General features: G+C 44.6%; 2 protein-coding genes across 2 annotated transcripts; both read left to right on the top strand.

Annotated features, from left to right (window-relative positions):
• Positions 1 to 12,297: 12,297 nt before the first annotated feature.
• LOC132230634 (gamma-aminobutyric acid receptor-associated protein-like) lies at positions 12,298 to 13,132 on the top strand. The gene has a single exon (XM_059688390.1). The coding sequence runs from the start codon at positions 12,362 to 12,364 to the stop codon at positions 12,713 to 12,715; it is 354 nt and encodes a 117-aa protein (XP_059544373.1). The 5' UTR covers positions 12,298 to 12,361; the 3' UTR covers positions 12,716 to 13,132.
• Positions 13,133 to 18,595: 5,463 nt separating this feature from the next.
• ST6GAL2 (ST6 beta-galactoside alpha-2,6-sialyltransferase 2) lies at positions 18,596 to 66,123 on the top strand. The gene is made up of 5 exons (XM_059688389.1): positions 18,596 to 19,544; positions 28,060 to 28,157; positions 29,600 to 29,701; positions 34,593 to 34,767; positions 65,518 to 66,123. Exons 1-5 carry the CDS (start codon positions 18,641 to 18,643, stop codon positions 65,772 to 65,774), a joined length of 1,536 nt encoding a protein of 511 aa, XP_059544372.1. The 5' UTR covers positions 18,596 to 18,640; the 3' UTR covers positions 65,775 to 66,123.
• Positions 66,124 to 71,795: the final 5,672 nt, after the last annotated feature.

The following is a 71,795-nucleotide window of genomic DNA, read 5'->3' as shown; positions in this document are numbered from 1 at the left end:
TGTGTGTTTATGTGGTGTATCACATTTATCAATTTGTGAATATTGTAGTAGCATTGCATTCCTGGAATAAATCTCACTTTTTTGGTCATGGTGTATGATCTTTTTAATATGTTGCTAGATCTAATTTGCCAATATTTTGTTGAGGATTTTAACATCTATGTTCATCCAGGATATTGGCTTGTAATTCTCTTTCTTTGCAGTGTCTTTATCTTGTTTTGGAATTGGGATAATGCTGGCCTCGTGGAAACATCTTGTAAATGTTCCTTCCGCTTTGATTTTTTTAAAATAGTTTGAGGAGGATAGGTGTTAGTTCTTTGAATATTTGGTAAAATTCCCCTGTGGAGCCACCCAGGCCAGGGCTTTTATTTGCTGTTTTTATTTTTATTTTTTTTTATTACTGCTTCAATTTCATCAGTTATTACTGGCCTATTCAGGTTTTCTGATTCTTCTTGGTTCAGTTTTGGAAGGTTGTATTTTTCTAGGAATTTACCATTTCATCCTGGGTGTCCAGTTTGTTGACATATAGTTGTTCATAGTATTTGCTTACAATCCTTTGTATTTCTGTGGTGTCTGTTGTTATTTTAGCTCTTTCATTTCTGATTTTATTTATTGGGGGGTTCTCTCTCTTTGTTTCTTGATGAGTCTGAAAAAGAGTGTGAAAGTGGACATTCCATGTTTATCTTTTCAAAGAACCAGCTCTTGGTTTCATTGATTATTTTGGTATTGTTTTTTAGTCTCTGTGTCACTTATATCTACTCTGATTTTTATTTTTTCCTTCCTTCTAGTTACTCTTGGCTTTCCTTTTATGTTTCTAATTCTTTAAGTTGTAGGGTTACATGGTGTATTAGCAATTTTTCTTCTTTCTTAATTTAGGCCCGTAGAACAATGAACTTCCTTCTCAGGACTGCTTTCACTGTGTCCCATAGATTTTGGATTGTTGTGTGTTCATTTTCATTTGTTCCAAGAAAGCTTTTGATTTCTTCCTTTGATCTCATAGTAATCCATTCATTGTTTAATAACATGCTATTTAGCCTCATATGGTTGAACATTTTGGGGTGTTTTTATTGTAGTTGATTTTAGTTTAATGCCATTGTGATCCGAGAAGACACTTGATATGATTTCAGTTTTCTTGAATTTGTAGAGACGTAGTGGTCTATCTTTCAGAATATCCCATGTGCACTTGAGAAGAATGACTATCCTACAGCTTTGGGGTGGAATGTTCTGTAAATGTCAGTTAAATACATCTGTATTATTGTGTTGTTAAAGTTCTCTGTTTCCTTATTGATTTTTGGTTTGGGAGAACTATCAGTGATGTCAGTGAAGTGTTAAAGTCCTCTACTATGACTGTATTGCAATTAATCTCTCCTTTATAGTTCTCCAAGAGCTTCTTTATATATTTAGTTGTTCCTTTATTACGTGCATATATGTTTATCATGGATATATCCTCTTGTATTGATCCCTTTAATATTATGTAGTAACCATCTTTGTCTCTTGTTATGGCCTTTGCTTTGAAGTCTATATTGTCAGATAAAAGTATTGTTACCCCTGCATTTTTTTCATTTCCATTTGCATGGAAAATATTTTTCATCCCTTCATTTTCAGTTTGTGTCAATATTTTGTTCTGATGTGGGTATCTTGTAGACAGCATAAAAATGGTTCAAGTTTTCTTATCCATTCAGCTACCCTATGTCTTTTGATTGGAGCATTGAAGCCATTTATGTTTCATGTTATTATAGATAGGTACTTATTTATAATACCTATTATAGATAGGTACTTATTTTTTATTCTTTATTCATGTGCTCCTCTCTCTATATCTTTCTTCTTCTTATAACAGTCACTTCAGCATTTTTTGCAGTGTTAATAAACTTCTTTAGCCTTTTTTTTGTCTGTGACACTCTTAATTTCACCTTCAATTTTGAATGATAGCCTTGCTCAAAAGAGTATTCTTGGATTCAGTCTCTTGATTTTCATTACTTTGTATACTTCATGCCACTCCCTTCTGGCCTGAAGTGTTTTTATTGAGAAATCAGCTGACAGTCTAATGGGAACTCCCTTGTAGGTATCTTTCTGTCTTTCTTTTGCAGCCTTTAAGATTCCTTATTTTTCTTTAATTTGTGCCATTTTAATTATGATTGCCTAGATGTAGGTCTTTTTGTGTTCATCTTGATTGGGACCCTGTGTTTCCTGGACTTGTGTGACCTTTTTATTCACCAGGTCTGAGAACTTTGCTGTCATTTCTTCAAACAAGTTCTCTATTCCTTGCTCCGTATCTTCTCCTTCCATACCCTGTTATGCAGTTGTTGTTACATTTCATGTTGTCCCCAACCTCCCTTAAACTCCCTTCCCGCTTTTTAATTTTTTTTCCAAATGCTACTCCGAATGGGTATTTTCTTTCTAGCTTGTCTTCTAATTCGCTGATTCAGTCCTCAACTTCTAGTCTACTATTGAATCTTTACAGGGTATTTTTTTTTAATATTCTTACTGATTTCAATGAAGAACAAAGAGGGAGAAGAGAGATAGAAGTATCAATAGGGATTGAGCCAGCAACCCGGGCACTCAACCACTGAAGCACACCGGCCCGGCTCCTTTATTTTAGCTATGTCATTCTTCATTTCCGCTTGATTCTTATTCATTGTTTCAACATCTTTTTCATGTTGGAGTAATTCTCATTATGTTCGTTATAATTCTCATTAAGTTGTTTGTAGTTCTTACTAAGTTGTTTGAGCACCCTTATAACTCACTAGAGGCCCGGTGCACAAAAATTTGTGCACTTGGGGAGGAAAGGGGCGTCCCTCAGCCCGGCCTGTGCCCTCTCGCAGTCTGGGACCCCTCGGGAGATAACGACCTGCTGGCTTAGGCCTCCTCCCGGGTGGCAGAGGGCAGGCCCAATCCCTAGGTGCAGCCCCTGGTCGGGCTCAGAGCAGGGCCGATTGGGGAGTTGGGGCGCCATCCCCTGTCATGCACAGAGCAGGGTGGATTGGGAGGTTGCGATGCCACCCTCAGTCAAGCTCAGGGTAGGGCCGATTGGGGGGTTGGGGCACCGCCCTCTGTCACACTCAAGGCAGGGTCGATAGGGAGGTTGTGGCGCCACCCCCGTCACGCACAGAGCAGGGCCCATCAGGGGGGTTGGGGAGCCCCCCCCGTCACACACAGAGCAGGGCCAATCAGGGGGTTGAGGAGCTGCCCCCTGTCACTCACAGAGTAGGGGCGATAGGGGAGTTGGGGCACCGCCTCTTTTCACACACAGAGCAGGGCGGATCAGGGGTTGGGGTGCTGCCCTCTATCACCCACAGAGCAGGGCCAATCAGGGGGTTGGGGCGCTGCAATTGTCACACTCAGGGAAGGGCCAATGGGAAGGTTATGGCTCTACCCCATCACACACAGAGTAGGGCCCATGGGGGGGGGGGGGCGCCGCTCTCTATCACCCACAGAGTAGGGCCGATCAGGGGGTTGGGGTGCCGCCACTGTCACACTCAAGGCAGGGCCGATGGGGAGGTTATGTCTCTACCCCGTCACACACAGAGCAGGCCCCGTGGGGGGTGGGGAGGGTTGGGGTGCCGCACCCTGTCACACACAGAGCCTCAGGGCAATCAGGGAGTTGGGGAGCTCCCCCGTATCAGGCACAGAGCAGGGCTGATCAGGAGGTTGGGGCGCCTTCCCCTGTCATGAACAGAGCAGGGAAGATAGGGAGGTTGTGGCTCCACCCCCTGTCACACACAGAGCCGCAGGGCTATCAGGGGGTTTGGGCGCTGCCCCCGTCATGCTGATCCCGGTGCCAGGAGGCCTCGCAGCTCCACTGATCCCGGTGCTGGGAGGCATATTACCCTTTTACTATATAGGATAGAGGCCTGGTGCACGGGTGGGGGCCGGCTGGTTTGCCCTGAAGGGTGTCCTGGATCAGGGTGGGGGTCCCCACTGGGATGCCTGGCCAGCCTGGGTGAGGGGCTGAGGGCTGTTTGCAGCTGGTCACACACCCTTCAGGGTGGGGGTCCCCACTGGGGTGCCTGGCCAGTCTGGGTGAGGGGCTGAGGGCTGTTTTCAGGCTGGCGGGTGATGGAAGCTCCCAACCGCTCCTTTTTTTCTTTTTTCTTTTTTTATTCTGGGCCAGCTTTAGCTCTGGCTCCAGCTCTTAGGCCTCCGCTCCTGAAAGCAGGTATCTGGTTTGTTTCAGTTCTATAATTGAAACTCTGTATCAACTCCAGCTCTGAGATCCCAGCTTGCTGAAAGCTGGTTTCTGGGTTTTTGTTTAGCTTCTATATTCATTACAATGTTTCTTAAACTGCAGGCTCAGAGGCCTGCAGCGGCAGGCGGAGAACGTTGGAGTCCTCCGTCACTGAAGCATGCAAGCCTCATGTTACTTTCAAGCTGCCTGGCTGCCGGCGGCCATCTTGGCTGGCAGTTAATTTGCATATCTCGCTGATTAGCCAATGGGAAGGGTAGCAGTTGTACGCTAATTACCATGTTTCTCTTTTATTAGATTGTATACTTTGAGTTCCTTATCTGAAAAATTGCTTGCCTTCATTTCATTTAGTTCCTTTTCTGGTGATTTTTCCTTTTCTTTCATTTGGGGGTTGTTTCTTTGTCTCCCCATTTTAGCACTCCAGTAGTCCAGGGTACTGGGTGAGGCAGGTGCGGTTCCAGGTCAAGTCTGTGCATCCACAGGTGACTGGTCACATCGTTTCTAAGTGGTGAGTTCAATCTTCTGGTGGAAATTAGGTTTGGCTTTCCTGGTCACTGTGGCAGGTGGGTGTGTTGGGGAGCATCAGCTCACATCTACTGAGCAGGGTCAGGCGGTGGGGCCATTTGTCCAGGGGCAGTGATTAAGGCACAATAAATCATGGTAACAGGTCCATGCATCTGGGTGCGTGGTAGGGTCAGGTGCACCATGTCAGTGTGTTGGGGCCAGTCATCCAGGGACACTAGATTGGGCATGCTGGGTCAGCATGCTATGTCCAGGTGGGCCATGTGTCAAGGTGCCAGGGCAGGCCAGGCACTTCACAGGTGGAGGGGGCGAGATGAGCCAGGCACTGCTCAGTTGGTGCAGGGGACAGGCTGGGCTGGGTGCTGCTCTGCTATGGCACAAGGTGGGGTGGGCCAGGTGCCCTGCTCGCCAATATGGCGGGGCAGGCCCCACATACTGCTGGTCAAGGCAGCTAGGCAGTACTCTGAGGCCCACAGTTCAGGCACACCAAGCTGCTATGACTGGTCTGTGTGTCCAGGGGCTTCGGGTCCCAGTAGCGGGGCCATGAGTGTCCACCTACCTGTGGTCTGTCTGTCTGTGGCTTAGGGGCATTGGAGCAGGGCTGCTTCACGTAGCCTCCTCGCAAGGAGGAGGTCCATCAGAATGGCTAGCTCTCTACTCTCAAGTGGAGAGAAGTGCCTGGCCCAGCAACACACAGCGACCTGCTGCTCTTTTACCAGGAGCACGCAATGTCCCCCTTGAACTCCTGCTCCCACAAACAGATGCCTTCCCACACTCACACCCATGCACATTCTCCCTCACACACACTCACCCACTTACACCCTCACCCTCACTCTGACCTGTCTGCACCGTGTTCCATTCCATTCTTTCTCCAGGCTAGACTGACAGGCCTCTATGGTCTCCAGCTTCACTCCTACTGTGCATGTGCTCATCTCCCCCTTTTAGTTCTATCCATTCACCCAGTGATCTGCAGGGAATGGACCGGTGGTTTCCTGAGGGTATCTGAAGCTATACCTTCCTGGTAAAACAAGCAGGCTTCTGCTCCCTAGATTATCATGCCAAATAATGTCTAATACCCTTTGCTCCCTTCTTTTATTAATATCTAACTGCCTATAGAATTGATGACAAAATAAAGTAATAGGTGAGTGTGTAATGCAAGATCACTACTGTGTCACAGGTAAAAATGCACACATATACAAAACATATTATGCTGTTGTTCATGTGGGAATTGTGACTGGATGACTGGCCCTAACTAGGGTGTGTTGGCAATTAGGCACTGTTATAAGGATAAGCTAATTCTCAGAGTTAGAAACTTTAGAAATTGTTTCATAATATGGCAAATTTTTACGTGCTTTGAGAAATGAACACTAGAGAAGCATATTTGAGAGAAAACATCTGAACTATGTCTAGGTTATTCTAACATCCACAGTGGGCCTTTTTCTTGAGTCTCACCCCAGTTGCTCAAACTTTTCCATAGAGGAATTCTGAGGATGGAGAAAAACATTCAGTTTTGAAAGCTCAAAGGTGAGGACAAAAATGCAGGCCACTCACTAAACCTGACAAGCTGGGGGCAGGCCTATGTGACGTCCTTACAAACTCAGACATGAAAATAACCACATAGGATGATCTCAAATTAAAACTTCCTTACTACAAGTAGTTTGTGGCAGATAGTCATGTCCTAGGGCAGTATTTTGCCCTAACAGACTTCAATCTTCAACCTAACTGAACCTGTCTGTTGTCTTTTTGCATCTAAGATAACATACCTGATAACATACCTTTGAAATATCAAAGTAATTCCCTTCCCCACCCCCAGCCCTCAAAGCACAACCTCAGCACAGAGACCACAAATCCCCTCATTGTTAGTATTATCATGTTAATTGTTGACTGTTCACTATCCTATCCCCACAAATGTAAAAGAAGCACATGTCTATTAATTTACTTTTTTATCCAACCCTAGATTTTCCCTGTGTTGCTTTCTCCCACTTCCCTAATCTACCAGCAATGGATTTCATGTAACCCTCCTTATGCCGCCTCCTTTGATTGTAATGTACAAAATAAATTACAAACTGCCATTCTCCAGAGCATTTTCTCAGTTTGTTGAGATTTTGCTTACTGGTAATTGTCATCAGTTTGGCCCAAGTAAACTCATAAAAATTCTCTACAGGTTTCGACATTTCTTACGTTGATAAAGGGCAAATTGAAAGCTCCACAGTGAGAAATTTCTTTGAAGTTTCATATTAAATCTTCGAGTTGATTTTATATTTGACCTCATAATATGTGTTTATATGTGTTTTAATATAAAAATTAATGTATTTCTCCCATCCCAAGCCTTCTGTTGCAGAGAGGGTGCGGGGAGACCCACTTTCCTGTTCCAGAGACAGTCTTGTGGTGCCGGGAGCCGGTCCATCCTTGCTGTTTCAAGGGACCTGGCCTATATGGCATACGGTTCTTAATATGTTTGCTCACCTTCTTGGCGCTGTGTTTTAACCAAGGTCACCTCTCTGAGAAAGGTTGAATCCCCAGGTAGGGATTTTCCCCTGAAGTTAGGGAGGGAATAAAACCCCTCAACTAAGGGCCAGGCGGGTAATTAATCCCTTTAACTACGAACAATCATGCTTAAACTACATAATCTTTTCTCCCTGGAATGGAGATAAGAAACGCCCTAACCTTTGTAATAGAGATTGATAGGATTGAATCAACTGGTATAAATACAGTTGTAACAAGACAGAAACACTCAGAACTTAGAACACAGAACTCATGAGACAGAATTCAGAAGACAGAAGAACACAGAACTTAGAACACAGAACTTATAAGACAGAACTTCAGACACAGGGCTTGGAAGACAGGACCAAGAGAGACAGAGCCTAGGCACAGAACCTACACAGAACATTCTCTAGAGACAGAAGAACTTCGCTGGCGAGAGCATGCCGGAGGATCCTGGACAGGGACTGGCCTCGGAGCCTGGAGGCGGAGCCTGGCGAGAGAGTATGGCAGGGGATCCTGGACTGAACCTGACTGCGGAGATTGGCAGGAGAGCCTGACTAGAACCTGGTGACTGAACCTGACTGGCGAACCTGGACAGAACCTCTCTGGAGATCCTAAGCAGAACCTCTCTGGAGATCCAGACCAGAACTTGGCTGGAGATCCTGGCTGTAGATCCTGGCTAGGCTGCTGATCAACTGAACACTATCTCTGTGTCCTTCCTTCTTCGCCGACTCCGTCCACACCTTTGGGGACCCCTGGACCCGCTGGGGTTGGACCCCGGCATTGTGGGGCACTAGTTTCTCCGTTGAAAAGAAAGTGTTTTGTCAACTGTAATTGCAAAATTAAAAAATATATATATTTAAAAAAAAAGAAAAGAAAGTGTTTTAGGTGGCAAGAGCAGCATCTTAAAAAAAATAAAATGAGTCCTGGCCGGTTTGGCTCAGTGGATAGAGCATTGGCCTGTGGACTAAAGGGTCCTGGGTTCGATTCTGGTCAAGAGCACGTGCCCAAGAAGACATGGCTGGCTTACCCTCTTCTATGGCAAATGTAAGCAGCATGTTGTTGGGTCATTTAACAAATTTGCATTTTCTCTTAGTAAGATTTTAATATTTCTATCCAAAAACCAACCTCAGGAGTGTTAAGGCTGCATTACTAATGCTGCTTAACAGCCTTGCAAAGCAAACTGCTACCATCTTCACTTGCCCAGAAACATGTTGACCTGGGCATGACTTTCCCTGGCACCTCTCCATCTGCCAAGGTGATGTTTTAGTGTATACTGGGATCGTCTTTTCACTTACACTTAATTTCATGAAACAATCAGCTAAGCTTACTTTGATATAATAATTCAATCTAACTAATGTTAATCCCTCATATCATGAAAACGGAATGAATTTTTAGACCATCTAAATTTAAAATGTTCTCACTAACACATTTTTCCTTGTCTCTTTACAACAGTCTGGGAGGTAAGGAGAGCATACATTCTCATTGTCCTCATTTTGACTGCCTACAAATATGCCAGGTACTATCCTAGCTCCAACACATAATAAAGTGGTAGGACTTTTAGATAACCTCACTGTGACTCATGTTTCTCAACATGAAAGGGGCTTCTAAATAGTTCCCAGACCGTAGGCTCTGGGGTGCACTGAAGCAACTGCCCAGCACTTTGGTTGGTACTATAACGTCACACAGATGGAGGCTGACATAATATGTGTATTACTGATAAAGTCATGTGCAGCCTGGCTGTGAGAACAAACTGGATCATCAGTGATGAGAGGGAATCATTGATCGGCAGCCTCTTGCACATCCCCTACTGGGGATTGAGCTCACAACCTGGGCATGTGCCCTTGACCAGAATCGAACCGCGGACCCTTTAGCCCACAGGCAAACGCTCTATCCACTGAGCAAAATCGGCCAGGACTCTTTTTATTTTTTTTTTTAAGATGCTGATCTTGCCACCTAAAACACTTTTTCTTTTTCTTAATATATATATATATATATATATATATATATATATATATATATATATATATATATAATTTTGCAATTACAGTTGGCAAAATACTTTCTTTTCGATGGAGAAACCAGTGCCCCACAAGACTGTCTCTGGAACAGGAAAGTAGGTCTCCCCGCACCCTCTCTGCTCTGTGCTTTCGTCAGAAGCCTATTGTTAGGACTAGAGAGATTTTGGAATTTTTATCTGTACTGTACTTGTTGTCCATTCTTTTGTTATTCAAAATTTAAATTTAAATTTCCCCAAGAACTTAATTCAGTTCCTTAAGGGCAAAGCATCATATAATTTATATTCAGCTTTACATTAGGCTTACTAATATTTGTTGAATTATAGTAGCATAATTATAATAAGCTTACTAACACAATGAAGCCATTAGAAGTTACTTGTCAGGCACTAACTCCATGATGGAAACACCAGAGAGAGGTCTTCACTCAGGCAGGGTTTACAGGGATCATGTAGTCTTACTAGCTTGAGTCAGGGTTAGTGCTCATCTACACCAGGGCCGTCATTTGGGCTCATTTAAAAAGAGGGGAGCCTACTGGGAAACTGTCCACTGTAAACACATGCAGTGAAATCCACGCTTGTTATACCACTTCTTTACTTTAACAGAATTTCAAAGGCTGGACTGAGAAATCACATCGATTGAGCTCTCACTTTGGGCCAGTCGCCATGTCCGTCAAATCACACAACACCTGATTCATTCTTCTATGAAGCAGCAATGATCTAGGTAGTGTTATGACTCAGACTGGATGAAGAAACTGAGGCACAAAGGTTTTATCCAAAATCACTCAGCTGACAAGGATCTGAACAGGCTGCCTGACCCCAGGGCTTCCTGGTCAACCATTCATTGCCTTTATTCCTCTTAATGAATAGCCATCTTTCGCAGTCTGTAGCCCCCAAGTGTAGGCCAGGAATGGTGCCTGTCCATCCTCACCATCACATGCCCACCACGTGGGCCCACACTGATGCCGGTGCCCCTCTTAGGCTGTGAGAGAGATGTGCTTTTCCTAAGAAAGGGTGGCTTCTCCTGATACAGAGGTCTCCTTGTTAGAGCCACCTGCCAGCCACCTACACTTTGACCAAAAAGCCCACTTATGTTTGAGGAATCAGAGTAAAACTTTCAAATCTCAATGGCAGGTATGCAAGCTTCCATCTGTTTTATTATTAAGCATCAGTACCAAAGCTAATTTACAGCTTCAATCATGAGCCTGGGCACATTATTGGTATAAAGTGTAAATATTTGAATGCTAATTATCATAAAACAAACAGACCACTGTGTCCAAAGCAGACAGATACTGTTTCCAGAAGCCAGCAGACCCTAGCTAGAAGGCAGCTGTGTTGTCTCTGTACAGCCAATAACAGGAGTCTGGAATCATGCCTGCCTCCCCCTGCCCTAACAGCACCTGCCGCCTCATTGCAGAAAGTTCTGAAAGCCAAAAGCCACCCAGAGGGGCTCACATATGTGAGTCTGCCTTTTAAATTATTTTCCATCTGCCTTGCCATGGAGGAGAAATCTTATACAACTGAAATTATTTGCCCAGAAATTAATGCCATCATCTTCATAAAAGTATCTCACCCTTGTTCAGCTTGAGCCCATTCACTACCAGTCACCAGTCTGTGACAGTCTCCCTTCATACCCTTGCATCTTTCAATGTCCAGCTCTGATTCCCTTCCCTTTGAAGCACTCCAGAATTACTCAAATCCATTCCACTGCTCTGTACATTCACCCGTCTTGGGACAGGGCAACAAAGCAGTCTTCCTACCTACATAACAAACTCCTTGAGGTCATGGACCTTCACACCTGTAGCCTCTCTGGAAAGGTCAGTGAATTGACAGCTCATTCTGCCTGGCAAAAGCCCCTTGGTGGTTGTGCCAAGGCTAAGCTCCCTCGGGCACTGCTGAGCATGGCAGGTGTGGATTCTGGATTCTGAAGTGTAACTGGGGAGATTATCTTCTCCAGCAAACAAAAATATGGATATTAGGGAAAACGGGATGTTAGAGAATCACTTGGTCTAATCAATTTAGAGAGCTAGCCTGAAATTTTGCATCATACTTTGTGTCAGAGAAAAAAAAATCTCATAAAATTTTTAGGCATGGTGCAACCCCTCTTGACTTTGTGATATAGTGGGAAAGATGGGGATATTGTAACAACATACAAGAAGGAGACCACTTAGAGCTTCAGTGTCTTTATGAAGAGGTTTGTTTTAAAGATTAAACTGAGAATGAATAATTAAAATGAGAGTAAATATGAGTTGCAAGGTAAGAGCCTGTTACATAGTAGACATCTGGTACACAGCAGGGTCTGACAGGACTGCTGTTAGTTACCTTTAATGCACTGGATGCTGACCTAACCATGCAACTGCTGGCTCCATGTGCTTGGAGCCACCCAGACACTCATGGCCTGGGCAGCACAGCAAGTGTTGCATCCTCTCCCTCCTGACCCAGCCAAGAGCCTGTCCAGGCAGTTCCATTTGTTTTACTTTCATTTCAGTCATTCATTTCATTTACTTCAGAAATATTAATTAGGGATCTTACATGAAACAGCCTACCTTGTGCTTTTTGGAATACAAAATTGATTATATGTGGTCCAGCCATTGGGTAGCTCATACTCTTCCCCACTGAGATGACTCAAACATCCAAATTTTAAACTAACCAGAAGCCCTGGCACACATTTTTTAAACTCTGCCTTAGCCAAGCAAGCTCATGAGATTGCTACATCCATTCTGGAGTCCAGTGGCTCCCAGTCACAGGGAGACTTGGCCTGAGCCTGGAGGAAATGCTGGCCTTCAGGGCTCACAGCACTGGCCATGCCACTGTGCTTCCAACAATGAACTGGCCGTTCTGACCCCTCCCCAGCCCTGCAGGAGAATGGGGTTGCCCTCTCTTCAAGCTCTGTGGGACCTGGGCAGACCTTTTTCTTTCTGGCTTCTGGCTTGAGCATGGGCTGGGATCAGAGAGGGACTGAATTAAGGAGTGGACCTTCAGTGGTATGCATTTGGCAGACTGGAGGCTTTCTTTTATAAAAAAAGATGGGAATCCGCCTGCGAGTCGTCACCGTCACTGTCGCTGCTGCCGCCGCCCCCCCCCCCCCCCCCCCCCCGTCCCGGGCCCCCCCCTCCCTGGGTTACCTCAGCCCAGTCTGGTCCAGCCCGGTTCCCGGGAGGATGAAGTTCGTGTATAAAGAGGAGCATCCGTTTGAGAAGCGCCACTCTGAGGGCGAGAAGATCAGAAAGAAATACCCGGACCTGGTACTGGTGATAGTAGAAAAGGCTCCCAAAGCTCGGATAGGAGACCTGGACAAAAAGAAATACCTGGTGCCTTCTGATCTCACAGTTGGGCAGTTCTATTTCTTGATCCGGAAGCGAATTCACCTCCGAGCTGAGGATGCCTTCTTTTTCTTTGTCAACAATGTCATTCCACCCACCAGTGCCACGATGGGTCATCTGTACCAGGAACACCAGGAAGAAGACTTCTTTCTATACATTGCCTACAGCGACAAAAGTGTCTATGGCCTGTGAAGCTGCCGCGCCTGCAGTGGGGGGTCCCATTCTATATAGAGAGAGATGGCCCCCGCTTCCTTGACTTCTTCCTTCAGGACCTGTACTTCCTAATGTCTGAGGCTCTTCTCCAGACCCTCTTAGCAGGAGGCTCATGGGGGAGATGGCCTCTGGTACCTCTCCTTTCTCCTGCCTTCTTTCTACCACCTTTCCCACTCTGCTTTAGACTTCTTGATTGTCGATCTCTGTCACATCCAGTGATTGTTTTGGTTTCTGTTCCTTTTCTAACTGCCCAAACAGCTCAGAACCCCAATACTGGTTCCCTTTCACTGTCTTTTTGTGGGGTAGATAGAAGGGGATGAAATTGTGGGGGGAAGGTAAGAGGCACATCAATAAAGAGGAAACCATCAAAAAAAAAAGACAAAGAAAGAATAGAAAGGGGGTCATTTGCCAAAGGAGCCCATGAGGCTGTGAAGGGAGAAGTTCAGCGGGAGTGGTGCCTTTCTCTCATGCAGACTGGACAAAGTTTTCTTGGATATGTGACAAGAGCTAATTTTAGAAAATGATTCTTGAGGGAAAATGATTCCTGAGGCTGTTACAATACATGAGTGTCTTACTGTTCACACTAAATCTTTTTTATTATTTCAATGTTAAAGTAAATACTTAGATTTAAGTCAGTTGAGACAACTTCTACACGAGTATTTGTCACACCACAGAAACTAGAACACAAGTATTTGTCACACCACAGAAAGCCTGCCCAGCAGGCGCTGCAGCAGACAAGTCAATCAAAAAGTGTGAAAAATGCTCTCCACTCAGGAAAACCGGTGATCAAAGCTTGTCCCCCTTGGGGCTTACGAGGGACAACATTCAAGCGGCAAAGCCCAGAGTGGACTTCGCTTTACCCGGAACAAAATCAGAAGGAAGTTGTATTTACAGTCAGCTGCATTGTAATGTTCATCTGAGGCAGTTCCTACACTTTATAATTTCATCTGACAACCTGTAACTGTGCCTTCTGGAAAATGTGATTTTTTCCCCCCTGATCTATTTGAAGGAGAATTTAGAAACAAACTCTTTTGTATTATTTCAAATATCCATGTGAAAATGTGACTCACATCCTTGTTTGATAATTAGTATCTAAGATATGGGCACCAAAATTCTTGAGCAGATAGAACAATCAGAATAATTTCTAGTAGTAGGTCATTTTCGTTTTTGTTTTTTTATTTTGCTGTAGTCATTGCCCCAGTGTTGTCAGGCAGTTTCCCAGAGGCTTGGCTACAGAGGCAGCAGAAAGTGGGAGGAGGGTGGTGTTGGAGAAGAGCAGTTCAAATAGCAGAGAACATCACTTGGAATTTAAACCTGAGCACAGCCAGGTAGTACTGTTAGAATCACCATGGAGAAGAAGAGAAAGCCACACCTTACAAACTATGCATACAGTCTTGCCAGTTCTCTTCCCAAGGGAAAACTGGTAGGAACTCAGCAGCCTGTCATGGAGACCTTCCCCCTCAAAGCTCAGGTGGGCCTACAATCAGGGGGCACCTTTTCATTGGCCCCTGGAGACAGATCATTTCCCTGATGTGCCACTTATATGTCCCCGATGCTATTTATATCACACCAGCTAATGATGGGACATAGCAACAAGTATTACAGAACACTTCGTTTAAGCTGTGTCATACTATTTCAGATGCACTATATTAGAGAAAAATGTGTATTTTTTTCTACTGCTTACCAAACATTTCTTCCTCTTAGGTTGTGTGGTTGGAAAGAGGGATCAAGGCTGTAACATTGGTTGTGTCCTCCACCCGTCTCTAACCTGGATTTTTACAGCTATGTTGATGAAGGACCAGAATGCATACAATGATTTTTGTAGCATTTTGCTAGCAGAGGATTTTCTGTTGCTATGGGAGTTCATCATTTTGGAGAATGTCCCTTCACTGGCAGCAGCAGGTCTGCAGTGACAGCAGTTGCAGGGCAGCTTTTGGATCTACTAAAAGTTGAAGCCTAATCATGAGTTGAGGCAGGATCCCACCACTTTGATTATTACTGTGGATGAGAAGCTATAAGTCTGACCTAATGAAAATTCTCATTCTTTTCATTGTGATACTTACTCCTATATGGTACTCAGAGAGCTTTACAAATCCCACCCTTCCTACTTCCCGGCCTGGAAGATGGAGAGGACACAACCTTTCCCAGGTGTTGTGCCCAGATTTAAAGGTTCCCAAGACCCCCAGGGAGCCAGTCAGTGCGATGCAAAAGCAAAGAGTCCTTCATTTCGAACTAGTTCGGCTCCCCGACCACACTCACCGATGCAACAACAGTAAGCCCAGTGGCCGGGAGAGAGAGGCCTGATGGGATTGTGGGTTTTATAGTAAGGGCAGGGGAGGGGACTGTGGGCCCCGCCGATTGGCCAGGCGCGAGTCAGGTCTTGTTACACAGGATGTGGTCATATTGATGGCATGCACTTCCCTTGATTATCATTGGTTAGTCCAGAGAAATCCTGGGCATGGCCAGCAGAGGCCTGGGCCTCTGGGAAGAAGCCCCCGCCGAGCACATGGCTCTGCCCAAAAATGGAGGACCCAGGGCAAGATGGAGGGCGCAGTCCTCGCCCCCCCCAAGGGCGAGCTGAGCCCGGGCTCCAGGGGCCAGTCTGGTTGCCGGCGGTCCAGCAGATTGACCAGTTCCAGCCCAGACAGGAAGTCCACATCCTCCGTCTCGTCCCCGGGGGTGCCGGCGATCACCTCCTCCTCCATCTCCTCGGGCAAGGGCACACGCCCCGCCGCCGCCGCTGCCGCGTGGGTCCAGTCCAGGGCCAGCGGGCAGGTGGCCTGCACCGGGCTCCCGCCGTGGGCTGGGGAGTCGGTGCCCGAGGCCGCCAGCAGTGTGGTCAGGCTGTGCCTCATGGGGCCCGGCGGCCGGCCCACGTAGGCCCCGCGATGACTCGCCCTTTCACCAGGGTCCTGGCCCCATTATCCAGCTAGGCTTTCCCTTTACTTTCTTTGTGTCTACAGATTTCCTCTCATTCTTCTTCTCCTCCCCACCCCCCACCCCCACCCCTGTTTCATATCTGTCATCTCCCCATGAAAAACAAATGTCACATGTCTTGGGTTGGGAACTGGGCATTTCTCTATAATCAAGTCTATATGTCTGATACTCTGAATCTGGACATGAAATTTAGCAGGTTCACCTTCTGAGCCCGTTTTCATAGCTTCCTGACTCTGCAGAACTGGGCAGCTAAGGGTCACCTGACATGCAAGACACAGAACCTAACTCCAATCCCCAAAGCCTTAAGTTTCCAGTTCCTCTCCAACCTATCAAGGTTTCCTGTTTGTTTTTTCATCTATTGAAATTCTGTGCACATACCTCACCGTTTTGACTTAGTGCTTTAAGTCTCTCAAGCAAATGTTGTTTAAGAAACCTCCATTTCCCTTTCTTTAGTAATCCATCAGAATAAGCCCCCAGAGCTGTTGCAGGACAACCAGGAAAGGATGATTTCTACCAGAAGCAGAAAGACTGCCTTTTAAATCAGCTACTAGAGCTTTATGGTGGTTTAATCTTTTGTCTGGTCTTTGTCCTGGGTTCTTGGCATGGAGTTTCTAAAACCATTGAATTTTCCTCAATAGTAGGGGTGTCTTTGTTATGCTAATGAGTTTATTCTTAGTGGGCCCCTAGAGCTTCAGGATGGGAGCTGGTCACCAGAAAGACCTACCCTGTGATTAAAAGGCAGGGGACTTTGGGCCAGCCTGACCTCTGGGAAGAAGAGGAGACTGGAAATTTAATTCAGTCACATGGTCAATGATTTAAGCAGTCATGCCTACATAATGGAACCCCAATAAAATCTCTGGATGCCAAGGCTTAGTGGAGGTCTGTGGTTGGTGAACATATAGATGGCCCAAGAGGATGTTGTTGCCTGACACCATGGGAAATGGATATGGAATCCCTCTCCATTTGGTAACACATGCACACCTTGAACTACATATATCCTTTACCCCACAAACCCTATAGTCATTAGTATAGTGTAACTTTCCGTTCTGTTAGTCATTCTAGTAAATGATTAAACCTGAGGGGTATTGTGGGGATCTCCAGGGTGAGAAGTGCAGGTGGCCTGGGGATATAAATTAAGGCTGATGTCTGAAGTCTTGTGGGATTGTGCTAACACTAGTGGTTAGTGTAAACTTGTGTTGCAGTGTATTCAGTTGGGGTGGAAGCAGAATAACTCTCATAAGAATGTTTTTCTGGTTTCTAATAAAAATGTGGGAATATTGGCAACAGTTTTATATCTTCAGGTTGTGCAGTACAGTTTGAAGCACAATCTGCTGAATGGACAGGTTTAGAAAGATCATTTTGCAGATCCTACTCAAAGTGTGGCCCCCAGACTGTGCACATCCACAAACTGTTCTCAGTTCCTGATTGAGATATGTACGGAACTCATTGTAAGCATTTAGAAGCTTTTAGAGCACTTTGATATTGCCAAGACATTCAGGCATGGAAATATAAAAGTATTAGACTGTGACAATTTGTGAAAAAGATCCAAAGGCTCATTTAGAAAATACCGCTTCAGTTGGTATGATCAGATGGAATCAGAAATTAGTGTTAAAAGTGTGAGAGTAGCTTATCTTGTCCCCCAGTTTGAAAAGAGGAGCCAACAGTCTTGGAGTTTACTTACTAGGTACTTCTCATAAATTGTGGAAGGTCACAGTAAAGAAAAGGCTTTTTTCTGTCGTTACACTTCCCTCTTATTCCTTCAGAGACTCAGGGTGAGGGTGAAGTAGGTGGGCATTATTTGGGCCACTACTGAAGTCCACAGACACCTTGGCATAACATCCCCCTGCAGCAATAGACACTGCAGTCTTGCTTATTCAGGACCATAGGTGTATTTCTGGTATGTTCCAGGCAGCCTCCCAGGCCTGGAAGAGACATTGAAGAATCAGATATGGTTGTCACCCCCTAGAAATGCACAGCAAAGCTGTTGTACTGATGGGGAACATAAAAATACATTTTTGGGAGGGGGCTAGCAATCTGACTCTGTATCTAGTTAATCAGTATCCCTAATGCACATTCTTGCTAGCCGATAATTAACTCACTGCCCCTTCCTTAATTATCTGGTCTTGCAAGACCTATTTACCTAAATACTCCCATTTTACAAAGGCCATAAACCATACACAACCCCTGGAGGGGGGTTATCAGCACTGGTACCAGGCCAGGCCTTTAGGTGTGGTCTCACATCCCCCATCCCAACACATATGGCTTTGTTGCAAAGCCCGCGAAAGGTCAGGAAGTCTCATCCATATTTGAGGGACAAAGAAAACAAAGGGTATAAAAGGAAAGCTTCCTCCATATTCAGGGGCTCAGGATTTGGAAACAGGCTCCCCTGAGTCACTGTACTAGTACATGTGAAACATCTGAAAATAAATGGGTTTATCCTGAATCTCCAAGTACTCCTGTGTATTTTTCCGTTGCCTGGTAAATTCTGTGACAGTACAATATGTGAACTTTGAGCTTTTGGCTGATAAGTAGGTGAGAGATGGCAAACTCGGCTCAACTCCTGCTTTGTGTTACTAAATTATAGTTCTATAAATCCAGTTTCTGCGAGAGGTCGTTGGAAGCAGCTGTCAAAGTGGAAAGACTGAGTGCCCTAAGAAGGGTTTCCCAGTACACCTCCTCCACCTCCTCCCTTCCAGGACAGCCAGCGGAGATGGTGGGACCCCTTTGCAGAAGTCAGGGTTTGGGGGACATATGACACCTGAATTTAGCCAAAGCTCCCCTCACTGCCCCCCCCCCCCCAAGATGCTGGTTGCTGATGCCCACTCAACCCTCTCCTACAGGAACACTGCAAGCATAGATGGTCCCCAGTGATATCTGAGCAGATGTCCACATTAGCTAACTGTAGACCTGTTTTTCAGGTTCATTCCACCACTTTGGGACACCAGCTGCTGAACCCAGAGAACTGCCATGAAACCACCCTTGAAGCAATGGAGACAACTAATGCTTTGTGGGATATTTACGTGGGGGCTCCTCTTCCTGGTGATTTTCATTTACTTCACGGACAGCAACCCTGCTGAGCCCGTGCCCAGCTCCCTTGCCTTCCTGGAGACTCGGAGGCTCTTGCCCATGCAGGGGAAGCAGAGGGTCATCATGGGTGCCATGCAGGAGCCCTCCTGGCCTGAAAGCGTGAATACAAACAAGGGGCTGCTGGATGGACACCCCATGGGGCCTCGCGACCTGCAGAAATGGGCCAAGTTGCCAGATGGGGTTGAAAATGAAGAGTTCTTTTTATCCCAGATTGGGAGAAAATCCCAAAGTACCTTCTACCCAGAAGACGACGACTATTTTTTTGCTGCCGGTCAACAAGGGTCTCACAGCCACACTCAGGGGACACTGGAGCCCCTTGCCCCCAGGCACGCTGGCAGGTGGAAGGGGTGGTTGCCGGAGAGGAAAAGGCACCAGCCCCAGGACAGCAGCCCCGCGCTGGAGGAGGCCGAGGAAGGAGACAGGCTGTACTCCTCCATGTCCAGGGCCTTCCTGCACCGGCTCTGGAAGGGCACTGTCTCCTCCAAGATGCTCAATCCGCGCCTGCAGAAGGCCATGAAGGACTACCTGGCGGCCAACAAGCACGGAGTGCGCTTCCGCGGGCGGCGCGCGGCCGGGCGGAGCCGGGCGGCCCTGCTGTGCGAGCTGCGGCGCCAGGTGCGCCTGCGCACGCTGGATGGCACAGAGCCGCCCTTCTCCGCGCTGGGCTGGCGGGCGCTGGTGCCCCCTGTGCCCCTTGGCCAGCTGCACCCCAAAGGCCTGCGCTCCTGCGCTGTGGTCATGTCTGCCGGCGCCATCCTCAACTCCTCCTTGGGGGAGGAGATAGGTGGGTGTCATGCGGTGCAGGTGGGGAGGTGGGGGACTCTGGTCCCAGTTCTGGGCCAGGTGCGTGATTAGCGGCTGGTGCTTTCTCTCTTTCTCTGGTTCCCTCCAGGGCAGCCTGGCCATAGCACTGGATGTTTCGGACATTAGCTGGAGACTGCTTTTCTCTAGCTGGGACTGAGTGGACCCAGCAGAGGTCCACTGAGCAGTTTTAGAGCAGAGTGTGCTCCCAGAGTTGGGTCCAGGGGAGTGGAAAGCCCGATCATCCCTGCCTTTTGCAGCGAGACCCTCCTGCTTCCTTAGAAACTATGCTCCCGTTGTTAGTCTCCCAGCCTGGCCCACAGAAGCTGATGAACCCATAGTGTGGTAGAGCTTTGAGGAGCAAACGGGGTACGAAAGGAGAGCAATCCCCGCGGGTTAAGTGAGGCAGCTCCACAGAGACGTCTCTTGAGGACGATTGTAGTTAGTCTGGGACAAAGCCGCTGTTGTGGGCTTTGAGGAGGGACTCCTGCTGGAACAACAAGAGCTCTGACCCTTTGGCACAACTCTGACCTTTGGGTCACGGCCAGTGCACCTAAGCAGGGCCCTTCTCCAAGATGGTAAATAACAGGACCACACCTGCCTCCTATCTTCCCTTAAGAACTATCTTTAAATCCATGCCAGGAGCCTGCGGGAACGCTGCTTCATAGTTCCCGGATTAGGGATGGGATATACATGTAGAGAGAAAGGGGCTTATTTAAAGGACTTGCTCCTGTGATTGTGGGGACTGGCAATTCTGAAGTTTGAAGGGCAGGCAGGTAGGAAATTCAGGTAAGAGTTGAATCTGGAGCCTGAGATCTGGAGGATGGGTTGGTAGGTGGAAACTCAGGCTGGGCTTCTCTAATGCATCCAGATGCAGAATTTCCCTTCAGGAAATATCAGCCTTTGCTGTAAGGACTTAGACTTCCCTCTCTGCCCAGGCCAATTCTATTGCTGCACCAGTGAGCAAGCAGCTTGGCCCTGTAGGCCCATTAACTCACTTAACCTGTGTGCTTAGCCCTACTGTGTGCCAACTCCTGTACTGGGTGCCAGAGGACAAATGTGAGTCACACAGCCTCAGCCTGAAGTATGAATGTGAAGCAACCGAGTTTAACAAATGCTCACAATAGACAGTGTTACTCATAACTAATCTGGAAGGACATTTAGGGGGCAGCTGTTGTTTCCTGGACCCATTCGCTGTTCTGTGTCCTTTAGGAGTGGTTGATGTCCTGACCATCTTAAAATGGGGTGGTGCCATCGTGATCAAGCTCCACAACACAGACCTCATCTGAATGTGAAATTTTTTTAAAGTTAAAATAAGCAAGACACAAGTCTAGACTTGAGGACTGGGGTCCCAGAGTCCCTATGCTGACATTACTGCAGGCCCATAATAACACTGTCCATGTGTCACATAAACGTGCAGCCTGCAATTGATTAGGAAAAGCAGTGGTTAGAGGTCCCTGGAGTGCAGTAATGCCACAGTTCCTTCTCATTTCCAGGGCCATTATTAATAATGTACGAAGGAATTTAAGTATTATGCTGTAAAGCAGGCCGTAACTAGCTTCTGGTTTGGTTTTGCTGTGTTTTAAACACCTCTGCACCGCAGCTGCCCATTTGGGGTGTTCTCACATGACAGGGAAAATTCCCCTGCTCCTTATTGTGGCATAAATGTCTCTGACCAGGGTTTCATAAACTCTATGCAGAATGTGGACTAGAGTGTGAAAGACACTGGGCATTACATGTTTTGGGGGAACGTGAAATGTCATATCTTTGTTAATTTCTAGTATCCAAATTTAATTTATATTGTCTGCACTGACATGAAGCTCCATGATTAGAATTGTCTAATATATACTCAGAATCTTAACTGAAAAACACAAGTTTTTTAAATTCTTTATTGTTTTGTCTAGGTTTTTTAGAATCCAGTTTTGTACCTACCATCTTAAGAATATGTTATCATAGCATAACACAAGTTGTAAAAACAAAATGTCCTTCATTTTTATAAGCTGGCATCTCTTACCATCAGCAAAGGAGAGGTGGTGCCTTCTCCTTTCTGCTTACCAGGAATGTGGGAATGTGCATGTGCTTATCAACACAGAGTTGTTAAGGGCTCTCTCTCTCTCTCTTTTTTTTTTTTTTTGTATTTTTTTTAATTTAATTTTGGTTTATTTCTTAAAGTATTACAAAGAGTATTACATATGTCTCCTTTTTCCCCCTCTTGACATTCCCCCGGCCTCCCCTACCCCCCAGTGTCTTGTGTCCATTGGTTATTCTTATATGCATGCTTACAAGTCCTTCGGTTGATTTCTTACCCACCCCCAACCCTCCCCAGGCTTCCCACTGTAGTTTGACAGTCTGTTCAATGCTGCTCTGCCTCTGTATCTATTTTTGTTCATCAGTTTATACTGGACTTTATTATCCATAAATGAGTGAGATCATGTGGTATTTTTCTTGGCTTCCCAGGGGCCAGCGCAGCCCCGCAGGGGCTGTCTCAGCCTCACAGGGTCCATCTCAGCCTCGCAGGGGCCGTCGCAGCCCCGCAGGGGGCACCGCATCCCATGTAGGGGGTGAAGGTGTGAGTCAGAAGCTCCTCTTGCTGTCTCTCCTGCTGCTCCCTTGCATATCGCAGATGCTGGAAGTTTCTGAGAGCAGTCTGCAGGTGCTGGACATCATACTTTAACTGGTCAACACGAAGTTTGGCATTCTGTCTTTTGTTGGGCGGCTCCTTGCTGGACAAAATCTCCAGGCGTTCTTGGTGGCTGAATATCTGGTATGCTTGCTTGGATTTCGTTTTCTAATTGCACAGACTGCTTGTCTGCCGTCTCCCAGTGTCCCATGTGAGATTGGATCTGGTGGACCTCCTTGTGTGTTTGCTGGTACAGTGGTTCCATGTCGCCGGCCCAGCCGGGTTCGGCTCCGGCTTCCTCCAAACCTGATTCTGCTTCTTGAGTGTGTCCCTTATGGGTGCGAGGAGTTGAAATCTGCAGTTTGTTGGGTTATGCTGTAAAAGTGCATGTGGTTCCTTTTGTGCCTCTGGCACAGCTGGGGCAGGGATGTAAATTGAGTAGGGCGGGGTCTCCGGGAATCACCAGGGCGGAGCAAAGAGCAATGGCATCTCCACAACTCCTCGCCTCTCGGCGACTCCGTGTCTCCGTGTCCCCAAGTGCCGGCAAGCAGCTCCGTGAGAAAACCACCCTCGCTCTCTGACCCGCTGCAAGGCCATCCCGCCTCTCCCCATAGGGGTCTGGGACCTCAGAATCCCACCCCAAACAAGCTCAGTGGATTTGAGAGTTTGTAACCCCTTCCGATTGAAACAAACCGCACATCCAGTTGCAGCCCGCCTGGCGCGTGACTCCGTACCTCTGTTCTTGGCGCCTCTATACATCCTACTCAGTCTCAATGCTCTTCTTTCTTTCCTTCCAGTTGTAAAACTTCCACTGGGCCAGCTTTCCCATGGCTCTGAATGATAGCTGTTTGTCTTATAGTTGGTAGTTTCAATGTTGTTGTGGGAGGCAGCACGCACAGGTCTATACCTTACGCCGCCATCTTGGTTCTCCCTGTTAAGGGCTCTCTTAATAAAAACAAGTCACTAGCAGATTCCTCCAGGCAACTTGGAATATTGGGGCATGCTGTACTATTTAGCTAAATTCATCTTGACCTCTAAAAATCTCTTGTGGATTGGCTAAGTGAAGATCAAAAGACTTACCAACATAATTTTATGAAAAACTGAGAGCAGAGCTATAAAAGTACCTGGGGCTATTGGCTCCATGTCAGCACTGCCAGGAGGCCCCTCAGGCAGAACTGTGCCTGAAGGCTTAGCAGTCACACCCCCAGCCCCAGAGGAAGACTCTGTGAGCCTCTGGTTTCCTCGCCTGGCCTGCTGTCCTCCTCTAGCTCCCTCTGCTGGTCCCATTGGCAGTGCAGTCCTTTTTCCAAGTTCTGTTAGACTGAGTCATGCCCTGTAACTGTTTTTAAGGACATTGTAGCAGTTGTCAAAAACTCCTTGTTAAATATGTTATTGAAAAGCAAACTGAACTGTTTTGGAAATTTGGAACATTTTTTCCTAGGATCATTGAGATCTTTCTTCAACCACACATATAAATAATAATTTGGTAGCGAGATCATCTGCCAACAGTCCTGTGGAAACTCACGACAGAGGAGAAATGTCTGCTCTGAACTAACATTGGTGGCCTCGATCTGGGAGATCAGGATCTGTGTACTTGAAATACAAATTCTGGGAAGCCTGTGGGAAATGGGGGAGGGCCTATATAAGGAGTGGAGCCCCTGTTTTGTTATCTTAAAAAAAAACAAGAAAGACATAGAGTTATTAAGCAAGCATTGAGTATTTATTGATCCCCACCTCTCTGAGGCCTGATAACTATGCTAGCTACTAGTGACACAAAGATGAATAGGGACCTAAACCTCAAACCCTCTGCATTCCGGTGGGGAAGACAGACTACGAACAGGCAGTGGTTAAGAGAAGAACTGAGAGAGGTGTAGACTGACCGGGAAGACAACGGAATACTAGCCCACAGTGAGGGCTGGTGCCTGGACAGAGAGGATGTCAGCAAAGACTGCCTAGAGAGGGGAATCCAGGCCAGAGGTGCAGCGCGCTGCAGGGCACCACTGGTGGGAGGGGAGAGGAGAGAAGGCTGGACAGGTGGCAGGAGGTCAGCTCCCAGATGTTTTTGTGCATCATTCCCAGAAGTTAGACTTCACTAAGTAATTGTTATCATAGGTACCACTCAGTAGGGTGTTTACAACAGGTTCAGTACCAAATGCTTGTATGTGTTAATTGCTGGAAGCCTTACAGTCTGACGTAATAGATACAGTTATTCCTGTTTTATGGATAAGGAAATGTAGACACCTGGAAGGCCCAGTGGGTGGAGCCTGGATTCCATCAAACTCCAGTCTGAGTCTCCAGGAACTCCAGCTCTGACCCTGGGCCTATGGTCAGAGGCCCTTCAATGTTTGAAGCAGAGGATTGATGGGTCAACTTTTTATTTTAGAGAGATTGCTCCAGAGTCTAGATTTGAAGGCATGAAGATATAAGTGCCATTGCAGGAGTCCCGGGAGAGGTGAGATAGAGTCGGAGAGAGATGAAGTCCCTAAGGACTGCAGGCTTTTGCTTGCTTACTGATACAGATTTCGTGTACTGGGTGTGTGGGGAAAAGGAGGAGGAGAATGAGGACCCAGTGCCCAGGGCAGAACAGTAACGGAGGGCTCCTGCACCTCCTGGCTGGCTGCTCCTCAAACGGCCTTAATGTTCCTTCAGTGAGTGCACTTAGCCTGGCTCTGTTCTCAAGGTCAACACAAAATGGCTCTCCCTTGGAAGAGCCTTCTCCAGAATGATGCTTTACACTCCTTGTGCTTGCTGTCTGATCTCTTTCTTCTCTTCTAAATGTGAACAGACAGCATAGTTTTTAAGGCACATTTATCAAGGTGGTGCACCCATAGCCAAACAGACGTTTACAAAACACGCTGCCTGATGGGCGCACTCTCAACTCATCCTCCCCATTCGGCTCACTGACAGCTTTAAGGAGGGTCATCCCAGCAGCCAGCAGCTCTTCCTCCAGTCTTCCTCCACAAAACTGGCCCTTTAGCTCTTGATTCACTACATTGCATGCCTGTGCCCTGTGCCTGTGAAGTCATTGGAAGTCTTAAAACGCACCTCAGTGGAACTCTGGCATTTAAAAGCTGTGACTTTTTCAGGGGTGATGCAATGAGTTTGGAATTGCCTGATTAATTTGAAATGCAGCCACTGCTTAGGTGCCGTGGCTTGTTGACCTCAGCCTCAGACAGAGCTGCCTGGGGGCAGTGTGGTCCAGTGGGAGACCTGTGCAGTAGGAATGCTGGCGCTGCCTCGTCCTGGAGTGCTGACCACCTCTCAGTGCCCAGAGCTTACCTCCCTGCTTGCAACCTGCACTCACTGGCCACCCTGCCAGGCAGGGTTGCCTTAGGTCCAAGTTTACACAGTGGGGTCTGCTTACACTTGGGGAGTCTAAGACTCTCTCAGGGATCCACAAAATGAAAACTATTTTTATAATAATACTCAAAGGTTTTTTTAACTGTTGACATTCACATTGATGTTGCAAAAGCATTGGCGAATAAAATGCTTCTTAGTACAAATCAAGGCAGCAGGCCCAACTCTGTTGGGCAGGGCATTTTTGCTGCCAGACTCAGGAGTAAAAGCAAAAAGGGCCAGGTTCACTTACAGATGTCCTTCATGAAATAGTGAAAATTGTTGATTTTATTAAATCTCAGCCTCTGAGTACCTGTGATTTGGGGGCTCAGGGGAAAATATCATGAAAAGCACTGTGTGTGCTGGCACACGGGGAAGAGCATCTGTGTGGCTTGTGAGCGGAATGAGCCGTTTTATTACTGAAAACACATTTTACCTTGAACAAATGGCTAACTGACTTTATTCAGTCTTCGAAATTCTCAAAAACTGATTAAGTGAGCCTATCACTTTTAGGAAAATAACTGACAGTGTTGGTTGCCAGTGATAAAATTCAGGCTTTCAAGCTTGAGCTTGATATACTTTATAACAAAATGCATCAATATTTGGAAGATCTGGGTAACTTACTGAACTGATAGTCTCAGGTGATCATTGCACAGTGTTACAGAATTATGCACGGGTGAATCATCCATTTTAAGAGCAAGATAAACTGATGGGTTTTAATGTAACAGCATGAAAAGTTCATTGATACTGTGTCACATTCCTCATTGCGGCCACCTTTTATAAACTAGCACTTACCAAGTTTTGATGAAGTGTCAGAGAAGACTGTTCCCAGTAATCTGCAAAGACTTCAGATATTTCGCCCATTTCCAGTGATACATCTGAGTCTTTATATACTTCAACTAAAGCAATACATTGCAGCAGACTGTGTGCACCAGCAGCCAGGAGAAGCCAATGTCTTCTGAAAAGTCACTCATTAATGAGATTTGCAAACATTTAAAACAGTGCCAGTCTTCTCACTGGGTTTTTTTTTTTGTGTGTGTGTGTTTTTTTTTCACTTTGAAAATGTATTTTACATAAAAATGTTATTTTAAATTAAATTAATAAACATTTAAAGTTTTTCTATTTTACTTTCTAATATTGATGTAGTTCAAATAAGCATAATGCCTTTGGGTTGTCATACATTTTCAAGAATGTAAAGGGGTCCTGAGACCAAAAAATAAGCATCTAGAGCAGTGGTTCTCAACCTTCTGGCCCTTTAAATACAGTTCCTCATGTTGTAACCAAACATAAAATTATCTTCGTTGCCAAGTTTCTACTATTTAGGGGGTAGAAGGGTCTCTCCCAAGGAGACTTCACAGGAGCGGATAGACTCAAGTGGAGAATGGGAGCTGCTTTAGGGGCTTGAGTGGAGTGTGGTCACTGTAAAGGTGGCATGTATCCACAAGACTTTTTGGCAGATCAGAAATGCATAATTCACCTCACTCCCTCACAAATAGGCAGTGTCATTGCTCCAAGTTGAACCTGAAATGTGCATAGAATTTTTGAAGCTAAAAGTAGCCTATGGAGATTCCCTTATTGCTGATTAAGTCTGATTTCAGGCTGGTCTCTGAAAAATGAATTACTTAGCACAGGAAATTTCAAGACATGTATACAGACTGCGCTGTGGAAAGAGAACAAACACATCTCCCATTCCATCCCTTAGTCAGATGGGAGCCCACTTTCCCTGACTTCTAGTTCTTGTCTCCCTTGTCAGCCTCTATGATATGGGAGCCATCTTTTGGGACCTCAGAGAACTTGGGAAAGTCTGACTTTTGAGTCAAATGGAGGGAGACGTGGTGAAGCTCCGTGGACCACGATGTGCCCGATGGACTATAAGTAGCATTGGTAGCTGGTGCCTCCCTTCCTCCAGGGCGAGGCAGTAAGGTAGGCCATTGCTGGAAAAGGAAGAATGCACTATGACTGCTCTCGTGTGGGTCTTCTTGGCATTGTCAGCAGTAGGTAAAGATGCACAGAAACTACGGCTGGTTTTCTTTTTTAAGCACAAACCAGCACCCAAAAGTAGTCAAGATACAGTGAAGGCTGTGGGTCTGACTGTGAGAGACACACTTGATCTTGGTGCAGGCAATGGCGTTGGAGGCAGCAGGAGCAGCCTCAGCTCCCTGCAGCAATGAGAAGCCACGGTGAGCAGCCTGTTTGTAGCGTCCTGTTCCCATAGATTCCATCTTCAAAAAGTTTTGGAGTCTTTAGGAGAATGGCTGCAAAAAGCATGTCCCCTTGTAAAGATGTGGACACGTAAGCATCTCTGAATAACTTAGATGCCACAGGACCTGCTGTAATTGCATGGATTGTGCCTCCATGCTGATCTGCCCCTGGCAGCATCTCATTCTAAATAAACAGTATGCTGAAAATGTGTCCATGGGTCTCTTCATTGTTGGTGTCTGATTAGCTTCCAGTTTAAAAGATTCACTTTAAGATATTTTCCTAGATTATGTTTATTCTACAGATAGAAAAAAATGTGAGAGTGTCATTTATGTGCCCCTAGATTCTCATGATGCAGTCTTGAGATTTAACGCGGCTCCCACCCGTGGCTATGAGAGAGATGTTGGGAATAAAACCACTGTGCGCATCATTAATTCCCAGGTAAGATGGATGGAATGCTTGCATGGATGTGTGCTCTATAGGTAAATAGTTTAACTGGACGAGTGAAGAGAAATTACTCAGAAAATCATGATCACGATTTTCCTTATTTCTATGGGTCTTGTAATTATAAACAATTAATGAGGAAAAAATGTAGAGAAATGGGAATTTGTGTGTGACATGAATAGGAAAAAAATAAGAAAATAAGCTCAAAAGAAAAAAAAGTTATATATATATATATATATATATATATATATATATATATATATATATATATATAAAACTTACCATGTTGCATCGTGTGGATTTCAAAGGATGTTAAACTTACAAGAAGTAGTGGCCAAGAGAAAGCAGGGGATATGGAGGAGAGAAAAGCAAAGGTACAAAATTCAAGGGTAGTAGGGTAGCTTGAACCTTTAGTCTGTTATTTGAAAATTTTAAAAATGAAAATGGATTGTTGAATTGAAAATGAAAATATCTCTTTTCTTTGTATTCTTAATAAGAATGTTTTCCAAATTTGTAGCAAAATTATACTCAGAACAAACCACAACGATTTCTAGAGTTTCAAACTATATAGAAAAATATGAGGTGATGAATGATTTCTGATGAGTTGCTTGCAGAACAAAAGATTAGATTTCTGCCTAGTACCCTGAGCCAGGCAGCACACAGCAAGATAAGAATGATTACCACATTTCCTTCATTTATAGATGCCATTGATTATAAGATTCACCATTCATTTAATAGCAGCTTTTCAGAGAGGAGGAGATAACCTTCACCAAATTAAAATACATGTCACTATAGGATAACTTTTAACTACAGAAACATTAAAATGTGAAGGGAAAAAGTACATCTTAGAAACTGAAAAATTGCACCTTAAAACTGAAATCAGCACATTATTTTTTCTCAAAAATGTAATTTTTAAAAAAGATGATTGGCAGGTGAGATTGAAGAACTCATCCAGACTAGACAGGGCCCCAGAGGAAATGGCCACCCAGGCTGACTCAGGTTTGCTGGCTCGCTGTGTCCCCGTTGTTCTAGGCTGGCACGCTGAGGCACCTGCAGAATTCAGTTCATCCACATCTGCAGCTCTCTCCCAAGTTACCTGTGAAGACAATTGGAGAAGGTTGTAGGGCCCTGAATGAGTTAGGTTACGTCTTTCAGGAGCCGATTTGATTCCACTAGATATGAGTATAGTGCTGGGTGCAAATGTAAGAACTGGGGGATTTAAAAACAAACAAACAAATAACAAAACCTCATTTCCCCAAACATTTTTTAGGAGCTTTAGCACACGATGCCAGCCTCTCTCCCTCCCCCAGAGGAAAACAAAGCCGAGGGACAATTTAAAAATGGATCAGAGCAAGGAAAATTATTTTTCATCTCTTTTTAAAATATGATTTTGAAGAACCAAACACTTGCTTTGAAATTATTTTTCTATGTATTTGCAGATTCTGACCAACCCCAACCATCACTTCATTGACAGTTCATTATATAAAGATGTCATTTTGGTGGCCTGGGACCCTGCTCCTTATTCTGCAAATCTTGACCTGGTAAGTCTTCATTTGTCACCCCTACCCTGACCCTAGTGGTCAGAAAGTGCCTTTGACTGATTACTCATGGGAGCAAGTCAAAGGTTAGCTCTGATAGACATTATGAAACTGATCGTGGATGCTGCTTAAATACATGTGTGCCATGCCACCTTGATACACACTTCCCATAACATGCTTGGTGAGCATTGTCCATCTAAAAAGGGCTTTTGCTGTGGAGGATTTTTTTTTCAATGTCCAATGTCCAAATGTTCAGAAATTCCTAGTTACACTGGAGGTTGGGCTGATTAAACTCAAAATATTCCCATTATGATAGGGTTACATTACCTTCCAAGAAGTTACAGACCTTTTGAAATAAATTGGAAGTGCTTGGCAAGAAAAATCTAAACTTGTGTATCACCAGTTTGCTATTTAAATGAACCTGTTACAGGCTTTCCTTGAGTGGGTCACTCTGCGTCAGCTTCTCAGCCTGTTTAATCTTGTGATGCATAAACAAGATCATGGCTAGCCATCAAAATGTAGGCAACTTATATGCACGACTTTCTGGCAAGTCACTGGCTATCTAAACAGGCAGCCAGTTACTTCTGGTAAAGCCTGGGAGGAAGAGCCAGTGTCGCTGGAAGATGGATGATAATTTCACCATGGCAGATGCTGTCCTCTGTGCCAATGAGTGTCTTTCGATTTGTTTTGCTGTGACTCAAGAGAATGCAGTCTTGTGGAGGGGACTGATTTTGGCTCTTCTGCAACTCCCCCCTCACCCCACCCCCCTGTGAGAGATATCTTTCTAAGAGAGCTGCCCAGGGTTGATGGGTCCCTCTGAAAGGAGTGTTCTGTCGCTGTTCCTCATGAAGCTGGATCTTTACCTAGTGTGATTACTAACCACTTTAACCAGGATTGAAATCAGAACCATCTGGAGAGGATTTTTCAAATATGTCTGTCAGAGCCCCATTTCCAGAAATGTAGTGCACAGCATTGATATGTGTTTTCTGAGAAAGCCTTTTGGGCTCTCATTTGTGCCATCCATTGAGAATCAAGCATCACGTGAGTGTTTGAACTTTTCAGCTTCTTTCCCAGCCTGAGGTTCTCTGGCTTGGAGTTCGGATAGCTCTCTTGCTGTTTGTGGACAGACCAAGAGCTTCTAGTTGTCGAACCTTGCTTGTTGCTCTGTTGGAAGCCTCCAAGTGCAAGGCACAGGGCTGTGCAACCACATGGGTGTGAACGCCATGGTGCTGAAGTCTGAGTGACAAGCTGTTGTCCGAGGGCCTGTCCTTCCATTCACTGTGTCAGGATCGAAGGAGGGGAAGAAGCAAGTCCCACATTCCTTCCCACTGCCTCACTTAAGATCATCTGGCCCAGCCATCCTCAGCATCTTCAAAGCAACAGAACACATTCAACCATGGACTGTTCCTTGGGATCTTACTCTAGACCAGGTGTCTCTCTGAAGGGAGCTGGGAGCCTGAGCTGAGTCTCCCCCTCATACACTTTCTCCAAATCTCATTTCATGGTGACAACTAACACACTTCTGCAAACATTTTTTTAAATCAACCTATAGTTTATTTTTTCATAAAATATTTTATATACAATCAATGTAAGCATACATTTTGATGAGTATTAGCAAATATCTATAATCATGTATCCACCACCACAATTAAGAAATAGGATATTTTCATCACTCCAGAGGCCCTTGTGCCACACCTATGGGTCATCCTAGCCCTAGCCCTAGGCATTAACTGATTTGCTTTCTGTCGTTTTAGATTCTATTCGCAAAACTTTAGTTTTGAGCCCAGAGGTCAGCAAACCACAGCCACGGGACAAATATGGCCCTGGTTTTGTTATTTTTGTGTGTGTTTTTTTTTTCAATTAAATCTTTATTGTTCAGATTATTACATTTGTTCCTCTTTTTCCCCCCCATAACTCCCCTCCACCCAGTTCCCACCCCACCCTCCGCCCTCACTCCCCACCCACTGTCCTCTTCCATAGGTGCACAATTTTTGTCCAGTCTCTTCCCGCATCCCCCTCACCCCTTTCCCCCCCAAGAATAGTCAGTCCACTCCCTTTCTATGCCCCTGATTCTATTATAATCACCAGTTCATTCTGTTCATCAGATTATTCACCTGATTTTTAGATTCATTTGTTGATAGAGGTGTATTTGTTTTTCATAATTTGTATCTTTACCTTTTTCTTCTTCTTCCTCTTCTTAAAGGATACCTTTCAGCATTTCATATAATACTGGTTTGGTGGTGATGAACTCTTTTAGCTTTTTCTTATCTGTGAAGCTCGTTATCTGACCTTCAATTCTGAATGATAACTTTGCTGGATAAAGTATTCTTGGTTGTAGGTTCTTGGCATTCATCACTTTGAATATTTCTTGCCACTCCCTTCTGGCCTGCAAAGTTTCTGTTGAGAAATCAGCTGACATTCGTATGGGTACTCCCTTGTAGGTAATTGACTTTCTTTCTCTTGCTGCTTTTAAGATTTTCTCTTTGTCTTTTGCTCTTGGCATTTTAATGATGATGTGTCTTGGTGTGGTCCTCTTTGGATTCCTATTTGGGGTTCTCTGCGCTTCCTGGACTTGTAAGTCTATTGCTTTCACCAGGTAGGGGAAGTTTTCTGTCATTTCTTCAAATAGGTTTTCAATATCTTGCTCTCTCTCTTCTTCTGGCACCCTTATAATTCTGATGTTGGTACACTTGAAGCTGTCCCAGAGGCTCCTTACGCTATCTTCGTATTTTTGGATTCTTTTTTCATTTTGCTTTTCTGGTTGGGTGTTTTTTACTTCTTCGTATTTCAAATCATTGACTTGATTCTTGCAATCCTCTAGTCCAGCTGTGGACAAACTACGGCCCGCGGGCCGGATCCAGCCCGTTTGAAATGAATAAAACTAAAAAAAGAAAAGACCATACCCTTTTATGTAATGATGTTTACTTTGAATTTATATTAGTTCACACAAACACTCTATCCATACTTTTGTTCCGGCCCTCCGGTCCAGTTTAAGAACCCATTGTGGCCCTCGAGTCAAAAAGTTTGCCCACCCCTGCTCTAATCTGCTGTTGGGAGTCTGTATAATATCCTTCATTTCAGTCAGTGTATGCTTAATTTCCAGTTGGTCCTTTATCATAACATCGAGGGTCTGACTAGATTTCTTGAGGATCTCACTACATTTATCGGCAGTCTCACCCGTCTTTTCGAGGGTCTTACTAAATTTATCGGCGGCTTCTAGACAGTTCTCGAAAAACCTTAAAAGTGTGGTTTTGAACTCTATATCCAGTCGTTTGCTTTCCTCCATTTCTGTCATTTGTGACCTTTTTCTTTGTCTCCGCATTTTTTGTGCTTCCCTGTGTTGATGGAGTGGCTTTCTGTGCTAAGTGTCCTCTAGGGCCCAGTGGCTCAGCCTCCCCAATTACCTGAGGTGGACTCTCTTGGTGCACCCCCTTTGTGGGCTGTGTGCACAGTCCTGTTGTAGTTAAGCCTTGATTGTTGTAGGTATCACTGGGAGGAATTGACCAGTTGGCTGTGAGAATCAGCTGTGTCTGCAGTGGGAAAACTTCTGTGCTGGAGACACCCCTTCGGGGCAAGACTTGCTTCAGTGGGGCTTTGGTGCTCACTGAGTCACTCTGACCACCGCGTATACTGGCTTCTGGGTCTTACAGGACGTGCTAATCTAGCCTTTGCCTGAGGCTATTCAGCTGGAGCTCAGCTGTGAAGGAATGCAAGATGACCTGGGGCCTTGTGCCAGCTGCAAGTTTGTTAGGTAATTTTCAGCTTGCAAAAGCCTCTGTGCACAGCTTGGGCAGGGCGGGGTCCCAGGGGATCAATAGGGCGGAGCAAACAGCTATGGCAGTCCTTCTCTAAAAGCCCGGAGTCTCAGTGTCCAGGTAATCGCTGCAAGCACCTCTGAGAGAAAGCCGCCCTTGAGATGCGAACGATGCCAGACAATCTAGCCTCTCCCCGTATCAGTCAGGGTCCCCAGAGATTCACCCAGAACTGGAGTTCAGAGCAATAGGGAGTTTGAGACTCCCTCTCAATTGAAAAAGCCAACCATGTCCTCAGCCGCCAGCCCTTTCTGCGTCCGCCTCCGTACCTGTGCACTTAACTTCTGCACTGCAGCTCCTCTGAGTCTCAGTATGCTTTTCTCTTTCCTTCTAGTTGTAGTATTTCTTCTCAGCCAGCCTTCCTGTGGTTCTGGATGATGCCCGTTCTGTCTTTTAGTTGTATTCTTGAAGTGGTTGTGCGAGGTAGCAATCTCTGGTATTTACCTATGCCGCCATCTTGGTTTCCCCTGGCCCTCGTTTTAAATAAAGTTTTGTTGAAACAAAGCCAAGCCATTCATATGGCATTTTGTGTGGCTGCTTTCCTAGCACAAAGATAGAGCTGAGTGATTGCCACAGAGACCATAAACCCATAAGCCCTTTGCAGAAGTCTGCTGAGCGCTGCATGCAGCATCTGTCTAGTTCAGCGGTTCTCAACCCGTGGATCGTGACCCCTTTGGAGGTCAAACGACCCTTTCACAGGGGTCGCCTAAGACCATCGGAAAACACATATATAATTACATATTGTTTTGTGATTAATCACTATGCTTTAATTATGTTCAATTTATAACAATGAAAATACATCCTGCATATCAGATATTTACATTACAATTCATAACAGTAGCAAATTTACAGTTATGAAGCAGCAACGAAAATAATTTTATGGTTGGGGGTCACCACAACATGAGGAATTGTATTAAAGGGTTGCAACATTAGGAAGGTTGAGAACCACTGGCCTAGTGGGACCCCTGCTCTCTGTCCGCATTCCCCACTCCCCTCTGAGTCCCTACCTCCCTCTGGTGCTGTCCTGTGTCCTTTGCACAGTGTGGCCCTCAGGACTGGATTGTGTTGATTTTTTCTCTTAGTGGTACAAGAAGCCAGACTACAACCTGTTCACACCATATGTTCAGCATCGTCAGAGGAACCCAGATCAGCCCTTCTACATTCTTCACCCTAAATTTGTATGGCAGCTTTGGGACATCATCCAGGAGAACACCAAGGAGAAGATTCAGCCCAACCCACCATCTTCTGGCTTCATTGGTAGGTGCACTGGTAAAACGGTAAAGAGTGATGTGCAGGAAGGTTAGGCCTGATAGGCAATAAATACACATTCATGTTATACAATAAGAGCAAGTAAAGGTGGTTTTAGAGGGGAAATAGACCAGCTGAAGAAAAGAGAAACATTCTTCTCCAGTTTCTATTGCCACATTGCCCACTACCCAAAATTCTAAGAACTACTTTATTTTCTTGCACTATTTTATGGGTCAGTATGGGCTTGTCTGGGGTTGTTGGGTTGTGTTCAGCTGCTTCATGGGATGGCTTTGTTCCATGTCTTGTCCCATGGAAGGAATTCTCGCTCCCAGCGGGAGTTCAGGCTCAGCTGGGACTGTTGGCCTATGGCCACACATGGCCTCTTACATGGTGGACTCAGAATAGCTGCACTTCCTAAATGAGCTCCAGGCAAGTGGTCCAAAACACAGGCAATAGAACTGTCAGTGTCATGGCTGAGGCCTGGAGATGTGCACAGCATCACCATGCTATGTTCTGGTGGTCAGAGCAGTTGAGGTCCTGTCTGCTTCAAGGGAGGACACACAGAGCCCACCTTGGCCATCTCTGATCCACCACCCACTGCCATGCACAGTGCTGGCGGGAGGACTGGCTGGAAATTAATGTGTGACCACAGGACAGTGCCAGGTGGCCCAGGCTCTGGAGAGATTAATTTTAGGACCTTAGACAGCTCTTACCACCAGAGTCCACCAGCTCTAACCTAAAACTAGATTTGATGTAACAAGATTATCACATGTTTTTAGCCAGGCTTTGATCCTCAAAGTTGTGGTCTTATCCCATTTGTTTACCTATGTTTCAGTATATTGCCCCAAGCATTTCTTAGATCTCCTTGGCAATATGAAGGTAGTAATAGAACCAAAGATATTAGTTTTGTGCACAGGAAACTGTAACATTCTCCCCCTGATTTCAGTGTCCAGAACTGTGCGCCTTGGCGTCCCTGTATGTAAAGGAGCATTTAAGGAGCTACACTGGTTTCCTCGTGGATACTGGGAACATGCACAATATCTGAACTGAGACTTACAGGTGTTGGAGTGGGCTTTTAGTATTGTAATAATGTGAATATTTTATGTAGAATTCAAGACAAAATTTACACTGTGACCGAATATTACTCTTCAATTTTTAAAGCCATGCCTTTGACACTCCTTTTTTTCCAAATCAGTCTTGAAATCCTAATCTCTTTATCTTTTGTGCAGTTCCATTGAATCTGTTGATTTAGGAAACAAGGTATAATTAATTTGTCAGCAAAAGGGTGATGGAATAATGCTTAGACAGTATAATAGGGTGTGTCAGGAATTTAATATCTTTTTCTTTCTGTTGCTTTCCCATGAATTCATTTGGCTAATATTTGATTAGAGTAAAAGTTTTAGGGCACAGTGGTGGGCTGTTGGATATGCTTATTGTGATATAGTTTGAGATATTCAAGTTAGCTAGTCACAGCTGGAGAAGACATTTTCCCCAGGTGTTTTTGTTGAAAGAAATCATGCCTCATATATATGACCAGCCTCCTTTCATAGCTGTTGACTGAGAATTTGGAATTTCCCAGGCTGATACTTGCCTTTCCAGCTTCTTCTACATGAAAAAGGGGATTGCAGTTTGAAGTCTTTGGGAGCGTGTCATTGGGTTGGACAGACTGTGACTTCTTCTCTGACATTTACTAGCTTTCTAATTATGGGCAAGTTGCTTAATCCTGTGCCTCTCCATATGCACATTTGAGAAATGCAAATAATAATACAACTTTTGAAAAGATGAGTTAGTGGGCCGATTTGCAGTTGTTATTTTCTAGCTGTGCTCTGTTCTGTATTGCAGCTGTTAGCCACAAATGGCTATCCACATTTAAACCAACTGGGATTAATACCAGCCCCATTTCAGGTTTCAGTAGCCATGTGCTCCTGGTGGCCACTGGCTTGGGCAGTTCAGACAGAGAACTCTCCATGGTCACAGGCAGTTCTGCAGGTCACACTGTTAAGTTTGGCCAGAATGAAAAAGAACAAGTCGATAAGGCATCATTGTTCCCATTGGGCAGGCTGGGTCTGTGGGGATATAAGTGTATACTAGTAGAAGGTGTGGCTTGATGTCATTGACTTTGTCTGCCACTTTTGTTCCTTGCCTTATTTAAGTGTGAGCACCTCACTAAAGGTGGGCAAGAGATACCACCTGGGCAAGTATGCCCAGCAGAGCTGTCACCCTCTGCATCTCCTGCTGATGTTACAACCTTTGTACTCTTCCTGGATCTTGCTAGAAATATGCTCAGAGCAGAGACTGTTCTATAATTTATCTGACTTTTTTATATACCAGTAAAACGATGTCACCCGCATCTTAATCTATCTGCCAGAAGAATTTTTAAAGATCAATGAGTGTTTTCTTTGCTTATCAAAGTGTTCTCCAAATGTGCCTTCATGTTCTAAGGTCATGTTGAAAAGCTATTGACTTATTGTCTTGTCACCTCATCATTTCCAAACATTCCAACCAGTAATGTCAATTACTGAACAAAAGAACCGGTGGTGGAGCCCATCCATGAGGTGAGAATGTCTCCATGTGCGTGCATTTCCAGGTTCTGCCCAGGTGCACGATCAGCAGGACACGCTCCTTCAGAGAAGAGCAGCACACAGCCCCTGGTCTGGCTGCTTTCCTGATGAGCACAGGGTTCCATCTGCAAGTGAAGCAGGATGAATCCTTTTCTTTATTGATGAGCTGCTCGTCCAGCTGGAAAAAAGCTGTCTCACATTTAATGTCTTCCATTTCTAAATCCACTGCACACATTTTCCCTATATGTGTTTATGAATCAGCATGTGTGAGATAGAGGGACTCTAAAAGTTGACTGTTTTGCCCTGGCTGGTATGGCTCAGTTGGTTGAGCATCATACTGTGCACCAAAGGATCATTGGTTTGATTCCCAGGCAGGGCACATGCCCGTGTTGTGGGCTAGATCCCCAGTAGGGGGCATTCAGGAGGCAGCTGATCAATGTTTCTCTCTTCTCTCCATTCCTCTCTCGCAAACATCAATTAAAAAACATATTTAAAATATTAATAATAATAAAACTTGGCTGTTTTGAACACAAAAGGCATTTATGTTATGGAAATTTAGTCAATGGCTTTTAGATTCCCAGAGGAACACACCTGGTCCCTTAAATGTAATGTTATTGGTACTAGTTAGAGGCCTGTTCCTGGGCTGAACTCATTGTGAAGGTCAGGGGTGGGGAACCTTTTAGCTCAGTGGTTCTGAAAGTATAGCATATATCAGAATCACCCAGAGGGCTTGTGTATCAGTTATCTAATGCTGTGAAGCAATTACCCCAAAACTCAGGTACTGCAAAGAACAATAAGCAGGTGTTACCTCACACAGTTTCTGTGGTTAGTAATCCAGGAGCACATTAGCTGGGTGATTTGGCTTGTATCTCAGGAGGTTGCAGTCAAGCAATTTAGACTTGGGCCAGCCAGTCTGCTTCCAAGGCGGCTCACTTACTTGTACAATGGCTGTTGCCAGAGGCCTCAGTTTACCACCCAGGTCCTGTCCACAGGGCCGCTTGAGTGCTTGAGGGTCCTCACAGCCTGGTCCTGGTTTCTCTAGAGCAGTGGTTCTCAACCTTCCTAATGCCGCAACCCTTTAATACAGTTCCTCATGTTGTGGTAACCCCCAATTTCATTGTTACAAATTGAACATAATTAAAGCATAGTGATTAATCACAAAAAAAATATGTAATTGTATATGTGTTTTCCGATGGTCTTAGGCGACCCTTGTAAAAGGGTCATTTGACCCCCAAAGGGGTCGCGACCCACAGGTTGAGAACCGCTGATCTAGAGCCAGGGCTCTAAGAGAGGAAGCAGGGATGGAGGAAGCCACAGTACTTATTAGGGGTCATAAATTATCACATTGGCTACTTTCTGTCCACTATACAAGTTAGCCTCATGGTTGTGACAAGGAGCTACACAAAGATGAGACTCATTTTATGCCCAGAGAACTTAGTGTAAAAAGGCATATGTCTCAGCTGACTATAAATACCCTTCCTAAAAGTGGATTTTTGTTAGTTTGGTGGTTGGTTAGTTGTATCATCTTAGGAACCAGATTCTTGGATATACTAATTAGTGGGGTATAAGCAAGGTCCCACCTCTTTGTGGATTTCAGGAAACCAGCCTCTCAGCAATATTTGGGCAGATGAGTTAGCCAGTGCCTTTTATTCAAAGAAATGCCTTCTGCACCTTCTTTAGCAACCCCTAGCCCAGCAGTAACAGCCTCCCTGATGTCACATAAATCTTGTAGGCTTACCTTATCAGAGAGAAACTGGGGTATGGAGTCTTCTGGGAAAGGGAAACAATTACTATTTTTTTTGTTAGTCGAAATATTTAATTGTTGGGACAAAAATAAGTGCTAAAGTAAAAATTCTCTGGAAAGAGTAATATATAACAAAAACAATATCTAGTTTTATAACTTTATATTATGCTAGACTAGAGGCCTGGTGCATGTTATTTGTGCACTGGGTGGTGGGGAGGGTACCTCAGCCTGGCCTGTGCCCTCTTGCAGTCTGGGACCCCTGGGGGGTGGAAATGTCCACCTACTATAGAAGTAAAAAAAACTCCTGCCACTGCCACTGTGCTCACCAGCGGTAAGCCCGGCTTCTGGCTGAACTGCGCTCCCCCTGTGGGAGCACACTGATCACTAGGGAGCAGCTTCTGCATTGAGTGTCTGCCCCCTGGTGGTCAGTGCACATCATAGTGACCAGTCGTTCCACTGTTTGGTCGATTTGCTTATTAGGGTTTTATTATATAGGATTACATAATGGTGAGTTGAAGGAAGTAAAATTGTACTGAATTTCTTATTTCACATTAAGATGTGTTAGTTTTTTTTTTTTTTATCAAACTATTAGAATTATGAAGGCAAAGTGAAAAAATTAGCAATTCAAGAATTAGAAAATAGACATAGGTTTTAAGGACTATAACTAATAAAAAATTAAAAGGGACTTTAATTACTATAAACCACATTACTTTCCAAGGGTCCATGCACTGTTTGCCAGAGTTGACCATATGCTACTTTTTAAAAAATTTATCTTTATTGTTGAAAGTATTACAGGTGTTTCCTTTGTGTTTTTTCCCATTAACCCCCCTCCACCCTATACCTGACTCTCTGAGGCCTTCACCGCACTATTGTCTGAGTCCATGGGCTATGCATATAAGTTCCCCTGTTAATCACTCCCCCACCCCCTAGCCTTCTCTCTGAAATTCGCCAGTCTGATCCATCATAAGTCTGTGGATGTACTAGTATTTTGTTAATCATTTTATTTTATCCATTAGATTCCACATGAGTGAGATCATGTGATACGTATCTTTCTCTGACTGGCATATTTCTCTTATAATACTCTCCATGCTGTTGCAGATAGTAAGAGTTCCTTCTTCTTTATAGCTACATAGTATTCCATTATGTAAATGTACCACATCTTTTTATCCATTCATCTGCTAATGGGCACTTGGGCTATATCCAAGTCTTAGGTATATATCTATATCTATCTATATCTATATCTATATCTATATTGACATAGATATAGATATAGATATCCTATCTAATAAAAGAGCAATATGCAAATTAACCATCACTCTGTCACAAAGATGGTGGCAGCCACGGAGCTGGAACAAGCGGGAGGCTTGGGTTGCCCCTGGCAATGGAGAAAGCCAAGCTTCTTGCCTGCCATGGCTGGCCCTGGGCTCTGCTCAAGGCTACAAAGTTTCAATTATAGAAGATAAATAAATCCCAGATACCTGCTTCCAGCCCCCCTAGCCTCCGCTAACAAGGGTGCTGAAAAAAAAAAAAGGAGGGGCTGGGAGCTTGGGTCGCTGGGGGGCTTGGCCAGCCTCAAAACAGCCATCAGCCCCTCACTGGGGGTGAGGGTCCCCACTGGGGTGCTTGACCAGCCTGCAAACAGCCATCAGTCCCTCACCCAGGCTGGCCATGCACCCCAGCGGGACCCCCACCCTGATCTGGGACACCCTTCAGGGCAAACCAGTGGGCCCTCACCCATGCACCAGCCTCTATCCTATATAATTTAAGGGTAATATGCAAATTGACCCTAAAAGCAGAACTACTGGAAATGACTGATCACTATGACACACACTGACCACCAGGGAGCAGATGCTAAATGCAGAAGCTGGCCCCTGGTGGTCAGTGTGCTCCCACAGGGGGAGCTCTGCTCAGCCACAAGCCAGGCTGATGGCTGCCAGCACAGTGGTAGTGGTGGGAGCCTCTCCCGCCTCCTCAGCAGTGCTAAAGATGTCCAACTGCAGCTTAGACCTGCTCCCCACTGGCAAGTGGACATCCTCTGAGGCCTCCCGGGCTGCCAGAGGGATGTCTGACTGCCAGCTTAAGCCCGATCCCCCGGGGAGTGGGCCTAAGCCAGCAGGTGGACATCCCCCGAGGGGTCCCAGACTGCGAGAAGGCACAGGCCGGGCTGAGGGACCCCTCTGAGTGCACAAATTTTTGTGCACCGGGCCTTTAGTATATATCCTATCTAATAAAAGAGAAACATGGTAATTAGCGTACGACCACTACCCTTCCCATTGGCTAATCAGGGCAATATGCAAATTAACAGCCAGCCAAGATGGCGGCCGGCAGCCAGGCAGCTTGAAGCGAACATAAGGTTTGCTTGCTTCAGTGACGGAGGACTCCAACGTTCCCCACCTGCGGCTGCCGGCCTAAGAGCTGCAACTCTAAGCAACTATGTTACAAATATAGAAGCTAAACAAAACCCCAGAAACCTGCTTTAGTCGGCCAGGCTTCAGCCAGCAGGATCGCAACATTGTTTCAAATACAGAAGGTAAACAAAGGCCAGAAACTTGCTTTCAGCAGCAGAGGCCTAAGAGCTGGAGCCAAGCCTCAGAGATAAAGCTGGCCCAGAATAAAAAAAAAGAAAAGAAAAAAAGGAGCGGTTGGGAGCTTCAGTCACCCGCCAGCCTGAAAACAGGCCTCAGCCCCTCACCCAGACTGGCCAGGCATCCCAGTGGGGACCTCCACCCTGATCCAGGACACCCTTCAGGGCAAACCAGCCGGCCCCCACCCATGCACCAGGCCTCTATCCTATATAGTAAAAGGGTAATATGCCTCCCAGCACTGGGATTAGCGGAGCCGAGAGGCCTCCCGGCACCGGGATCAGTGTGACAGGGGGCAGCGCCCAAACCCCCTGATAGCCCTGCGGCTCTGTGTGTGACAGGGGGTAGGGCCACAAACTCCCTATCCGCTCTGCTCTGTTCGTGACAGGGAAAGGCGCCCCAACCCCCTGATCAGCCCTGCTCTGTGTCTAATAGGGGGAGCTCCCCAACCCCATGATTGCCCTGGGCTCTGTGTGTGACAGGGTGCGGCGCCTCAACCCCCTTATCAGCCCTGCTCTGTGTGTGACAGGGTAGAGCCATAACCTCCCCATCAGCCCTGCCCTGAATTTGAGAGTGGTGGCACCCCAACCCCCTGATTGGCCCTGCTCTGTGGATGATAGAAGGCGGCATCCCAACCCCCACCCCACGGGCCCTGCTCTGTGTGTGATGGGGTACAGCCATAACCTCCCAATTGGCCCGGCCCTGAGTGTGACAGTGTCGGCGCCCCAACCCCCTGATCGGGCCTGCTCTGTGGGTGATAGAGGGCGGTGCCCCAAACCCCTGATCCACCCTGCTCAGTGGGTGACAGGGGGCGGTGCCCCAACTCCCCTATCGGCCCTACTCTGTGAGTGACAGGGGGGAGCTCCCCAAACCCCTGATCGACCCTGCTCTGTGCGTGACAGGGTACAGAGCCCCAACCACCCTGATGGGCCCTGCTCTGTGCGTGACAGGGGGCAGCACCCCAACCCCCTGATTGGTCCTGCTCTGTGCGTGACAGGAGGTGGCGCCGCAACCTGCCCATCGACCCTGCCTTGAGTGTGACAGGGGGCGGCACCCCAACTCCCCAATCGGCCCTGCTCTGAGCCCGACCAGGGGCTGCACCTAGGGATTGGGCCTGCTCTCTGCCACCCGGGAGCAGGCCTAAGCCAGCAGGTCATTATCTCCCGAGGGGTCCCAGACTGCGAGAGGGCACAGGCCGGGCTTAGGGACCCCTCTCCCCCCTGAGTGCACAAATTTTTGTGCACCGGGCCTCTAGTCCTATCTAATAAAAGAGAAAAATGGTAATTGGCGTATGAGCTACCCTTTTCATTGGCTAATCAGGGCTATATGCAAATTAACTGCCAACTAAGATTGGCAGTTAACTGCCAACAAGATGGCGGTTAATTTGCATATGTAGGCACAATGCAGGGAGGCGAAAGGGAAAGCAGGAAGAAGCCCCCTGCCACTGACAGTGATCGGAAACCCAGGGGGGAGCTAAGAGCTGGGGGGCAGGGCAAAGGTGGCCCTGGGGCCGCCTTTGCCCTGCCCCCCAGCCATGATCGGAGAATCAGGCGCCTTTGCCGCCCTGGCCAGTGATAGCAGGAAGTAGGGGTGGAGCCAGTGATGGGAGCTGGGCACGGTCGAAGCTGGCAGTCCCAGGAGCTAGGGGTCCCTTGCCTGGGCCTAAAGCGAAGCCCACGATCGCGGGGCCGCTGCAGCTGCGGGTCCCCGCTGCCCGGGCCAGACGCCTAGGCCAGAGGCATCAGGCCTGGGCTGGGGGCAGAACCAGTGATGGAGGGAAATGAGGGTCCCCTGCCCAGGCCTGACGCCTCTGTCAGAGGCGTCAGGCCTGGGCAAGGGGCCGATCCTGCGATTGGGGGGTGATGGGGGTCAATGCCTGAGGGCTCCCAGTATGTGAGATGGGGCAGGCTGGGCTGAGGGATACTCCCCCCCGCCCCACACCCAGTGCACGAATTTCGTGCACCAGGCCCCTAGTATATATATAAAACACTAATGTGCAAATAGACCAAACAGCAGAACAACCAAACAACTAGTTGCTATGACATGCGCTGACCACCAGCGGACATGTGCAGAACATGGTGGGTGTCAGCAGCATGTGGCAGAGCACAGAACATGGTGGGCATCGTCCATGGAGGGATGGTGGAGCAAGTGTGCGGGTGCGCCAGACCAAGGCGAGGCACTGGTCACTGTCATTGGCATGAGCCTCTGGTGGTTACTGAAAATTCTTTGTTCCCGTGTGCCGTGGTCCTGCTGCGTGCTTGCACCTGCTGCCAGCGCCGGCCCCACTTGCACCCAATGCTGGTGCCGGAGCTGCCGCTCGTACCCGCTGCGGGTGCCCAGCGCCGGCCCTGATTGCTCGGCACTGTCAGCAGGTATGAGCAGCAGCTACCAGCCCTGATCGCCCCTCAGGGCTTCTCTACCTCCCACTACTCCTGAGGGGCGATCGGAGCTGGCAGCCGCCGCTCACACCCACTGCCGGCTCCAGCCCTGCTCGCAGTCCCAATCACTCAGTGCTGTAAGGGGGTGTGAGCAGCAGCTGCTGGCTCTGATTGCCCCTGAGGGCTTCTCCACCTCCCCTATTCCTGAGGGGCAATCGGGGCAGCAGCCACCTCTCGCACCTGCTACGGGTGCCGTCCCCAATCGCATCAGCACGTGGGAGCAGCAGGGGGTGCTGCCAGCAGACAAGGGACCAGGGGCCATGGTGGGAGGGGCCTTGGTGGGGGTGCGGAGGATGGGTCGAGGTCTGCCCCTGGGCCCACCACAGCCTCATGGCCCACAGTTCCTTTCAAGCTGCACGAATTCATGCACTGGGCCCCTAGTTGTAAATAATGCTGCTTTGAACATAGGGGTGCATACATTCTTTCTGATTGGTGTTTAAGGTTTCTAAGGATATGTTCCTAGAAGTGGGATCACTGGGTCAAATGGCAGTTTCATTTTTATTTTTTTTAGGAAGTTCCATACTGTTTTCCACAGTCTGCATTCCTACCAATAGTGTACCAGGGTTCCCTTTTCTCCACAATCATCACCAACACTTGTTTGTTGATCTGTTGATGAAAGTCATTCTGATAGGTATGAAGTGATACCTCAATTGTCATTTTAACATGCATCTCTCAGATGATTAGTGACTGGTGACTGAGCATTTTTTCATGTTTCTTGGCCTTCTGTATGTCCACTTTTAGGAAGTGTCTATTTAAGTCCTCTGCCCATTTTTTAGTTGGATTGTTTGTCTTCCTTTTGTTAAATTGGATCAATTCCTTATATATGTTGGAAAGTAATACCTTATTGGATGTATCATTGGCAAATATGTTCTCTTGTGCATTGGCAAATATGTTCTCTTTTCATTTGTTGATGATTTCATTTGCTGAGCAGAAGATTTTTATTTTGATATAGTCCCATTTGTTTATTTTCTCATTAATTTTCTTTGCCTTAAGAGGTGTATCAGTAATTATATTGCTACTACGAGAAATATGTCTGAGATTTTGCTGCCTATGTTTTCTTCTTGGATTTTTACAGTTACATTTAAGCCTTCTATCTATTATGAGTTTAATCTTGTGTATGGTGTATGTTGGTCTAGTTTCATTTTTTTGCATGTACCTGTCTAATTTTCCCAACACCATTTATGGAAGAGACAGTCTTGACACCATTGTATGCTCTTGCCTCCTTTGTCAAATATTAATTGAGAATAATGACTTGGGTTGATTTCTGGGTTCTCTGCTGTGTTACATTGATCTATATACCTCTTCTTGTGTCAGAACCAGGTTGGTTTGAGTATAGTGGCTTGGTAGTATAATTTGATATCTAGTATTGTGATTCCTCCAAAGTGGTTCTTCTTTCTCAAGATGTTACTGCTGTTTGGGGTCTTTTTTGGTTCCATATAAATTTTTGGAGTGTTTGTTCTAGATCTGTGAAATATGCTGTTGGTATTTTAATAGGGATTGCATTGAATCTATAGATTGCTTTGGGTAGTATGGACATTTAAATGATGTTGATTCTATCAATCCATGATCACAGTATATTCTTCCACTTGTTTATATCTTCCTCTATAATTTTTTCAATGTCCTGTATTTTTTTGAGTACAGGTTTTTTACCTCCTTGGGTAACTTTATTCCTAAGTATCATTTTTTTGTTGTTGTTGCAGTGGTAAATGGGATTATTTTTTTAGTTTCTCTCTCTGAGAATTCATTATTGGTATATAAAAATGCCATCAGTTTCTGGGTGTTAATTTTGTATCCTGGTGCCTTCCCCAATTCATTTATTAAATCTAATAGTGTTTTGATGGAGTCTTTAGGATTTTCTATGTACAATATCAGGTCATTTGTGAGTAATGACAGTTTCACTTCCTCAACAATTTGGATACCTTTTATTTTTTCTTCTTGTCTGATTGCTATCGCTAGGATTTCCAGTACTATGTTGAGTAAGAGTGGTGAAAGCAGATATCTATGTCTTGTTCCTGTTAGGGAAAATGGTTTTAGGTTTTGCCCATTGAATATGATGCTGGCTGTATGTTTGTAATATATGGCCTTTATTATGTTGATATATGATTGCTCTATTCCCACATTGCTGAGAGTTTTTACCAAATAGAGTGTTAGATTTTGTTGAATACTTTTTCTGCATAAATTAATATGATCATGCAATTTTTGTCTTTCAGTTAGTTTATGTGATGTATCACATTTATTGATTTGCAAATATTGTAGCAGCCTTGCATTCCTGGAATTAATCTCACTTGGTCATGGTATATGGTCTTTTTAATATGTTGCTGGATCCAATTTGTTAATATTTTGTTGAGGATTTTAGCATCGATGTTCATCAGGGTTATTGGCCTATAATTCTCTTTCTTTGTGATGTCTTTATCATGTTTGGAATTAGGATAATGCTGGCCTTGTGGAAACATCTTGGAAGTGTTCCTTCCTCTTTGACTTTTGGAATAGTTTCAGGAGTATAGGTGTTCTTTGAATATTTGATAGAACTCCCCTGTGAAGCCAACCAGACCAGGGCTTTTGTTTACTAGGAGGTTTTTTTTATTACTATTGCAATTTCATCAGTAGTTATTGGCCTATTGAGGTTTTCTGATAATTTGTGATTGAATTTTGGAAGATTGTATTTTTCTAGGAATATGTTTATTTTGTCCAGTTTGTCAAGCTTGTTGGAATATACTTTCTCATAGTATTTTTTTTTTTTTTTTGCGATCCTTTGTATTTCTGTTATGTCAGTTGTTACTTCACCTCTTTCATTTCTGATTTTGTTTATTTGGGTCCTCTCTCTTTGTTTCTTGAAGAATCTGCCTAAAGGTTAATCAATCTTGTTTATCTTTTCAAAAGAACCAGCTCTTGGTTTTATTAATCTTTTGTATGGGTTTTTTAGTCTTGATGTTATTTATTTCCACTCTGATCTTTATTATTTCCTTCTTTCTACTTATTCTAGGCTTTTCTTGCTGTTCTCTTTGTAATTCTTTTAGTTGTAGGGTTAGATAGTTTATTAAGAGTTTTTCTTGTTTTTTGAGGTAGGCTTGTAATGTTATGAACTTCCCTCTCAGGACTGCTTTCTCTGTGTCCCATAGATATTGGGTTGTTGTGTGTTCATTTTCATTTGTTCCCAGGAGGTTTTTAATTTCATCTTGATCTCTTTTGTGATCCATTCATTGTTTGTTTAATAACATGCTATTGAACCGCCATGTGTTTGAATGTTGTTGAGTGTGTTTATTGTAGTTGATTATGAATGTCATCGCATTGTGACCCAAGAAGATGCTTGATAATATTTCAATCTTCTTGAACTTGTAGAGACTGTTTGTGTCCTAACATGCGGTCTCTCTTTGAAAATGTCCTATGTGCATTTGAGAAGAATGTGTATTCTGTAGCTTTGGGGTGAAATGTTCTGAAAAATGTCAATTAGTTCCATGTAACCTACTGTGTCATTTAGGATAGCTGTTTCCCTATTGATTATTTTTCTAAAACAGTGGTTCTCAACCTGTGGGTCGCGACCCCTTTGGCGGTCAAACGACCCTTTCACAGGGGCCGCCTAAGACCATCCTGCATATCAGATATTTACATTATGATTCATAACAGTAGCAACATTACAGTTATGAAGTAGCAACGAAAATAATTTTATGGTTGGGTCACAACATGAGGAACTGTATTTAAAGGGCCAGAAGGTTGAGAACCACTGCTCTAGAAGATCTATCCAGTTATGTCAGTGGAGTGTTAAAGTCCTCTGCTGTGATTGTATTGCTGTCCATCTTTCCCTTATAATCCTCCAGAAGCTGTTTTATATATTTGGATGCTTCTATATTGGGCGTATATATGTTTATCAGAGTTATATCCTCTTGTTGTATTGATTCCTTTAGTATTATGAAGTGGCTTTCATTATCTCTTGTTATGGACTTCACTTTGAAGTCTGTATTGTTAGATATGAGTATTACTACCCCAGCTATTTTTTCATTTCCATTTGCATGGAAAGTTTTTTTTCTCTCTTCACTTTCAATCTGTGTGAATCTTTTGTTCTGAGGTGGGTCTCTTATAGATAGCATATGTATGGGTCATGTTTTCTTATCCATTCAGCTATCCTATGTCTGTTGATTACAGCATTTAAGCCTTTTGCATTTAAGGTTGTTATTGATAGGTACTTATCTGTTGCCATTTCATTCTTTATGCCTATGTTCTCCTCTTTCTCTCTACTTCTTACAACACGCAGTTCAGCATTTCTGCAGTGCTGGTTTGGTGACAATAAATTCTCTTAATCTTTTTTTATAAATTCTCTCAAAGCTTTTTATTTCACCTTTGATTTTTGAATGATAGTCTTACTGGATAGAGTAATCTTGGGTTCAGTCCCTTGGCATGAAGTCTTTCTATTGAGAAATCATTTGATAGTCTAATAGGATCACCCTTGTAGGTAACTTTCTATCCTTCTTTTGCAGCCTTTAAGATTCTTTCTTTGTCTTCATTGTTTGCCATCTTATTTATTATGTGCCTAGATGTGGATATTTTTGGGTTCATAGTGATTGGGACTCTCTGTTTTTCCTGAACTTGAGAGACTTTTTCTTTTACCAGGTTAGGGAAATTTTGTGCCATTATTTCTTCAAACAGGTTCTTTATTCCTTTTTCAGATTCTTTTCTTCTGGCACTCCTATGACGCGAATTTTATGTTTCATGTTTTCCTAAACATCCCTTAGACTCTCCTCCTGCTTTTTAATTTTTTCCCATTTGATGCTCTTATTCAGTGTTTTTTTTCCTGCCTTGTCGTCTAATTTGCTGCTTTGGTCGTCACCTTCTCCTAGTTTACTGTTGAAACCTTCCAGGGTGTTCTTTATTTCTGCTATGTCATTCCTCATTCTTATCTATTTCTTATTTATTGTTTCTACCTCTCTTTTCATGTTGGTGTAGCTCTCATTAAGTCCTTTATAAATCTCATTAAATTGCTTGTATTTTCTTTGATTTTTTTGAGCACCCTTATTACCATTACTGTGAATTCTTTATCTGACAAAGGCGTTTCCTCCTTTTCTTTCATTTTGGGGTTCTTATTGCCACATTTTTGCTGTTCCTTTATTTTAATTTCTTTGCATTAAGATAAAACGGCTATGCCTCCCAGACTTTGTGGGGTGGTCTTATGTAGTAGGTGTTCTGTGGGACCCAGTTGTACAGTCTCTTATATCTCCTGAGCTAGGTGCTCTAGAATGGCCCCTTGCTTGAGTTATGTGGGTTCTCCTGTTATACTTGGGTTTTGAATATTAGTGTCCTATAGGTGGATGGAGTCTCCTCTCAGGCTCGCTGGGTATGTGATTCATCTCTGAACATGTTGTGCTTGCTGTTGTGGAGGTGCTAACCGAAAAGAACAAAATACAATACAACAAACATGAAACAAAAATAAAATAAAGACATACAAAAGACCCCTATAGCACCAACAAAAGAAACCACCAGAAAAGATAGAATTAGGAAAGAGATATGAGAGCAAGAATAATAGAAAGGAAAGAAAGAAAGAATGAAAAAAAAATATGAGGAGAAAATAAAACAAACCAAAAAAATAGCACAAACAAAAAAGGGGCAGGGGAAGAAATATATAATTGCAGAAATGAAATAAAGGAAATTAAAAAATTAGGGGAATATGGGGAGGAAAATGGTTTAAAATAAAGGAGTAAGAAAAGAAAAGAAATTGAAATGGAAAATATAGGGAAAAGCAGATAGACCTAAAATAAGAAAAGAAAAAAAGATGAGAAATCAGGAGAAAAAGAAAAGAGAGAAAGAAAAGAAAAAAATTGAATAGTGGGGAAAAAAGTTAGTAGGAAAAGGGAAGAGAAAAATTAGATATATGAACGAAACAACAGAGACTAGAATAATAAAAAGTCAATAAAGCAGATAGGTAAAGAAGATAAATTTAACAAAGAAAGAGAATAATAAATAGGAAAAGAGGAGAAGAAAAATAAAAAGAAGTGAAGTGGCATTTGTTTCATCAGAGTTTAGTGCCCCGTGGGCACTCCCTTTGGATCCTACTCTTCTGATGGCTGTGGCTGACTGTTCTGTCTGCTAGTTCTGAGCTTCCTGTGAGGTACTTAGGTGCTTACCACTGTCAGTAACTGTCTTCCTTTGGCTCTCAGCAACTTGTTTTAAGCTACAAGTGATCCACAGTTTGTGTCTGTCTTCATAGTACTTGGCTGCAAGCAGGCGGAGCCAGTCTGCCCTCTAAAATAGGTTTGTTAGCAGCATGGGGCTCAGAATGGGTCAGCAAACTTCTACTGGTTTCCCAGGCTCCACCTCTGTCCACCTTTGCCTGCTAGCCAGCTGTCAATCTTCATCTCAAAAGTTTGTTTCTGAAAGGGCTTTAAGTGGGGCAGGTGCTATTCAGTTTTCAGGGAATGTGGTGGATGTGTTTTCCCTGTCCCAGATTTACTCCTCTGCAAGTGGCCCAAAATACTACTTTGCCCTTGGCTGGGCAGTGATCCTTGTACTCAGTCCAGTGGGATCGGCTGGAAACCTGGAGTTATCACCTCTCCCGTGTGGGACAGTGCCATTCAGGTTCCTGGGATAGTGGGGCTGATGGCCCCTCCTCCAGTCCAGTCACTGAAGCTCCCCAAAACTGTTCAAACCTGTAGGCTTGGCCTCTGCTTTTATTTCCTCTGAAAACATCAAACTGCAAGGTGTGGTAGGCAAGGCTCTTGAGGCTGGGACAGGCTGTATTACCCAAGGTGGGGGGGTTCTTTTCCTGCCCTGTGGCTACTGGGAGTGGCTAGCTCCTCTCAGGAAAAGTGTTGGTTTCAGTTTGGGGGTGTGCAACCAAAGGCTGAACTCCTGCCTGAAGCTTTTCCACATCTCCACACAATGCTTCCCACCCCAGCTTCTCCTTAGGCACCTCAAGTTCTCACCTCCCTCCCTGCATGGGAGCTTAGGTTGAGTAGCTACAAATAAGAACTCCTGTGCTTTGGGTTTAAAAAAAACAAAAACAAACAAACAAAAACCTGCGCTTTCTCTCCCACTGGCTCTGATCTACCGTCCAGGCTCTGCAGCGACATGCAGCCCTGCCAGCTGGATGTTATGTCGGCCGCTGTTCTCGACTCTGGTGCTCCGGGTTGTGAAGCCCAGCCTTGGATCCAGGCCTCTGTCTTCTGAGGGAACAGACCCTCCGTAGCTGGCAGCTCCCTCCTCACTCTTGGCCTCCCAGCCTGTCACTGCTGGAAGCTGGGCCAGTTTCTCTCATCACCTCACCCTTCCAGTCTCCCGGTGTTTTGTCCTTCCTTGATATGTCTCCTCCTCAGCTGGACCTCAGTTGGTAATTCCAGGTGTATGTTCCTCACTTTAATTTTATTTCAAATCTGGCCCTGGGAGGAGGTACAAGAAAGATCTGCCTATTCGGCCGCCATTTTTTCCGGATCTAGCAATTACTGTTGAAGGGAAGGTGAGTCTGGAAGAAACTTCTCTGTTCAGTGCACCATTCTTAGTGTTTCCTAGTGAGAGTGGCCTGGGGATACTTCTGCATGAGTAGTATCCAAAATCTCAGTGCGGTCACAGGGCTGTGCTTTCCCTGGGTTCTGTGCAACCTATGCATTAGCAGTTCTTATGGAGAAGTTTTCTTTGGGCAAGATTCCTGGTAAAATCAAATTTAGGCACAAATACGTCTCAATTACATAAATTCTTGTTTTATCTGCAAATGCAAAAACTGTGTTTCTACTCACAGAGGAAGAACAGCTCGTGTAGGTTTGAGGAACATTCTGACCACTTCACTGAAACCATTTTACTAGTATTGTTGGAAAAACACTTCAGAAGTGTGCAATTCACTTACTCAGAGAACTTACCAAAGCTAATAACTTATATGCTTTTTTAATAATGAAACTTAATTGGAGATACATAGGTGAACAATTATAATATTGATGAAATATAAATACATTTTAATATTAAGCAACTTAAACTATACTTTCATGACAAGCCTATTTAAAACATATATTTTTAATTTTTTATTACATTTATTGGGTTGACTTTGGGTAATAGGATCATATAGGTTTCAAGTGTACATTTCTATGATACATGATCTGTATATTGCATTGTGTTTCCACCAGCCAAAGTCCAACCACCTTCTGTCACCATATATTGATCCCTCCCACCGCCCACCACCACCCACCGCTTTCCCTTGGACTATCCCTACACTGCTATCTGTCCACAAGTTTCAGTTTTATATAGCACATATGAGTAAAATCATATGGTTGTGTCTTATGGCGCAGTAGTATTCCATAGTATATATGTACCACATCTTCTTTTCTTTCTTTAATCCTCACCCAAGGATATTTTTCTTTGGTTTTTAGAGAGAGAGGAAGAAAGAGGGAAAGACAGAGAGAAACATCAATGTGAGAGCAACATATTGATTGGTTGCCTCCTGCACCAGGGCCCAGGCCAGGGAGGAGCTTGCAACCGAGGTAGTGACCCTGACTGAAATCAAACCCGGGACTCTTTGGTCCGCAGGCCAATGCTCTATCAACTGAGCCGAACTGGCTAGGGCTGTATCACATCTTCTTTATTCAATCCTCCTTAGAAGGACATTTTGGTTGTCTCCATGTCTTGGCCACCATGAATAATGTTGCAATGAACATAGGTTATGCATATATCATTGCAAATAGATGTTTTTCAGTTTTGGGGGGTAAATACCCAGAAGAGGGATTGTTGGGTCATTTGGTAAGTCTATTCTTAATTTTTTGAGGAACCTCCATACTGTTTTCCACAGTGGCTGTACCAGTCTGTGTTCCCACCAGCAGTGAATGAGCATTGGTTCCCTTTTCTCCACAATCTCTCCGGCACTTGTTATTGCTTGTCTTGTTGATAATAGCCAGTCTAACAGGTGTGACGAGGTATCTCATTGCAGTTTTTCTGATTTTTTATTTGCATTTGCCTAATAGCTAGTAAGTTGGACATCTTTTCAAATACCTGTTGACCATGTGTTTTCTTGGGAGAGGTATCTGTTAAGGTCCTCTGCCCTTTTGTTAATTGGCTTATTTTATTTTATTTTTGGTGTTGAATTGTATGAGTTCTTTATACATTTTGTATGTTAATCTCTTATTGGAGCTGTTGTTTGCAAATATCATCTCCCATTCAGTCAGTGCCTTTTTGTTTTGTTGGTAGTTTCTTTTGCTATGCCAAAGCTTCTTTAGTTTGAGAGTCCCATTTATTTTTTTTTTTTTTTGCCTTTACTTCCCTTGCCTTTGGGGTCAAATTCATAAAATGCTATTTACATCAGATCCATAAGTTTAGTAACTATGTTTTCTTCCGTGTAATTATTGTTTCAGATCTTATATCTATGTCTTTGATCCAGTTTGAATTAATTTTTGTACATGGGAATAAACTGTAATATAGTTTCATTCTTTTGATATTTAATATTAATAAGATACTAGTTTTAATATCTATGATTATACTGAAGTTAGTTATCTCAACTTCTAAATGAATATTTTTAAACCATGTTTTCTACCTTTTTAACATCATATTATCACAAACAATTTTACCAAACAAAATATTTTGAAGAATTATTATTAAAGAGATGAACATTTACTGCAATTAAGTAAAAACTGTAACTGATTACTCAATTATTTTCAAAACACTTTAGTATAACTGTGAAAATACATTTTGACTTTTAGTAACAAGGTCATTATGTGGATTTAGTGAAATTTTGACTAACTTTTTAAGAAATCTCATTTATTTAAAGATATACGTCGAAAGAGATTTAGAGATTTATTTCTCCTGACATAGATATTGGTGCAAAGCCTTCAGCAAAACTTAAGGAAGAGAGTGATCCTGTCTTGCTTTATAAGATTTTTCTTTGCAACTTTTTTTTAAGATTCTCCTTTGCAGGGCTTACAAAAAGGGGAGATATACATTATAATTGAATACTTAAACATTCTTTAAAACACCAAATAACCCTCCACTCTCAGTATGCCGTCCTGATTTTTTTATTCTATACTCTTCCAAATTTTGACCTCATCTAGATTTTACTTATTCTAAATGTTGTTGTAATAAAAGGGGCTCCTTTGATTCATGGCACCGCACAACAGACACACAATAAATGTCAGCTTAATGAATGAAGGGAGGAACAAAAGAATGGGAAGTGGTACCTTATGTCACCTAATAGACTCTCACCTACAGTTCAACTGGTCTCACATGTAGAAGGATATCCACCTCCTTCTGTATGGTTGATATCTTGGACTCTACAGAGACCAGAATCAAATCTTGGCTCCAATAGCCAACTAAATATGTGATCTTGAGCAAGTTACTGAATGTATCTAAACCTCAGTTTTTCAACTAGAAAATGAAGGTACTAATAGTACGTTTATCTTTGAAGTATCATGTTCCTAGCACAATAGCTAATATTTACTGTTTACTATTATTGTGATGTGCCTCATCTGAAACTTTATGCTGGTTAAGTAAGACTATATTCCCAAATGTATAAAGATCTTTCTTTCATTAAGATAAATCAAGGTAAAAATAGACTTTTGCTTCCTTTGATATTGTAAAGGCCATATCATTACATCAGATAGGTATATCATAATTTATGCCTGCCTTTAGTTGTTGAATAATTTGAAATACTTTTCAAATTATTTGATAGTATCAAACAATTATATTGATGAACCATTATTATATCTATGTACTAATAATATGCTATAATTTATTGTATATGTGAATATATAGTTTTTTCCTTTAAACCATTCCCTTAAGATAAGTTCTCAGGAGTATTAGTGCTGAGCAAAGGGTATAACATTTTGATACTTGTTGGTAAGTGCTAATATACTTCTTTTTCCTTGAATTTCTGATCAGAGCCCATATTTGTCTTATAGTTCAGAGAAGCAGGCACCCAGTAGATATACATTAGAAATATATTACTTGTACAATCCTTTTCTCTACAGAAGCAATGAAGGGGCCCTTGCACCTCTTGGACTGCACATGTATTTACTAAATTCAAAGGAAGTAACATGGCTCACATTCATTTAGACCCATAAAGACTTGTTTCTTTGGAACAACTTTTTCATCTTATTGGGTTTCTAACCACAGCCTATTGGGGAGCTAGTTGTTCGCATATGAGTAGCAGTTCTCTCTCTCATCCCTAGCTAGGTTTTAGAGATTGACCTTGTAACTTAGCACTGTGAAGTCCCTTTGTACTGTAGCCTCACTGAGGATAAATAGCGATTTACTTGGACTCTCACAGCTTCCATTTGGCTCTCATAAAGACATATTTTTATAGAAGGCCGGTGGGCTCACCTGGGGTCACAAAGCATGGCTGGGTTGGTTTGCCACCTACATGAAGCTGGCATCCACCCAGCCTGGCTCAGAGGTTGAGCACCACCAGGCAGACAGGCTGGTAGCACAGGGTGCACCAGCAGCACAGAGGTGAGCTCATTTAAATCCACAACTAACATTTTTATTGTAGAAACCACCAACACCCTCCCCTCCCCCACCCTTTTAAAAGGCAGGCACTACTGATTATAAGTAATATTTCTGCAATTCTTCAATGCAAACACTATCATTTCAGGCTACAGTATTTAATGTACGCACAAGCATAATATGCTTAACAGGCCAAAACTTCCTTTCTTTTTTCTGTTTTATACAGGTTTGGGGGTTTTGATTTTCCAATATAGCATCCAAACTCATGATTAACACAAAATAATGAAATATTAACACAAAATGATAAGCCACAGAACACCCATATTTATGATTATGTAAAAATGCATTGCAGTTATGTTGATTAGAAAAAAATTTGCATTTCCCTGTAAATAATGAATCCCAAATGTGTGTTAGTTACCACCAAATAAATGAGCTAAATAGTGGCCTTCAAGTATTATTCTCACATTACATGATTTTATTTACTACTAGAGGCCCAGTGCAAGAATTCGTGCATGGGTGGGATTCCTTAGGGTAGCCTGTGGGGATCAGGCTGAAACTGGCAGTCCAATGCTGCCTGACACTCCTGCCTGCTGCTCCTGCTTATCCCGGCCCTGCTGCACCTGCCATGTGGTGGCACAAGTCAGTCCCGATCGGGAGAAGCTGGTGCCACCACAGCAGTGCTCGCCAGCCATGAGCCCTGCATCTGGAGCCCATCCCGAAGGGGTTAGGGGGGGTTGGCTGGGACGCGAATGGCCCTCCGGGTAGGCAGTGGGATGCCCTCGCCGGCCCAGGATCTGAATCCATCCCTCTGACATTCATGCCAGTTGTTGGGAGCCATCTAGCGGGGCTTTCATATTGTTTCTTCCTTGCAGAGGGTCTAGGGAGGGGAAGCCAGTCTGTCAGTGCCTAGCGTGTTCTCCAGAGATTGGATCTGCAGGACTACTGAGGGAATGAGTGGCTGCCACTGGGCTGGTGGGCCACCAGGATGGGTCGGGCAGCTGAGTGGCACTCCTGCTGTAAGAGCACACTGATCACCAGGGGGCAGCTCCTGCACTGAGCATCTGCCCCCTGGTGGTCAGTGAGCACCACAGTGATCAGTCAACTGGTCGTTCAGTCATTCATTCAATCACTTAGACTTTTATACATATACTAGAGGCCCAGTGCACAAAAATTTGTGCACTCGAGGGGGAGGGGGTGTCCCTCAGCCAGGCCTGTGCCCTCTTGCAGTCTGGGACCCCTCAGGGGACGACCACCTGCTGGCTTAGGCCTGCTCCCCGGGGGATTGGGCCTAAGATGGCAATCAGACACCCCTCTGGCAGTCCGGCAGCCCTCGGGGGATGTCCACTTGCCAGCGGGGAGCAGGCCTAAACTGCAGTTGGACATCCTTAGCGCAGCTGAGGAGGCAGGAGAGGCTCCCACCACCACCGCTGTACTGGCAGCCATCAGCCTGGCTTGTGGCTGAGCAGAGCTTCTCCCATGTGAGAGCACCCTGACCACCAGAGGGCAGCTCCTGCATTGAGCATCTGCCCCCTGGTGGTCAGTGTGTGTCAGAGTGACCAGTCATTCCCAGTCCTTCTGCTGTTAGGGTCAGTTTGCATATTACCCTGTTACTATATAGGATAGAGGCCTGGTGCATGGGTGGGGGCCGGCTGGTTTGCCCTGAAGGGTGTCCCGGATCAGGGTGGGGGTCCCGCTTGGGTGCCTGGCCAGTCTGGGTGAGGGGCTGAGGGCTGTTTTCAGGCTGGCGGGTGACTGAAGCTCTCAACCTCTCCTTTTTTTCTTTTTTTTTTTTTATTCTGGGATTAATTTACCTTCTGTAGCTCTCACTGGAGCTGAGAGCCGGCTCCAGCTCTGAGGCCGTGGCTGGCTGAAAGCAGGTATCTGGGTTTGTTTAGCTTCTATAATTTAAACTCTGTTGCCATCACTGGCGCTCTAAGCTCTGAGCCCACTGGCGGCTGAAAGCAGGTACCTGGGGTTCGTTTAGCTTCAATAATTTCAACATTGTTGCATCCGGAGCTCAGAGCTGGGCTGCAGCTGGTGGGGAACCTTGGCTTCCTCCATTGCCAGTGCAATCAAGCCTCATGTTCACTTCAGCTGCATGGCTGCCGGCCGCCATCTTGATTGGCAGTTAATTTGCATATCTCACTGATTAGGGAAGGGTAGCGAAGTTATGGTTAATTACCATGTTTCTCTATTATTAGATAGGATATAGATAACAGATGCCTCTTCAATTATTTTTTATTATAAGAAGTTTAAATTTCCAAACCAACTTTTAATTACAAATATTTTCTGGAAATCTAACTCAGCCTTTCATCCTCATCACTTATTGAAAAATATAAGTGCTCTATTGGTCAGTCTCAGAAATTTCTAATTTACCTAACATAAAAATTGCATTCAGTAGTTAATGGAAGTGATATAAACCAGTATTTTTCTTGTCACTGCCATTATGTTCTGTTTATACATAGCTTATTTTGCCACATGTTGAAAGAATATGTTCATCAAGGAGAAAAGTATATTATTTTTAATGATGTTAGATGTTATTTTAAATATTGCCAGGTGAAAAGCAAGAAAATTTTAGTGTAATTACAGTACAGTTAAAGGCTAAAGAATTAACTATACTAGACTCTGAAAGCACAGCAGATACATCAATATCTGCAGCATAGAGTTTTAGAGAAGGAGACTCATTCATTCCAAATTTGTGATAATCAGAGCATGAGTTGAAGTTTGTTTTTTATCCATACTCTGAGCAAATGCTTGTTATGCTGTTATGTAATGTGACATTTTTATTAAGACCAGTGTAAATGCTTTTTAATTGGCTTGATAATTATGTTGCATTATACAATATTTTAAAAATGCAATTTGGCACATGAATGCCTCTTGAATCATAATTGCCTGGAAAAATTACACTTTTTTTTCTTTAAATGAATCCCTAGTATGGACTCATTTGTAAAATCTGGCCAAAGAAACAACATTAATTGAATTATGTTTAATTATTTTAAAAAGCTGGCCAGATGCCCATTTGATTGGCTTGTTAAGACACATGAAAAAGAGTTTTAAATATTAATCTGCCTACCAAAAACTATAGTTCCATATCGAAAGCAGTAAAATTTTGTTAGTGACAAAACAGCTTCTTACTTAGTAATCTATAAATAAAATTATTTAACCTAAAACCACCTAAAACGATTATTTTAAAAAATTCTTTACTGAATAGCATAGTATTAGATGATTTGTATTCTTGCTTTTTGGATAATCCTGAACAATCATAAGAGAGGAAATGAAAGAAATAGTAGAAATATTTGTATCATCAGCAGATTTTAATTCCCTGTGTCAATACGGGATGGGGAAATGATTACGAAGTCACATGATACTTTGAATTTATATGTATACTAGAGGCCCGGTGCACAAAAATTTGTGCACTTCGGGGGGAGGAGGGGGTCCCTCAGCCCGGTGTGTGCCCTCTCACAGTCTTGGACCCCTGGGGAGATAGCAACCTGCTGGCTTAGGCCTGCTCCCGGGTGGCAGAGGGCAGGCCTAATCCCTAGGTGCAGCCCCTGGTCGGGCTCAGAGCAGGGCCGATTGGGGAGTTGGGGCCCCATCCCCTGTCATGCTCAGAGCAGGGCGGATAGGGAGGTTGCGATGCCACCCTCAGTCATGCTCAGGGTAGGGCCAATTGGGGGGTTGGGGCACCGCCCTCTGTCACACTCAAGGCAGGGTCGATGGGGAGGTTGCGGCACCACCCCGTCACGCACAGAGCAGGGCCAATCAGGGGGTTGGGGAGCTCCCCCCTGTCACACACAGAGCAGGGCCCATCAGGGGGTTGGGGAGCTCCCCCCTGTCACGCACAGAGCAGGGCCCATCAGGGGGTTGGGGAGCTCCCCCCTGTCACTCAAAGAGCAGGGCCCATCAGGGGGTTGAGGAGCTCCTCCCTGTCACTCACAGAGCAGGGCCAATCAGGGGGTTGGGGCGCTGCCCTCTATCACCCACAGAGCAGGGCCGATCAGGGGGTTGGGGCGCTGCCACTGTCACACTCAGGGCAGGGCCGATGGGGAGGTTATGGCTCTACCCCATCACACACAGAGTAGGGCCCGTTGGGGGGGGGGGGGTTGGGGCGCCGCCCTCTATCACCCACAGAGCAGGGCCTATCAGAGGGTTGGGGCGCCACCACTCTCACACTCAGGGCAGGGCCGATGGGGAGGTTATGGCTCTACCCTGTCACACACAGAGCAGGGCCCGTGGGGTGGGGGGTTTGGGGTGCCGCACCCTGTCACACACAGAGCCGCAGGGCGATCAGGGGTTGGGGAGCTCCCCCCTATCAGGCACAGAGCAGGGCCAATCAGGGGGTTGGGGCACCTTCCCCTGTCACGAACAGAGCAGGGCCGATAGGGAGGTTGTGGCTCCGCCCCCTGTCACACACAGAGCCACAGGGCGATCATGGGGTTTGGGCGCTGCCCCCTGTCACGCTGATCCTGGTGCCTGGAGGCCTCGCGGCTCTGTTGATCCCGGTGCTGGGAGGCATATTACCCTTTTACTATATAGAATAGAGGCCTGGTGCATGGGTGGGGGCTGGCTGGTTTGCCCTGAAGGGTGTCCTGGATCAGCATGGGGGTCCCCACTGGGGTGCCTGGCCAGCCTGGGTGAGGGGATGATGGCTGTTTGCAGCTGGTCACACACCCTTTAGGGTGGGGGTCCCCACTGGGGTGCCTGGCCAGTCTGGGTGAGGGGCTGAGGGCTGTTTTCAGACTGACGGGTGACTGAAGCTCCCAACTGCTCCTTTTTTTCTTTTTTTTTAATTTTGGGCCAGCTTTAGCTCTGGCTCCAGCTCTGAGGCCTCTGCTGCTGAAAGAAGGTATCTGGTTTGTTTAGGTTCTATAATCAAAAGAATGTATAACTCCAGCTCTGAGATCCCAGCTTGCTGAAAGCTGGTTTCTGGGGTTTTGTTTAGCTTCTATATTTGTTACAATGTTTCTTAAACTGCAGGCTCAGAGGCCAGCAAGTCAGGCAGGGAACGTTGGAGTCCTCCGTCACTGAAGCAAGCAAGCCTCATGTTAGTTTCAAGCTGCCTGGCTGCCGGCCGCCATCTTGGCGGGCAGTTAATTTGCATATCTCGCTGATTAGCCAATGGGAAAGGTAGCAGTCGTATGCTAATTATCATGTTTCTCTTTTATTAGATAGGATAGTATCTGTGCATAGAAGTCCTGCCTGCTGCTCCATAAAGGCCTTGTACAAGGTTGGCATCTGGGGACTTGGATTTGGGGAGGGTTCCCACTCTCATAACTGGTAAAATAAGAATGTTTCACTCTGTGCAAGCAGTGTGGCTCACCTGCTTTCCTCCTTCGAGTCTGGAGTTTTGGTTTGCGCCAGATAGAGCCTGCCTATGTGGCTAGCTCCCAGTGTTAACCTTGTGTACTGGTTTTCTAAGAAACTTTCTTGCTTGGCAACATTTCACATGTGTTGCTGGGATAATGAGTAATCCTGTGTGACCACTCAGACAGTATTCTGGAAGCCTCCCCCTGGATCCCCTGGACTTCTCTCCCCCTGTGGCTTTTCCTTTGCTGATTTTGCCTTGTATCCTGGCTTATATAGTCCTCACAGCCAGTCATAAAGCCCAGGAGTTAGGTGGAGATTCCCGACCTGGAATCTTATTGGTGGTAGCTGTCATGTCTGGACAATGGGGCTCAGCATCGCAGCACCTCAGCAGAGAGGCTGGTGTGGTCACGCCCAACACTTTCCTCAGCACAATGTTTAAGACACTTTCCTCAAATCACTCTTAGAGTTTTAGGTTATGGGCTTAGCCCCTATTGTTAATTTAAAGGTTACTTCTTTAGTTTAATTTGCTAATTTCTTTTTTCCTTAAATGTTTTCTAAATACTCAATGGTTAGTATTGTGCCCCGTTTAATAAATGTTGAATTTAATTGAAGAGATCTCCCAATAGTACCTGGGCTCTGGTCTTTCTAGTCCTGTCCTAACCCTGCCCCCCTCCCCCAAGAATTTACTCCCCACACCCCCTGTACCCTGATACACATACTGAACTTGCCAGAAGAAATGCCATCTTCAGGGTTTTGTGTATTACTAAGTCCTATTAACAACTCTTAGGAACACCAATGTGTAGATTTAGCCACATTTAATAATGATTTTCAATACTTATTATATGCCGAAGTCTGAATCTAAAGTCAAATTTACATGTAATAACAGCCTTAATAAATTCAAATGTATTCACATGCGAAATGAATTGATCAGGAATCCTGAAAAATAATTTAAAATAAAAATATTCTCCACCTTTGGTACCATAAATTTTGTCCATCTTTTACATGTACCCAATGAGTATAATGTAATTTTCCTATTGAAGGCGCTGCCATTCTAATTTCACTATCATTGGCTGCCATTTTAACAGCTGATTCTGCTACTACATAAATTTTAGGGTGCATGGCAAAACCTCATAGTCACAGGAAGTCACTCATACATATGAGTACAGCATGACACAGGGAACACTGTTGCTAAGTCTGTGTCAGGTAGGAATTATACAGATGCTCAGCTGAGAAGCCACACGTTCTGAACCTTCATTGATTGCCCTTCAGTTGGGACTGTCATGAACTAATTGGCAAGTTCTGTATTTCTGAAGCGCTATAAGTTATTTTAAAATGTAAAATATTGCCCTAGCTTGTTTGGATCAGTGGATAGAGCATCGGCCTGCAGACTGAAGGGTCCCAGGTTCGATTCTGGTCAAGGGCACGTGCCCAGGTTGTGAGCTCAATCCCCAGTGTAGGATGTGCAGGAGGCAACTTATCAATGATTCTCTTTCATCACTGATGTTTCTATCTCTCTCTCCCTCTCCCTTCCTCTCTGAGATCAATAAAAAAAATTAAAATAAATAAAAAACATTTATGAAAATGCTAAAATGTACCTATTTACTTATAGTGAAACCATAACATTTTGTCTAGTTTTATGACAAACTCTATCCTATAAAATAAAAGTGTAGTATGAAAATTGTCCCCTCCACCAGGAGTTGTCCGGGAGTTCGACCAGGGGGCGGGGCCAGCCAGGGGAAGGGAGGGAGGCCCCAGCTGGCAGCTAGCAGCCAATAGGGACCCTACCAGTTCACAAATTTTGTGCACTGGGCCTCTAGTATTGTATATTTAGCAAATATGTGATTTGAAATGTAGTTAACTCACAGCAAGATTAAAAATCTTTTCTGAAAAACTTTAAAAAATATATCAGATTCAAGCACCTAGTAGCCCTTTGAAACCAAGAAAATAGACAGTAAGGATGTATAGGGAACCTACCCCAAGGTCTCCTGGGTGTGTCCACTGCCCAGCAGGTAGAATGTCTGGCTACTGTGAGATAGCTTGGGGAATCCCTGACAGCAGATTTTTTCAGAGAATGTATGTCTTAGACCAGCATGGGTGGTGGGCCAGTACTGGACCAGGAATGCTTGTGATTGGTCTACAACCAGATTACTGTGGAAATGGAAAGTATTTAAATATTTTTATAGAAATTTGACACCAAATGTCATCCAAATATGTGTCTCTAATAATTCATTGTTACTGTATTTTACAAAAGTATTGCTCTGTGATCAACTGGGACTTTCTAAATGGGCTTTCACCACAGATAGTTTAGGAATGCTTGTTAAGAATTCCATTTTCTGAACCTCAACATAAGCCATTGGAACCCAAATCTCTGGGAATGGGGACAAGTCCAGGACTCTGCATTTTAACAAGCTGTCCAGACCATTCACTTCAGTCTGAAGTGTGAGAACTGCTTTAGGAAGAGGAACAACAAACTGACTGACACTTTAGAACCAGAATTGCAGAGAGCAGCTAGGATATAGATGCTTGCCGTCCCCATGGATGAGTAGCCATTGCCATTGCCACTCAGAACCGCCTGTGGAGCAGACTCCCTCCAAGCCTCTTCACTGCCACCTGCAGGCAAGTTGTAATACTGCACTCGTGGGCAGTGTGTAGGACTGGCCACAGGCCAGAGCCAGGGCGGGGAGAGCAGCCAGTGCAGAGAGGGCAGCCAGTGCAGGGAGGCCATGTCCAAGAACTTGTTCCCTAGCTCTGATTAGGAAATGCTGAAGCTCTTCTCTCTCCACAGACACAGGTCCTGTGCCCTCATTGAGAGAAAGCGTACACATTACACGGGTTCTTGTTTGTTGCAGGTTGAAAGTAACTGGGAATAAAGGAGAATTTAATTTTCCCTGTGCACATGGCATTCCCATTTGCTGTGTCAGTTCTTTATAGATGATTTTGTGAGGAGTAGAAAAATGTTCATAGAGCAGTAAGAGGCAAGACTTCATCGTCTGTGTGGTGTGCGGGTTCAGAAGAGTGCCCACTCCCCTCCACGACTTCAGGAAGAAGAGGCTGTCCTAGTTGTGGTGGGTTCCTCTGGGCCCCACCTGAGTGCCTGTCACTTTCCGCCAGCCCTAGGAAGGGGCCACAGTGGGGCAGCAGGAAGAGAAGGAGGAAACCGCTAGTACTGAGAGGAACTGGGGGTTTTAACCTTGCCCTTGAGAACAACTACTTCATCAAATTTGAAGCAACTCACCTTCTCTTTGTTAGGAATGTGCTTTACTCTCAGCCACAACACAGGACTGTGGCTCTCAGCTCACATCTTCAGAGTCTTCCAAGCAGGTACCGTTGTCCTTCGGCAGTAGCACCCCTTCTTCCATTTCCCTCTCACCCCTTATCTGCAGGCCGCCCTTTAGGATCAGGCCTCCCCTCCCTGGGCAAGCTTTCTGCATCTTCTGGGCAAAACCGGGCCCTTCTCTCTTCTCTCCTGGTGTCTCTTAGGCAGGACTTTCTCTGGTTGTGGGGATTTTCATGGTGCAAACAGGGCTGATTAATTAGAAATATGGTTATCCTCTGCAAACAAATATGGCCTCTAACTGTGTGACTTTGCTTTTTCCATTGCAGCGATATCTTTGTAATGAAAGGAGTGTGCACATTTTTTTAATGTTTAAAGGGTGTTAACGAGGTGGCTCTAGGAAAAGAAAGCCTGTTGGCCTAGACCACAAACTCTGTTTGCTTAGTGATATTTGGGGTTACAACTCTCTATTTGAACAGTAAAACAAAGAAATTAAAGCAACTCCAGTACTGACAGTTTCAATGAAAAAAATAATTTTAATATGAATTTTAAGCTCTCTGTTTACAACTCCATTTCTTCTCATTCAAACAGCTATTTTATATTAATTTATAATCAAGCAGTTATTTTATAATCAGTTTTTTGTAACGTGTTTCTTTGAAACATAGCAGTTCTATTGCAAATTAGGTGGGACCTGAGGGTAGACTCTGATACCTGATAGTCTGACTTGCGGGATGCAGATCTGTCACTCACTAGATTGTGGTCTAACTTTGTGTTTTAATTTCAGTCCCACAGTAATCAACTGAACAAGTGTATATATGTTAGTATTACATCTTTTTTTTTTTAATCCTCACCCAAGGATATGTATTTTTTAATTTGAGAGAGAGAGAGAGGGAGGGAGAGAGAGAGAGAGGAAAACATTGATGTGAGAGACAAGCATCAATCAGTTGCCTCCATACGTGCCCTGACTGGGAATCGAACTCACAACTTTTTGGTATAGTTGATTTTCTTTTTGGAGAGTCATCCAACCACTTGAGACACTGGCAAGGGCTGCTAGTATAATATCTTTATATATAAGTGGTTATATATATTAATGATTTCAAAGAAAAAGGGAGAGGGAGAGAGAGATAGAAACATCAATGATGAGAGAGAATCATTGATCGGTTGCCTCCTACATGCCCCACACTGAGAATCGAGTCCACAACCCGGGCATGTGCCCTGACCAGGAATCAAACTGTGATCTCTTGGTTCATAGGTCAATGTTCAACCACTGAGCCACACAAGCCAGGCTAGTATTATATCTTCATATGCCCCACACCCATGAACCAGTATACCCAATCACTGGAAGCGGGAAGCCTGCAGAGCAATATTTTTTGGTCACCGTCATTCCCCACCACCCTGCCAACAGGAACTTCCCACATGGAGTTCATCGGGTTCCATTTTCTTTCCACCTTAGGAATCCTCCTCATGATGTCCTTGTGCAGTGAGGTGCACGTGTACGAATACCTCCCGTCCGTCAGGCAGACGGAGCTGTGCCACTACCACGAGCTGTACTACGACGCGGCCTGCACACTTGGGGCCTATCACCCCCTGCTCTACGAGAAGCTGCTGGTGCAGCGCCTGAACACTGGCGCCCAAGGGGATCTGCACCGCAAGGGCAAGGTGGTTCTGCCAGGGCTACGGGCCGTGCACTGCCCCACCCCCAACTCTTGAAAAGGGACTCTGGGGAACCAATGTGCAATAAGTACTACTGTTGTGCTCTAAGTCACAAAAGAATACTTGAACATATATTTTAGGCAACGTAGTCTTGAATCTTTAAACTGCAATTTAGTGAGGGCCTCGAGAATTCTTCTCTTTTTAAGCCCTTGAGTATTTATTGCTGCTTTGAATATAGTAATGGAATTGAAAGGGGAAAAAAGACCAAGAAAGATGCACAAAAAAGAATAGCTGGAAGAAAAGAAAATGTGTAACAAAACTGCTAAGCTTTTTCCACGCTGTGGGCACAGCTTGTCAGGGCTGGTGTCAGTGACAGGGCTGATGCCTGCAACACGTCTAACACTATAAAAAGCACGAACATAGAGGCAAGTGTTTGCAGCATCGCGTGTCACTTGTGTGGACATTCATCAGAAAAGATTCTAGAGTTTATGACGAATATCTGACTTGCCACTCAACTGTGTTTATTTTAACATCAGGAATCTAGGATTCCTGTGAGGTGCCTGTGTTTCCAAACCATTGCATTCGCCATCTGTGCTTCCCGCGGCCATGAGTGATTTGCTCTGTGTCAAGACACATTTCTGAAACCATAGAGCATCTATGTCAAGCAGGTCAAGAACAGTCCAGCCTAGAGTAGCACACAGAGGAGACATGTAGTTTTCCTCCAGGATTTTCTTATCAACTGGGAGTATCCCCCATATGGAAGGAGCAGTACTGGTGAGTAGCACAGAGTCACGAGGCTGCAGGGTAGCCCTGCATGGGATGTTTCCTGGCCCCAGCACTCTGCTTTGGACCTTCTCACCACCAGCCCTCCCCATGGTCTTCCTAGTCATACACAGGACAGTGAGGACACACCTATGGGAGAGGGCGCCTTCTAACCCAGAAGGAGGGGTTTTGGAGCAGTAAACCCCTGCTACTGGGATGCACATCTTTGTCTTTTATGAGAATTTCTTGCAGGTTAGTATCAGCTGTTGGAAACCTGATACTAATTCTTCCTACAGATGGATGGATGGACGTTTAGGAATCCCATCCTCATTTTCACAGATGTGTTTTATGTCAGCAACATAACAAAGCCATATAGTTAAATAAGATGGTGTGAAAGCGTGGCTCTTTAGCAACAAGGAAAACATGTATCTGCTTCAGGGGAAAGACGGTTGGAGGGGAAATGCTCACCCAATGCATTGGCTATATTCAGCTTTTGTTTTACTTAATCTAAACTTTGGTCACTCATACATTGAAAAAAAGATTTTGATATGAACATAGTTAAACGGAAACATTTGAAATACTTTAATTAAACATGGCATTATTTCAATATGCAACCAAAACATATTTCGCTGGTCTGTTTGGCACTTCTTTGCAATGACCGCAGCAGTTTAATTAAGTGCATTCCCCCTCAAGAGTGTGTGAATGGCAGGAGGTTTTATGGAAAGCTTTTTTGTTCCAGATTGCTTTTTCCTGAGCCCTCTCAGGACTGATTTCTTGAGCAAGAGTGGTTTACAGAAACAGATGACTATTTGGCTCATCTCAGCAGAAATCCAAATGGATAGCAGACTCCTATAGACATCTTTACTGTAATAGTGATGTAACTGCAAGTTTAATGTGGCAGTGTCCATGAAAGTCCCTGTGAGAGCTTCGTTTCTGTATCCATGAGAAGGGATGGGTAATTTTGTTCTGCACATTAGCTTATGTCTGAGTAGACCTGATCAAGCGCTTTCTTCCTTATTTCCTGAAAGAGCTCAGTTTTGTCCCATGTCTAGTGGGTCATGGGTTCAGTGATGCTGGATGCTGGTGAGGTAGTGAGGTAGTGCTGGTGCGGCGAGCAGTCCTCTTACAGTCCTGATCCCAGCCCCCTGGCTCTGCCCTCACATGCAGGGAATGGAGGTTCCCCAGTCGTCCTCATGAGCCCTTACCACATCCCATCACCAGGACAACCCCCTTGGATGACTGGAGAGGTTGGTTAGAGGAAAATGTATTGGATCAATGTAAATACTCAAGTTCCAAAGCCCCAGAAAATACTTCAAAGATTTTTAAATTGCATTATGTTGTAACACATACACTTTTAAAAAGCGCTTTCTATCTCACTGAAATGATAAGAAAGACTGAAGGATATAGAGGAGTTTAATTAAAATCTTTGAATTTATTATGGTCTTGACTCTTGGGAATCATGATTTGTTAAACATTCCAAAAATGTGGTACACATATTAATATAGCATGGGCTGGGCATTCTTCAATTTAGAAGTTTAAATTGTTTAGCCTCTCAAAATATTAGGCAGTTGGAGTTAGCATGATGACTGCTTTGAGGATTAGCCAAATGGGTCTTAAGTGCAGTATTTGGCCAGACATTGATTAAGTCCTTACAGGCTACATATGAACTGCAGTAAAGCACACAGGCCTTTTGTGGCATAGTTGATAATGAACAGTGCCCCACTGCATTTTTTCCAGGTCCTGCCCCTTCTAAACCCTCCATCCTCCTCTGTGAAGGGACGCTGATCAAGTCCCCATAGTGCAACCCGAGGCCACCGGTCCCTTGTTTCACTCTCAGGATGAACAAGGTCACATTGCTATTGATATTTCATGATCTTTTCACTTGATCTTTTTTTGGTTTTGTTGTTGTAATCACAAAGAAACAACTGTTGGCAAAGGATGACAACTCACCTTCATCTAGATTCTCCCTACCTCCTTTCACCAGTCCCTCCAGGTGTGAGGGTAAGGTGTAGCAGGTAGAGTGTTCTGCCTCCATGGAAGGCAGTGCTGGCCCTGTGAGTCTGACCCTCCCCTCAGTGCGTTCAACGCTGCTTTTCTCAAGAAATAACCCTTTTCGGTGGCAGCACTTCCATCACAGAATTAACCAGGTCCCACTGGGCCACCTTATGTGGGATCAATCTCACATGTGCCATGGGATGTGACAGGAGGATTTTGTATGTAGGTGGGCTCAGCCTCATATGCATCATGGTATGTGATGGGAGAATTTTGGTGTAGGTGGGGTCAGCTTCACACACGTCACAGTATGTGATGTCTGCACAGATGACTGGGTTCAGGTCTCCGGAGACACATGGCACAGTGCATGTTTGGGCTGGTGGCCAAAGTCACCTGGCTCATTTCTGCTTAGCTATGGAAAGAAATGGGAGAGGAAGTGGGAGGATTATGGAGAAATACATGACTGAATATATAGGCCAATAGCCTCTGCATATGCTCTACCGCACTATCTGTGTGACTTCTCACATTCTGGTAGTTTAGAGCTCTACCCAGTGGTTGCACAGCTGGTAAAGGCAGCTGCATTTAGAATGAATTGCTTGCATAAAATGTGCCTGAGTTCAAATTTGTTTTTATACTCTGGATATTTCCATTGTGAAAAATATTCTGCATGTTTTTTGTTACTGGGACTTTACACAATTGGGAAATGAAAGGTATTTCTGTTAATTCAAGGATAAAATGTAAGTGCTGGTTCTTGTTTATTGAATGAGTGAGCCTTTTAGTAAGAAAAAATAATCCAGCATATTCTTCTACAAGTTTGGGCCAGTGGAATTTAAAGAATTAGTTCTCACTCTTGTTATAAAAGTGTGCATATGAATATAGTTATACAATTGTATATACACATATCTACATACATGGTTGGATTTATATTGTCTTTTTTCATCAAACTTTATCTCTGAAACCTTTGTAATACATTCTGTTTTCATTATGAAAACACTAGTTGTTGTTCTTGTTGTTTTATTTTGCTAATCCTCACCCGAGGATATTTTTCCATTGATTTTTTTTTTTTTTTAAGAGAGTGGAAGGGAGGGGGAAAGACAGAGAGAGAGAAACATCTATGTGAGAGAGACACATCAATTGGTTGCCTCCCACACATGCCCCGACCAGGGCCGGGGATTGAGCCTGCAACCAAGGTATTTGCCCTTGACTGGAATCAAACCCTTGACCCTTCAGTTTGTGGGCCAATGCTCTAACCACTGAGCAACTGGTTAGGGCACAAACACCAAGTTTTTAAGAGAAGGAAGCAAATGTTATTTGTCCTTCTGTTAAAAAAAATTAGTCTTCCACACACTCATACTTTACACATCCTGGCTACATTAAAAAGTATAGTGGACATATTTAAACATCACTGTGAAGGTAAACCCATGACCTGAAGACAGCCTAATGTCACTCTGAAGTTTGATAAGAAGTTGACAACTCATGGCTTTTACAAGATTCAGGGAAGAAACATTTATTGGTTCTACAGAAAAGAATCTTCTCATTAGGTAGGTTTCAAGCAAATTAACTGTACTGGTAGCATTAAGACGTAACATTTATAATATCACACATTCTGTTTATCCTAGATAAACTTAGGAAACTTTTCTGGTGGAAACCAGTGAACTTCTTTAACAGTGTTGGGACTTTTTTTTCTATGACAATTTTTAAATGAAATGTGTGCTCTTCAAACTAAGGCTTGAGGTTTCCAGGGGTTACATTTTAAAGGTGTTTGTACACATTTTAAGGTTTTGATATTTTCTATTTTGGTTTTGTATATTTTTATGTATACACAATGTACAGACTTTTTCTTGTAAATAAAACATTTTTTCAATTGTCTAAGAATTTCTCTGTTTTCATTTGTAGAAGTTGCACATGCAGATGAGTGAGTGGCAAATAATGAGCCATCCTAGAAAAAAGGCAGGAAGCTGAAATCTGATTAGAAGTTGTGGAAGAAGCAACAACATCATGCCTCCAACTATGAGCATCACACTGGGCTTCCTCCAGGGCCTAATAGCGCAGGGGAGCAGTTGCAGCAAAGCCAAGCAGAAAAGGCAAGGACAGACTATCATATCCTGATGTTGACTTCACCTAGCATTGTGATTAATTTGTTGCCTTGGGGGACTGTCCCAGTTCCACAGGGCTTTACATCAAAATTTAAATAAGTTATTAGAGGGGAGCCTGTAGGCAGCGAATTCACCTCCATCCACTGCAATGTCAAATTAGCCTTGCTATTTTCATACTTGCCGTGCGAGAGGAAAGTCAGTTAATTAGGATCCTAAAAAGAAATTCCCGGGCATTTGTGCTTTTGGGTTAGAATATGAAGGAATCTTTGAAGAGGAGCATGGGTATTTGATGTGAGGACTGATGCAAGCAGCTGGCAATTCAGAGAATCACAGAGGGCTACCCCACCTTCTCGTTATCGCCATCTCTCTTTCCCTAGAAGATGACTGCTTGCTTTTACATAATTAAAACCCAGGCTTCATTGGGCTGGTTAGGGTAGGACCTGAGATGGAACTCTTAAAGGAAGCTGCTCCTCACTCGGAGAGCAGCCAGCAACTGGGAGGGCCTGCCCTGGGACCTGGGCTCCTGGGTCCCTGGACCCCTGGATTGCACAGATGCACAGCCTCTGTATTCAAATGGAAGTACCTGAGGCAGCAATTAAAGATATGAAGGAGGAGTAAGGGGAAGGAGGTGGAGTGAAGAAAAGGATATGGAAAAGGAAGGCTGCAGTGAGAAAGAGTAAAAAATGAGTGCCATTTGCATGTCAAATTCATTAATTCAGAAACCAAACTGCCTCATACTAAAGTCTCATCTGTTGACCCAGCTCTATACACTGAAGTCTGTGCTCAATAAACCCTGGTACACAGACCTGGCAGGGACATCAGGTATAAGATGCACCCTTTTTGCGTCATTACCGAGAAAACTGCTGTAATTGAACTGTAATGTAAGTCTTACACCTGTGGACGAAAGGGGCCACATGCTGATCTGACAAGCTCAGGGGAGGCCTGCCTGGCAGTCTTGCAAATTCAGAGACCTAAAGTAACCACAGAGAATGGCCTGAAATTAAACTTTAACTGAAAGCAGTTATGGTGGGCAGTTATGTCCTAGGCCAGTATCTTCACTGACAAGGTCAACCTTTACCTTAACTGAGTCTATCTGTCTTTTTGCATCTATGATAACATAACCTTGAAGTGTCTGGGTAACTTGTAACTTCCCTTTTTCTGGACCCCCTGGGGCACAACCAAATGTGCTGGGTGCCAGGACAGATACCACAAATTCCTTCATTATCAT

This window comes from Myotis daubentonii, chromosome 3 (assembly GCF_963259705.1).
Source record: "Myotis daubentonii chromosome 3, mMyoDau2.1, whole genome shotgun sequence".
Lineage (NCBI taxonomy): Eukaryota > Metazoa > Chordata > Mammalia > Chiroptera > Vespertilionidae > Myotis > Myotis daubentonii.
This window is presented reverse-complemented; position numbering and strand designations above follow the sequence as displayed.

Bases quoted from the DNA above. Each gene is read 5' to 3' on its own strand.
- LOC132230634 (XM_059688390.1), top strand. From the start codon at position 12,362: ATGAAGTTCGTGTATAAAGAGGAGCATCCGTTTGAGAAGCGCCACTCT.
- ST6GAL2 (XM_059688389.1), top strand. From the start codon at position 18,641: ATGAAACCACCCTTGAAGCAATGGAGACAACTAATGCTTTGTGGGATA. The intron at 28,158-29,599 runs GTAAGATGGATG...ATGTATTTGCAG, and splicing joins TGCGCATCATTAATTCCCAG to ATTCTGACCAACCCCAACCA. The intron at 34,768-65,517 runs GTAGGTGCACTG...TTTCCACCTTAG, and splicing joins ACCATCTTCTGGCTTCATTG to GAATCCTCCTCATGATGTCC.